Source organism: Camelina sativa, chromosome 11 (genome assembly GCF_030686135.1).
Source record: "Camelina sativa cultivar CO46 ecotype springtype chromosome 11, ASM3068613v1".
NCBI lineage: Eukaryota > Viridiplantae > Streptophyta > Magnoliopsida > Brassicales > Brassicaceae > Camelina > Camelina sativa.
Window position 1 is genome coordinate 18,478,932 of NC_141890.1, and position 63,146 is coordinate 18,542,077.

At 33.3% G+C, this 63,146-nt stretch overlaps 9 protein-coding genes, 2 long non-coding RNA genes and 1 pseudogene across 36 annotated transcripts; 5 read left to right on the top strand and 7 right to left on the bottom strand.

Annotated features, from left to right (window-relative positions):
• Positions 1–2,724: 2,724 nt before the first annotated feature.
• LOC104723838 (protein PAM71-homolog, chloroplastic) lies at positions 2,725–5,507 on the top strand. Its single transcript, XM_010442259.3, has 9 exons — positions 2,725–3,136; positions 3,313–3,469; positions 3,952–4,135; positions 4,238–4,285; positions 4,388–4,484; positions 4,591–4,820; positions 4,914–4,964; positions 5,056–5,160; positions 5,246–5,507. Exons 1-9 carry the CDS (start codon positions 2,998–3,000, stop codon positions 5,309–5,311), a joined length of 1,077 nt encoding a protein of 358 aa, XP_010440561.1. The 5' UTR covers positions 2,725–2,997; the 3' UTR covers positions 5,312–5,507.
• On the bottom strand, positions 5,394–6,372 carry LOC104723837 (dirigent protein 18 pseudogene; annotated as a pseudogene). Its single transcript, XR_015571686.1, has one exon. The product of XR_015571686.1 is annotated as a dirigent protein 18 pseudogene (transcript).
• Positions 6,373–8,153: 1,781 nt separating this feature from the next.
• LOC104723839 (berberine bridge enzyme-like 8) lies at positions 8,154–11,100 on the bottom strand. Of its 3 annotated transcripts, XR_015571049.1 has the most exons (4): positions 10,350–11,100; positions 9,212–10,042; positions 8,548–8,698; positions 8,154–8,354 (listed from the first exon to the last, which is right to left on the bottom strand). XR_015571049.1 is itself a non-coding variant. In XM_019232164.2 (3 exons), the coding sequence occupies exons 1-3, from the start codon at positions 10,972–10,974 to the stop codon at positions 8,637–8,639; spliced, it is 1,518 nt and encodes a 505-aa protein (XP_019087709.2). In that variant the 5' UTR covers positions 10,975–11,100; the 3' UTR covers positions 8,441–8,636. The 3 variants fall into 3 exon arrangements, 2 of the variants coding, with proteins under 2 accessions (XP_019087709.2, XP_010440562.2); XM_019232164.2 differs by lacking the exon at positions 8,154–8,354 and having other exon boundaries at positions 8,441–8,698; XM_010442260.3 differs by lacking the exons at positions 8,154–8,354; positions 8,548–8,698 and having other exon boundaries at positions 9,018–10,042.
• Positions 11,101–13,509: 2,409 nt separating this feature from the next.
• LOC104723840 (uncharacterized) lies at positions 13,510–18,397 on the top strand. 5 transcript variants are annotated; one of them, XR_015571051.1, is made up of 5 exons: positions 13,579–13,731; positions 13,806–13,909; positions 14,018–14,116; positions 15,340–15,456; positions 17,974–18,397. It is a non-coding gene; the product is annotated as an uncharacterized LOC104723840 (long non-coding RNA). The 5 variants fall into 5 exon arrangements; XR_015571054.1 differs by having other exon boundaries at positions 18,022–18,397; XR_015571050.1 differs by lacking the exon at positions 15,340–15,456 and having other exon boundaries at positions 13,510–13,731; positions 18,022–18,397.
• Positions 18,398–18,511: 114 nt separating this feature from the next.
• LOC104723841 (putative transcription factor At1g44810) lies at positions 18,512–19,853 on the bottom strand. Its single transcript, XM_010442261.3, has one exon. It carries the CDS (start codon positions 19,756–19,758, stop codon positions 18,787–18,789), a length of 972 nt encoding a protein of 323 aa, XP_010440563.2. The 5' UTR covers positions 19,759–19,853; the 3' UTR covers positions 18,512–18,786.
• A 1,216-nt stretch (positions 19,854–21,069) lies between these two features.
• Positions 21,070–21,954, top strand: LOC104723843 (uncharacterized). Its single transcript, XM_010442262.3, has 3 exons — positions 21,070–21,248; positions 21,375–21,575; positions 21,650–21,954. The coding sequence occupies exons 1-3, from the start codon at positions 21,201–21,203 to the stop codon at positions 21,728–21,730; spliced, it is 330 nt and encodes a 109-aa protein (XP_010440564.1). The 5' UTR covers positions 21,070–21,200; the 3' UTR covers positions 21,731–21,954.
• Positions 21,955–27,175: 5,221 nt separating this feature from the next.
• Positions 27,176–29,694, bottom strand: LOC104723844 (uncharacterized). 7 transcript variants are annotated; one of them, XR_015570966.1, is made up of 6 exons: positions 29,506–29,694; positions 29,257–29,368; positions 28,425–28,553; positions 28,162–28,240; positions 27,659–27,762; positions 27,176–27,439 (listed from the first exon to the last, which is right to left on the bottom strand). It is a non-coding gene; the product is annotated as an uncharacterized LOC104723844 (long non-coding RNA). The 7 variants fall into 7 exon arrangements; XR_015570970.1 differs by lacking the exon at positions 27,659–27,762 and adding an exon at positions 27,543–27,604 and having other exon boundaries at positions 29,506–29,648; XR_015570967.1 differs by having other exon boundaries at positions 27,605–27,762; positions 29,506–29,648.
• Positions 29,695–33,337: 3,643 nt separating this feature from the next.
• LOC104728134 (uncharacterized) lies at positions 33,338–41,243 on the top strand. 12 transcript variants are annotated; one of them, XR_015571604.1, is made up of 20 exons: positions 33,551–33,999; positions 34,073–34,131; positions 34,222–34,303; positions 34,388–34,455; positions 34,723–34,792; positions 34,901–34,988; positions 35,396–35,460; positions 35,727–36,815; positions 36,944–37,006; positions 37,083–37,129; positions 37,261–37,306; positions 37,382–37,461; positions 37,733–37,846; positions 37,942–38,023; positions 38,105–38,218; positions 38,575–38,655; positions 39,073–39,198; positions 39,718–39,896; positions 40,225–40,302; positions 41,010–41,243. XR_015571604.1 is itself a non-coding variant. In XM_087473510.1 (18 exons), the coding sequence occupies exons 1-18, from the start codon at positions 33,616–33,618 to the stop codon at positions 39,435–39,437; spliced, it is 2,739 nt and encodes a 912-aa protein (XP_087329636.1). In that variant the 5' UTR covers positions 33,338–33,615; the 3' UTR covers positions 39,438–39,708. The 12 variants fall into 12 exon arrangements, 7 of the variants coding, with proteins under 7 accessions (XP_087329636.1, XP_087329637.1, XP_087329638.1 ...); XR_015571605.1 differs by having other exon boundaries at positions 34,907–34,988; XR_015571606.1 differs by lacking the exon at positions 38,105–38,218.
• On the bottom strand, positions 40,036–41,059 carry LOC104723846 (uncharacterized). Its single transcript, XM_010442264.3, has 2 exons — positions 40,547–41,059; positions 40,036–40,461 (listed from the first exon to the last, which is right to left on the bottom strand). Exons 1-2 carry the CDS (start codon positions 40,908–40,910, stop codon positions 40,190–40,192), a joined length of 636 nt encoding a protein of 211 aa, XP_010440566.1. The 5' UTR covers positions 40,911–41,059; the 3' UTR covers positions 40,036–40,189.
• A 1,607-nt stretch (positions 41,244–42,850) lies between the features above and the next one.
• On the bottom strand, positions 42,851–44,930 carry LOC104723847 (uncharacterized). Of its 2 annotated transcripts, none has more exons than XM_010442265.3 (2): positions 44,031–44,930; positions 42,851–43,157 (listed from the first exon to the last, which is right to left on the bottom strand). In XM_010442265.3, the coding sequence occupies exons 1-2, from the start codon at positions 44,742–44,744 to the stop codon at positions 43,032–43,034; spliced, it is 840 nt and encodes a 279-aa protein (XP_010440567.2). In that variant the 5' UTR covers positions 44,745–44,930; the 3' UTR covers positions 42,851–43,031. The 2 variants fall into 2 exon arrangements, with proteins under 2 accessions (XP_010440567.2, XP_087327907.1); XM_087471781.1 differs by having other exon boundaries at positions 42,851–43,154; positions 44,031–44,896.
• Positions 44,931–47,855: 2,925 nt separating this feature from the next.
• On the top strand, positions 47,856–50,988 carry LOC104728135 (uncharacterized). The gene is made up of 3 exons (XM_010447163.1): positions 47,856–48,053; positions 48,110–49,089; positions 49,179–50,988. Exons 1-3 carry the CDS (start codon positions 47,856–47,858, stop codon positions 50,986–50,988), a joined length of 2,988 nt encoding a protein of 995 aa, XP_010445465.1.
• A 5,307-nt stretch (positions 50,989–56,295) lies between these two features.
• On the bottom strand, positions 56,296–56,753 carry LOC109127459 (small acidic protein 1). Its single transcript, XM_019232179.2, has one exon. The coding sequence runs from the start codon at positions 56,667–56,669 to the stop codon at positions 56,481–56,483; it is 189 nt and encodes a 62-aa protein (XP_019087724.1). The 5' UTR covers positions 56,670–56,753; the 3' UTR covers positions 56,296–56,480.
• Positions 56,754–63,146: the final 6,393 nt, after the last annotated feature.

Here is a 63,146-nt window from a genome sequence, read left to right on the forward strand (position 1 = left end):
TCTTGTTGATGTCAGCTTTCAGCTCCGCTTTCATTGATTCCATCGCTTCAGACAGTTTTGCTTCCATCGCTTCAAGCAGTTTTGTGAGTTGAGCTTGAATGGATCCAATCTCTCCCATTGAGTCGTTTTGCTCTTATACCAAGTTGTTATGAGCCAAAACCTTGGCCTTAGATTTAAGAGTTAAATTCCCTTTAACCCAATTCTCTCCTTGAGAATTAGGTTAATTGTTGGAAGCTTGGAATTCTCATTAGTATAAGAGGGTTCTTATATAGAACCTTACAAACCGACCTATCTCTCCTATTAAATGAAAACTATATAAAACCTTAAATCTAATTAAAAAGGAATGACACCATAATTCTAATAACATATCAAAACCTAATAATCATATCAGAGGATTTGCTAAAATATATTTAGTATGAATTATAGTTATTAGCCAATATAATTCACCAAGATATATATATATATATATTAAAGCTTGTCAAAGTTGTTCTTTTATATAGGAAACCTAATTGATACGCTATATTATAGGGGGACTGCTGGTTCAAAAGTATTCAAAGTTTTAGGTTATGAGATTTGTTCTTCATTAAAGTTTAGTTACATTACCAATAAACAAATATTTAATTTTTCATTGAAATTCATACTTTCACCTACAGCATATGATGTAAGTTTCTCATAAGTAGATAATAATTTTCACTTTTCATATAAAATTAATTTTCATCAATCTACACAATGTTGTAAATATCGACAAATCTTAGTTTATGAACGGAAATATCATTGTCCAACTTGGAAAAATAAAATAGTAGCCTTATATATTATATTCATGAGTAGAAGTAATTAAAAAGTGTACATTGATCTAAAAAAAATTGATTTCTAAGCATAATTAACATAATTAATATTTAATTTAATCAAACCACAATGGTTTTTATAAAATTATATAGTTTTTTTAATCAACAAATATGTTTTTCGGATCTCATCTTTTTGCATTCTAATATCAAATCTGAATTCAAAGTTTCACCACTAAACCATGGCAACTAAATTAGAGAGAAAATGCATAATAAACACTTAAATATCTTTACAATATAAACTTACTATCTTTTAATTATTGTGGCTGCATCTAAAATGTATGTCTTAAGAGTCAAATGTCACACAAAGCTAAAAAAAAAATATATTATGACTATTTAGGTAGGTAATATAATAATATATGCTCTGAAAGTTTTTCTCCTCATCCTTAATTTAACGCCTATCACAAATCTACTTAATATTATAAATAAAATTTAAAGAGTAACTGTCATTACTAAACATACAAAATATGTACACAAATTTTATCATGATCATCCATATAAGAAAAAATAATTACTTAAGACAGAATAATGTTTTTACAAAGTCTTGTAAAAATAATATAAAGTTGATGCTTAATTTTTTTTATATGAGTGTGTAATATGGGACGTAAAAATCCTCATGAACATCATTAGTCTAATAAGACGTATAATAAACAAAATAATATATGTAATATTGTAACGAATATAAACTCTTTGAGAAATTATGTTCTATTGTTCACAAAAAGAAAAACTTCTTGATTATTCTTTCATTGAAATTCTTGCAAAAATGCAAATAAAATCTAATATTTTTTCAATCTAAAGCTTTGGTCCTTGGGTAATAAAAATAGTACATTGGTTCATATATAAATTTCAACTTATTTAACGAATATCTTTATTTTAATTTTATCATTATTGTTAAATTTTATCAAAGGTTGGTTAACTCAGATTAGCTAATTCTTTGTTGACCTGAGTAATATTTTTCTCAAGTGATTCGCCATTTTATGATTTTTATCTATTTTATGTTCTTCTAATTGGGAGGTTAATTCTCTATCCGTCCTAATTCTGGTGCAGACTCGAATCTTCTCATACCTTGTTTTAAAGTATTACTAAAACTAAACATATCAGCTTTTTAAGTTATCTTCCTAAGAAAACATCGTTACTATTAGCGACAAACTATTAAGAATAGTCCTTTAAAAGGTTTTAAAAAAGGGATTTGCTCAAAGTGGCCAATTTTTACAGATTTATCTTTTATCTTTGAAAATTTAAATTAATCATATGAAATAAAAAATAATATGCAATAGAATCTGTCTTTTTTATCATCAAGTTTGTAAAATATTAACAGATAATTTATTAAACTGAATCGCTTATGACGAGTAGTCCAAATCTATATTTAGAATTTTAAAAATCTAATGTATGTGATCATCAAAACATTTAGAAAATACATTTAAGAGTTATATTACATATTATTTATTTTTTATATACAAACCTTATACAGTTTGCAAAATTTACACACATCTAAATATTATATTACTCGTAACTTTTAAGATTGCGGAATTAACTTGTATTGATTTGATATAGAAAAATAAGTTGAAAAAAAATATATTTAAAAGGTATTTTTGCACAAAATCCTTATATTTAAGTTCTTTGGAATCTATAGACGATAAACGTATCGTAATTAGGACTTTTCGGACTTTTGGGCTCTGTTTTCTACTTGTATTTATCTTTCATGTTACCCATCTTGGGCTTAATTAGTGAAAGTTTGCCGACAAAAAAAAAAACGTATCGCAATTCAATTTCTATAAATAAAACGGTAAAGAATAAGTAAGCAATTCAACTATACTACTGTATTATCGAGAAAACAAAAACGGTGTACATACTTCTCAGTTCTCACTTTCTCAACTTCTATAAACAAAAACGGTGTCGTTTAACTATCCGCTAACAACACACGTGGCACATCTACTAGAGTCAAACCCCAACCGCACAGACAAAGAACTCAAATTCCAATCCTATCTGACTATCTCCATCACCAATAAACCATTCTTCTCTGCTTCGATTTCCGAGTAAAAATTCGGACAACAGTCTCAATCTTTCTTTCTGGGTTTCTTGTTTTTCAACAAATTTAGCTTAAGAAATGATTCACTAAACTCCTCTGCTTCCGTGGATTCAGAGTAAAAAGATCATGAAGGTCACAAGCTTGAGCAAGAATGCTAACTCCGCAGCAGCTATAGCGGTATCTTCAATAAGAAAACTCCCATTCCTCTCTGTGTCTGAATCGTTGCCTTGTCCGAAGCTTTCAATTAAACCCACGTTTCTTCCTTGTAAGTTACTCCTCCTCCTATGAATGAATTTGAAAGTCCACGACTTTGCTAGCCAAGTTTCGATTTTTTTTTTTTATTCCATGGATTCACCAGAGAAACTTATGCTTCTTTGTATTCATATGTAGAGATTAGCTTAGTTAAAGATTCCTTATTACTTGTACTAACTAGTTTTGTAGTGAGATGTAGACGGAGACCAAAGTTTGATTTACTTTGGGGAAAATTTAGAGTTGGTGCATCAAATGCTGGAGTTGGATCCGGCAGCTATAGTGGTGGTGAGGAGGATGGATCTCAAAGTAGTTCTCTTGATCAATCTCCTGCCAGTTCATCAGAAAGGTAACTAGCTCATATATTTTTTCAGTTAATGAGTATAGATGAAATTGTGTTCCAAGTGTGAAAAGTATCGAGATGGATCCGTATTGGTGTGGTATTGGATGTATAAGTTTGTCAACTTTTGTTGGTATTGTGTGTTTAGAACTTAATTTTATCATCTCTTTTACTTGTTTGCTGCATCAGCAAGAAACGTTTTAGGGACATAAGAGACTAGGAACTTAATATAGATCAGGTGATTATATGTATGAATGTATCTTTTAGGATTTCTTGGAGTGACAGCAAACTAAGTTGGGAATATTGTGCTATTGGTGTTTATATGTGTTTGTAAAAAAGCAATCTCTGTCTTAATAGAAGATTTGCCTCTAGTCTCTGTGAATTGTGGAATACTAAGTTTGTTTGTGTAATAGGCTTAATTGAAGCTTATGTGGTTCTACTTCTCTATTGAAATGCATATGTGATTTTTGTATCTTCATTGTATCGTGCAGCTTAAAACCTCAGGGGCCATTCCCTTACTCTTTGTCAATAGCACTTGTACTACTAAGTTGCGGTTTGGTATTTTCTCTAATCACTTTTGTGAAAGGAGGACCATCCTCAGTTCTAGCAGCAGTAGCAAAGTCAGGCTTTACAGCAGCCTTCTCACTGATATTTGTTTCCGAGATTGGAGACAAGGTATATATCTCTCTGTGTCTGCTATTTTGAGTCACTTCGCCTTTATATTACTTTCCTTATTGCTTCTATGGATGCTCATCAATGTCGTTTTTGGTTGGCCAGACATTTTTTATTGCGGCTTTGTTGGCCATGCAGTATGAGAAAACACTGGTACGTTTTCTACTGATATATCTCTCTCACTCTCTTTGATCCTTTTGTTCTAATTTATTCGGTGTGAATGCTGATGTTATTGACCTTGAATTTCTTGACAAGGTCCTTTTAGGTTCAATGGGAGCTTTATCTTTGATGACTATCTTATCGGTTGTTATTGGCAAGATCTTTAAATCTGTGCCTGCTCAGTTTCAGACAAGTAAGTTACACAAGGCTTCTGTATCTTGAAGCTGTCACTTTGCTGATACAAACAAACCATTTTTGTGATAAAATATATGATGAGATGTTTCTCTATCCTTGAACAGCACTACCAATAGGAGAATATGCTGCTATTGCGCTTCTCATGTTCTTTGGATTGAAATCTATTAAGGATGCATGGGATCTTCCACCAGCGGAATTCAAGAATGGTGAGGAAACCGGTATCGAACTTGGTGAATATTCTGAAGCTGAGGAACTCGTTAAAGAGAAGGCGTCCAAGAAGCTCACAAACCCACTTGAGATCCTGTGGAAATCATTCAGCCTCGTGTTCTTTGCAGTAAGAAAGAAGAACTCGTTTGCATTTGTCAAGAACCTTTAATTGAACCATCTACATTATGATAAATGTTGATTGATTGTTTGATCTAATCAGGAATGGGGAGATCGGTCAATGCTTGCAACTGTTGCGCTTGGTGCTGCACAGGTTTGATTTGTACCATCCCACAAACACCACAAGGTTTAGTTCACTAAACCCTAAACCTAACTTCTCTCTTTTTTAATTATATGTTACACAGTCTCCATGGGGAGTTGCGAGCGGAGCTATTGCTGGACACTTAGTGGCAACATTGCTTGCAATCATAGGCGGCGCGTTCCTTGCCAACTATATCTCTGAGAAACTGGTACGAGCAAATTCTTACACATGTCTACTCACAGAAACAGAATTGCTCATAAACTGATGAAATATTGGTGGCTCTTCTGATGCAGGTGGGCTATGTGGGTGGGGCTCTCTTCTTAGTCTTTGCTGCAGCCACATTCTTTGGAGTGTTCTGAGCTGCGTTTGTTCCGACAATATTCATATTCGCACTTCTTTTGTCGGAATCAAAACTGGAGAGCAATAAACGAAACCAGACCCTTGTAACAATAGTTGTTTGGAATAAGCACAAGAAGGAAACATTCTTAATTTACGAATGTCATCAAACATTTCACATACATTCATTCATTCATTCATACACAAGTTTTAAAACAATTCTCAGTATTTTAGATGGACAATGATCCTCAACAGCATCTCTGCTCCATCAACAAAGTGTTGCCCTGCAGGAATCAACGGCCTAACCTCTGCGAACCCGCAAGCGTTCTTAAACCTACCGGTTCCTCCAGTCACAGACAGATGTGACATGGTGCTTCCAATCCTATAAATCCCATAGAAGTTGAGATTATCATTGTACTCTCCACCTTCAAGCATAACTGTGAAAGCCATCATCTGTGTACTTCCATCGGCCGAGCTGGCAACGTAAACCCCTTGAGCCTTACCAAGTGGCTGTGACCCCAAGTCAGGACCGGATGTGATTATGTCGTCAATCACCGTGATCGTTCCGAACCCAAGACTCAAACCATCAGGACCCAACTGTGTCTGAATCCCGTTCAGATTCTGACCAGAAAACGCTGTTCCAGACAAACCGGTACCTAACGGAATACCGTTAATACCGTTAACCGTTGGCAAAGCGCCGTTTGCATTAGGTATGGCTACACTGTTTTCGGGTGGAACGAAACCGATAGGCTTAGCAAATGGTACTTGACCGTTGTAGATGTTTCCAAGCAAACCAGTAATGGGTCTTGCTGTAGGACTGCTTCCGCCAAGTATATCGTGCATGTACAATTCGAAAATTGGGTCTTCTGGCGCAGGATTGAGTGCAGTTGTTGCAGTAAAGAGAGAAACTATGAGAAAGATTGATGCTGAAAGTGAGACTGGTGATTGTTTGGTCATTTTGGAGGATGTTTGTTTTGAATGATTCTTGGTTTTGTTTTTCAGGAAATATTTGAATGATTTTGAGATTTGATCAATTGGTCTATAAATACGGAGGAAACTGATTAGTGAAGTTGTTGCTTTTTCTAGGATTGTGAAGTTGTTCAAATGGGGAGGTTATTATGGCCGTGTGTTCACTTTTTTTTGGGAACTTAATCCGATTTGCGTGGTTTAGGTTGTGAGTTGTGACATAAATGGTTGACTTCCTATGGCCAAGAAAAGTCAACTCTCTTGTTTCTTTAGAGTACATTACTAATTTAAAACCAAGAGTGCAAGCTTTTATATTTCTGCAACATTTTCAGCTATCTTTCCATTATTGTGATTGTTAGAGAGTAAGATCAAAAAGATTTCATAGAATGTGATTTGCAGCAATTTTGTCATTGTAGAAATATTCATTGTATGTGCATGTGTATCGATTGCCTGAAATCATCATAGTAGGAGGATGGTAAATAATTTTGAAATAGAAGAAGATGCCAATTGATGAAAGGATAAAATGATACATTTAAACTTTAAATCAACGTAAATGTACCCGAGATTTTCAAAAATACTCATTTTTCTGTCACTTTTTAAAAATATCTTTTTATATTATCCATTTTCAAAAATACCCATTTTTTATGTATAAAAGAATTAAATTCTAAGCCCTAAACTCCAAATATTAAATCTTACTCCTCAAAACTATATTCTAAATGTAAAATAGAGAACCCAAACCTAAAAAATATTCTAAAAATTAATTTAACATATTGTAATTGTGTAAAAAAGGGTAAAAATAAAAATGTTCAAAACAAACGGATATTTTTGAAAAAGTTATCCAGAAAAAGTATTTATAACAAATTCTCTATTTTAATTTATGTTTGTATCTATATATACATTTTTGGAGACATTTATAAAATAAATCCTGAAATTGACACTTATTTACAGGCATGTCATTGGCATTAAATAATTAATTTAATAAACAAATTAACTCTACTTATATTCTATTCTTTTATAAAAACTAAGTGTTTTAAAAGGTAACAAACATAATTGTAAATGTATATAATTGTAAATGTATACAGATTTTATTTCCTTATTTTATAAAGAGGTGAGTGAAGAGCTATTGTTCTTTAAAAATTTGAAAAACTGATTTGATAAAAATTGACTTTTAGCCTCACATACTATATTTTACTTTCATGGGTTTCATATGATAAGTTTTTGAGGATTAAAAATCTTTGAATATGTTGCGTGATCCACCTAGCATGGGGGGTTTGGATTATAGAACCAACACTAAAACTATTAGTTTATTTTATATACTATAGATTTGTAGTCATAGTTTAAAAAATTAACTTATAAATTATTTAATATATGAACTACAAAATATTACACATACTACAATACATTCTTAATATTCCAAAAAAAAAATATATATACACATAAAAATATACACTAACATACCATATATGCATATACCTCTGTTTAATTATAGAAAACAAAACTAAGTGTTTGAAAATTTTATATTCTATTTAATAATAAATTTAATGTAATTAGGTTATAAACTGTATACGTACGAAGAAGAAAAAATATTCTAAACAAAATTATAAATTAATTTGATAAAAATTAATTAATTGGGAATTTGAATACTAAATAAACTAAAAATTATTATTTAAAATACAATAATTTATAATTTAGTCCCGCGGTGTACCGCGGGTGAAAACCTAGTATTTTAATAATTTAAAATGGTGTTCTTAAATTATATTTATATACTCAATGTATTTGAAATTTTAATATTTAAACCATTACTATATCAAACTAAAATTATTTTTTAACTTTCTTCACTTTTTTTTTGGTGCAAAACTTTCTTCACTTATCACCACCTATACCAGCCTAATAATCTCATTTTTTATTAATGTAAAAATATATATTCAACAAAAAAACTGTTTTACAAAGAACGCATCATTTAAGCCAAAAGTTTAGAATATTCTCAATTTTGAAAAACTGTCATAGGTAGTAATCATGAGAAGAAATGTGGTTTTGCTCATGTTCCATGTGTCATTGTTACGGTGACAAGCGTACGCAGCAGCAAAGATATTTTTAGTCCTACATATTGAAAGACAATAACTTTATCAATGACGAATGAGCACAAATTAAAACAAGATCGATCAAGAAGCATTTTCAGCAGTAAATGCAATTAAAAGAACATGTTGATAAGATGAGTTACAAATTACAAAAATTTAATACATTCAAATGCATATCACATTATAATCTTCAATTACAATTATTTCTTTCATACCGGCTTCATTGGTCCGATTCCTGGACCGGTCCAATTACTAAGTTCTTCTTCGTCTACTTCACGGTCTTCCGTTGGCTGATTCACTAGTATCAATTGGGACTAGCACCAGCTCCACGTAGAGCAGCTACTAAATCTAGTAGATATGTATATCCTACAAAATGTTAAACATAATTTAATATAATATTATATTGAAAAACAAGACATCTTTTAATCTAAAATCTAAAATCTATATTCAATGTATATATTTTAAACGTTCAATACAAATACTCAATCTTATTGCTGTAAAAATAAGTGTATAACATTGCATACTATACTAAAAATAATAACCACACTTTATATTTAACAACAAAATAGTACATAAATGTGAATATCCGTTTCTACATTATAACATATTTTTTCATATAAAACTTAACAATACGTGAGAAAAAATCCTCGTTATGTAACAGGACTATCATCTAGTACGAGTTCTAAATAGTAATATCAAACTTTATTTAATAGACTTACAACATATAATCATTATACAACAACAAATTTTCACTAACCAATGATCAAAAAAATTATGGTAACACAGGAATACTCTGTTCATTCCTAAAGAAATTACCACTATCAACTCGAGTCTTACTCTTCACCAACCTCTCAAAATTACCTGCGAAACAATTCTTACCGTAACGTTTACCTTCAACATAGCTCATTATTTTCCCATTGTGTGAATTAATCCCCAAATCAAGATCACGATAATTAGGAAACGTCTGTCTCGGATTCTTGGATACAAACGGTGTCATGAATTGGTACAACTCCCTCGTCAAATCCATGTACCGGTTGGTTAGTCTACCTTCACTCCAATCCGAACCGTACTGAATTTTCCAGAGGTTCCCGGCTCTATGTGGAAACGGTGTCGCCGTCGAAGGAATCTTGTCCATCACGCCACCGTATGGAGTGAAAGTCATAGTTGGGATTTTTCTCCAAATTGATTCTAAACCGGTTCTTGAAATCGGTTCACGTACGTAATCTGATTTCCTCTTTAGGTAGGTCACGGTTTGGTTCCTCTGGAGTAGAAGTTTCTCAGAAGAACCCATTTGCATATCTGCCCAGAATAGCACAGATTGGATCCAGCTTGTTTCGGTGCCGTCAGACCGGATTAGACCTAATTCTGGGGATCTCCGGTTTAATATCGACAGAAGCGTTGTTGTGTTTCCAAGAAACATAGCTTTGAATGTTGCCCTGACTGTCTTTTGTGTTGAAACGGTTCCATTTACGACGTCGATGATTAGTCTTAGAAAAAGCTCGTCGGTAAGCTCTGGTGCGACTTGCTGCCACCGGTGAACGATTTTGGTCGCGTTTTGCTCTAACGTCCGGGAGATACTAAAAACGGTGACATTTTCAGGGACTTCGATGATGTTTATTTTGTACGCTAAAACGACGCCGAAGCTACCTCCTCCTTCGTTTATTGCCCAAAAGTGATCTTCTCCCATTAATTTTCTATCCAAAAATTTTCCTGAAATTTTCAAATGTACAGCGGAATGAGAAATAAATTATTATCTTAATATTCAGGTATATAAAAGTAATAACAATATAGCTATATCTAGAGTAAGCTGATATATCAAAAACTCATTACATGAAGCATATAATTTGTTTAATTTCAAATGTTCTGTATGAATGTATTTGTATAGTACTGACTTTAAATTTTCGATCTGATATCAATTAATGAAATTATTTGCCGGAAAAAAACTAAACTAAAATTATACTAATAAATTTAATGAGCATATAAAATAATGAAATTAGATTATTATAATTGATTATACCATTGACATCGACCATTCTTGCATCGATGGTATTATCTACTGTGAGACCGTGTTTTCTCATCATATTACTATAACCTCCACCGCTAATATGGCCACCGACACCAACCGTGAGACAAATCCCAGCGGGATAAGCTAGAGTGTTGCTCTTCTCCCATATATGGTAATAAACCTCTCCGAGGACGGCACCGGTTTGGACCCACGCTGTTTTACTCGCCACGTCGACGTCAACTGACCGGAGATTGAACATGTCGAGGACGAAGAATGGTTCGCCAGAGTACGTAACATATGACAAGCCGTCGTAGTCGTGACCGCCGCTTCTGATTTTCATCTGAAGGTTGTGGCGTTGATCGCAAGTAACCCCGGCTTGGACGTGGGATTCATGTTTTGCGGCGATTATGAGGAAGGGTTTTGGAGTGTCGGAGGTGTTGAAGCGGAGGTTGCGTATGTTGGCTTCTAATACGGAGGAGTAGGAGGGGTTTTCGGCGAAAAACACGGCGGGAGAGATGGGATGTTTGGGATCGGAATTTGAGGTTATACATTGAGTGAAAGTCTCCGATGAGTTTGATTCCCTTGTGAAGACGACGAAAAATGAAAAAAGAACCAATAAAATACTTGGATATTTCATTTTTAGGGATTGAACGTTGAAGTAAAGAAATTAAATGATTGCGTTTATGAATGTCGTCGAGGATTTTAGGTTATATATATACTTACAGGATTTTTTTTCTTCTAATATAGTTAAAATGTTATTATTGTTAATGAAACACCTAAAAAACATATTTAATACGTTACGTACTCTTGCAAAAGATATGGTAGAAGTGAAAGTGGATCCAAGCACGTAAACTTAAAATCATGATTTGTTAAATTGAGAGTGATCGTAGGACTCTTTCATAAAAATCATGAGAGCTGTGTTAGAACAATGAGAGATTTATAGCATCAAGACTATTTGTTTAATATATTTTGAAAACTATGTATACGGCAAATAGAAAAACTTTTTTTTTTTTCTTCTTTGCATGAAGTCAATCATACGAAAGGATGGCGTAATTTTGAAATCGAAGACGGCCAGTTAATGAGAGATTTTTTTTTTCCACAAGATAAGGACTTTATTCCTTTTAAGAATTGTCAATACATACAGAGTCTCGAAGCCGCCGGCTGAGTTACAGAATCAGAGTAGAAAATGTTATTAAGATAAATAAATTTTGCTAAGCTATGCGTAGTAATATTACATTCTCTCTTGTAAAAAGAAAAGAAATTGAATTAAATTTTGAAGTTCAGTATTATATGGTTTGAATCAGGTTTGTTAAAGCTCTATTTTTCTAAATACCGTTGACAATTTTGATGAGATTCACGCAGTCTAGTCTCCTTCGAAAATGGTAATTGTGTAACCTCTAATGTATGATTGTTGCAAACCGATAAGCGAAGCTTTTGTCTCTGCTTCAACTGGAGTTTTAGGAAATCCTAAATTCAGCCCCGGCTCAATACTATTTATAGCCCTAGGGCAAAAAATTTGTTTGAACTCGTTAAGGTATATACACAATTTTTAGTATATTTTGAACCTATCTATGCTTTTAAAAAATTTGTTTGAACCCTCTTAAAAATTATTTCTTCAAAATAGACCCTAATATACATTTAAATGTTAAGAATTTGGACTATTTTAATTTTTTTTTTTAAATTAGCCCCTTAAACATAAATATCTTTTGAAATTGTGGATGGTCGCTTGAGCCACTGCCCCTCTGCCCTCTCCACTTGAGCCGGGCCGCCTAAATTTGTTGAACCCAAGCAAGGGGTGAACCGCTATGGTTTCAAATTATCCAACCACGCCTGTTGCAAAATTAATCATATCAAAAGTTGCATCAAAGTTGCATTCCACCGAAGATTGGGGAGGAGTTGTCCATCGCTGTGTTTGTAGAGTTGGTTATCAAGGAGTCATTCTATTTAGCTTAATGTTGATCTATTCATGTGTTTCAGTTTGAGTCTGTAAAACAGTTTTAGAAGCACTTTCTCTGTAATTGTTAAAGATTGTGTTGTTTATGTCCTTCCAAATTCGCCAAAAAAGCCAAAATGGCTGTAGAGCATCATGATAGGAAATTTCCTATCGGGTTGAATAATTTATGAGTGTAGATATATTTTCCTCCGCATCATCATATAGTTGGCTCCAATTTAGAGAGGAAATATTGGATAGACGCCAAATTGACAAGGCAAAGGACAGTTAATGAGAGAATAAGAAGATATGTTTGAACCCTAAACCAAGTTTGATGATTTAATAAAAGGATAACATATATAATATTTTTTTAATCTAAAACAAAGTTCTAACTCTACCAAGACATTATATTATGTAATTTTTAATATATGTCCTAAAAAATATACAAATATCCATATCAAAATATATATTAATTTTGTATAAAAGATAGAATAAAGCTTTTAAATATTTCTGTAACATATATAGCTGTTAAGCCGCCTCCATGACTAGCTCATCAATTGTGCAATCACACTATTTCAAGTTAATATAATCTCTTTTTCAACGAATAAACAAAAATCTTTAACATTTTCCATCACTGCAGTCTGCAGCAATTTTATCATTGTAAATAAGATTTAATTATTGTATGTGTATCGTTGCATGAAATCAATCATACGACACTAAGAAAATGGCAAAGAAATTAGAAAAATGCGCCAATTAATAAGAGGATAAAACGATATGAACCCTAAAGCAAAGTAATATTAATAATATTTTAAATTAATGTAATTTTTTTATTTATTTTAATATTATAAAATTGTGTGCTTACATATTTTTACATACACTTATATATTGTATGTAAATAATTTAATATTTTAAAAATATTATATCAAATACTAATAATATTTTAAAACTTTCATCACATACATTATCACCACCTATATCACGCCTAACAATTTAGTAAAAGAGTAATAAAAAATAAAAGAATTTAAGAAAATTATTAAAATTCAATTTAATATATTTGTTCTAAAAGACAAAAAGAAAAAAAAAACCCCCCAATGAAATAAAAACTTAAAATTTTGAAAATAAAAATAAAATAATAGTTTGATTAAGTAATAAATCTAGCACTAGTTACTAGTTAGCTTGTTGCAATCTAGAGAGTGTAATTAAGATAAGATAAGAGTAAAAATATGGTTGTCCACAGACGTTGTGACATCTGTAACTAGGGTTTAGACAACATTTCTTCTCTATACACACATATAAACGAAACATATCTATGAAGACATATCATAACGCCGTTGGAGGAGCGTCAAGCAGCCACCCAAAGAGAGCAACGACTTCTCTCCATTGATGAAGGTGAAGCAGAATCTGGAGGCGAGAATGGTGAAGGAGATGTGGTGGCACGACACGCTCACGAATCCGATCTTTCAGGTACATTATTCTTCATACTTTACTACTTCTCTTTACGATGGTTTGGTTGATTCGAAATTATTGTGGTATGAAAGACATCAAAGGGGTTGGAGGAGCACGCAGCCGCCCAAACAACAGACAACAGCTTCTCTCCGAAGGCATGGAGGAGATGGTGGTGGGACGAAACCTTATCTTTTAGGTATATTATTCTCTCTTCTTTACCCCTTTTCTTTACGATGGGATGATTGATTCAAAATTCTCAAAACTGTTGTAATATGTGGTTTATTTTGTGGGGTAAACGATGAAGATATATCATTTATTAGCATGTGCAAGGCAGCTTTTTTTCGTTCGCTTGTAGCCACATAAAACGTAGCGCCGGCTCTGGAAATGATGCGTTGTGTCAACGGTACGTCTTTCTTTTTTGTTTTGTTTTTTTTCTTGTTGATATTAAATTTTTAAGATAACTTTGATGAGATACAATTTCATGTCTTTCAAATGTTAGTTTTATTACTAACATGATTCATAAAATATCAATTTTATAACGATTTCTCTACCCATCTCTAATGGAAGACAAGTGAGAGGACCAGAAAAAAAATCAATTTCTAAAATTTTATGAGCTTTCATGACGGTTTAGATAGTGTTATATATATACTTCCTTTTAATTACTTTTAGAACCCCTGAGTTATTAAGAAGACACTATGACCATCTTCATTAGTAATTGTTGACAGATGTTTTAAGATTTTTTTACTACTAATGTGCAAAAGTGTTTATAAAGTGTTTATAAGAAGACACTATGACCATCTTCATTTAGTGTTTCTAAATGGGTGTAACTGTGTAAGTGTGCAAAAGTGTTTCTAAATGTCTACTTAGACCATCTCAAATGTATTCTCCTATTTTTATCTCTATTTTTAGAAGAACCCTATAATAGAAATAATTTTATTCCTTGTATTTCTCTATAATAGAGAACTTAATTTCTTATTCTATATATAGAGAAATTCTATTTTTTTCTCTATATAAAGGAATTCAATTTTTTCCCTCTATGTATAGAATAAAAAATTGCAATTTATATTTTAGAGGAATACATTAGAGTAAAATCACTTCTATTATAGAGTTACTCTAAAAATAGAGATAAAAAATAGGTGAATACATTGAAAATACTCTTAGAGACATTTTTGTACACTTAAATAGTATTAATTTATTATGAAAAAACCTTAAGGCATCTTCAACCGTAATCAATAGAAATGGTCTAGCAAAGTATGATTAGGCTTCATTTTTCCTTTGCGATAATCAATTGCTTTATCCAACATTTGAGAAGAAAAAAAGAACTAACATTCCATTGCATTAAAATTAAGTATAGAACTTAAACAGAAGAAAATTGAATGTTTGATTTATTCAAGTAAGCTGTTTGTTTTGCCATAAGAGACGCAATGGATACACCCATCAACATCAACTTAACTGATCCTACAAGTCATGTTATGATGTCGATGGTTGTTTCATTGCGTGCCGTGTGGGAAAACGAACAACTTGCTTTTATAAAATAATCATATAATTTTCTTTCAAATTCTACATTTTAATACAATCTTAGAGATGGGTATTTACTATTTAGTTTTCCTTTCTTTTTTCTTCAAGATATTGGAGGAATCAATTGATAATCATAATGGAAGACAAAATAGTACACATATTGCATTGTTCGTAAGTTCCTGGTGAAGGTGCCAAAACATAGGCTTCTGAAATAATCAGCTTAAGGTATTAGCAGTTGATTTTGTAAAAACAAATTAGATCTATGTTTCCTTTACATGCATATCCAGTGATTTTTTCTGTTTTGTTGTATATAACTTTTTCCTGAAACATATATTAGGTAAATTACTAACTTATGTGAAGGTTATGTAGCTTAATTATGTTACTATATAAACTGGAGATTGTAAATGTGCATTAATGGAGGCTTAGTTTTTCAATACAATGGTAATAAATTAATACAAGAGTAACATTGTTGTTGTCCATAGACGTTGTGAAAATTAGGGCTTAGACCATTTCTTCACTATACACATATATAACGCCATTGGAGGAGCGTCAAACAGCCGGCCAACGGCGAGAATCAGGGCCCGTCCGTAGATAAATGATGCCTAAAGCATAGACAAAAACTGTTGCCCACTGAATTTATTTTTTCTATATACATAAGATTATCTAGGTATAATATGAAATATATTAAACATATTATAAGAACTTTAAGTGTTTTAAGTTTTTGAAACAAAAAAAGAGTACTAAAAAAATCCAAAACCTCTAACGACGTGAGGCCCATTAAAGAAGATGAGCCTATGGGCTGGGATTGGACATGAAGTCCACTAAAAGCTGACGGTTGGGGCATTATAAGTGGTATCAGAGCCGAACCCAGACGAGTGTGGAGTCGAGTGGGCTCACACCATCGGAGGTGATGGTCTTGGTGCACAACGAGGACGTTACGATCTGTTAGTGGGGGTGAATTGTGACACTCCGGTTTTAGATACTTGCGGAGATGTTTAAAAGAATTGATTTGGCCACCTATGTCACCAAAGTGCAATTATCTTTTCAGTCAAGGATCCTGAGAGAACTCCAGAATTAAGGTGCGAGTGAGAGACAGCGGATGGGCGTTTCATAGTTAAGTTTGCTTATTCATTTTTAGTGGGGACGGAAGCTCCTCAGCTGATCATGGGGAGTTTCTTTGACTGAGTTTGACGAGTGATTGCTCCTGAAAGGGTTAGGTTTTTCTATGGTTAGTAGCAAATCAAGTTACTATGACAAATGTGGAACGTCATCGTCGTCAACTAGAAGACACGAGTGTATGTTAGTTATGTAAAAGTGGGGAAGAGATGATCCCTTATGTATCGCGTGATTGTCCATCTTTTACAGGTATTTGGAATCGCATTGTGCCGGCTAGGAGGAGACAAGCTTTCTTCACCAACTTGATTCTTGAGTGGCTTTACGGTAACTTGGCTGGGAAGGATCAAGTGGCAGGGATTGAGTGGCCAACTATGTTTACTATGGGAGTTTGGTGGGCATGGAAGTAATGATGTGGGTATGTGTTGGAGTGGTTGGAAAGTGTAGGGACCAATTAAATTTTGTGAAGGATTCAGCTGCGGAAGTGAGTCACGCTCACAAGCTGGCCAAAAATATGAGGGTATCTGTTGGTAGGGTTGACATAATGATATTTTGGAAGCCGTCGGGGGTGTGTTGGATGAGGCTGAATACGTATGGTGCATCAAGGGGGAACCCGGGGCTAGCTACAGCTGAAGGTGTCTTACAGGAGACAACTAACAGTTGGTGCGGTGGTTTTGTGGTAAACATCAGGGTTTGTTCCACACCGTTGATGGAGTTATGGGGGTGTATTAAGGGTTGTACATTGCATGGGGGAAGAAGATTGCCCGGCTGGAGTTGGAGGTAGATTCGGAGTTGGTAGTGGGGTTTTTAACGACAGGGATTGATGATGCTCACCTCTTGTTGTTTCTGGTACGTTTGTGCCATGACTTTTTATCTAGGAACTGGATAGTCCGTATCTCGTATGTGTATAGAGAGGTTAACCGTCTTGCGGATGGTTTAGCTAGTTATGCTTTTATGTTACCTTTAAGTTTTTCCTTTTTAGAATCGTGTCCATTGTAGAGGATGATGACCTAGAAACTGCATTTCGAAGGCATATTTGTTGTTAAGTACGTTTTTCTTTTTCTTTTAATAAATCGTCGGGAGACCCCTTTACCAAATGAAAAAAGAAAAGAAGTTAAAGATAATTACTCTTCTGCTTTAAACATGTTTTATGATTTGTCTTCTAAGATGTAAGGTAAGCTTAAACTGCTACTATTTTTTGTTCTTTAATTTGTTGTCACATGATTTCTTTGTCTAACAGTAGATATGGTGTAACAATATATGGAATAATAAAGATTTTTTTTTTTGTAAATTGTATAAATCATTGGAATATTCTTTTTAAGAGAATTCTTTGGAATAGCCAACAGAATAACCAATTAATTTATAAATTTTTTTTCGGGAGGGTTCTTTTTATCTTCTGCTAAATTAATTAGCATATTAGATGTCTATATATGGACTGTACAAGCCCAGATTTTGCTTATCTTTATTAGCATATAGTTTTCATCATTATAACTTGTAAAACCTAATTTTTTTTTTTTTTTTTTGTAAAAGTAAAACCTAAATTGGATATCTAAATATTTTTGTCAGCAATAAATTATATAAAACTAATAAGTATGCCCTTTAATAGTTTTTCCAAATTGGATGTCATAGGCCAATGCTTCTTCTTCTTTTTTTTTCTCACTGTGGCACGTGCAACAGAGCACTACGGAACTTTAGCTCCGTATCATACAATCACTAGAACGAGGGAACTTGAGTCAACCAAGATTATACACAACACAGCTAGACTGCAACGTCCCTGATGAGCGTGCCAAAACGTAGGCTTCTGAAGTAATGAGTTACAAAAGAAGGCATTGGTAAGTTGATTTTGTAATTTTTTAAAATCTCTGTTTCTTTTTACATCTCAAGTGCTTTTGTTTCTGTTTGGGTGTCCTTGTATGTAACATTTTTTTTCCTTCAAAACAGTAGGTAAATAACGTCTGTGAACGTTATGTGACTTATATGATTATATATAAACTGGAAGATTGTAAATGAGAATTAGTGGATGCTAAGTTTTTGGATCCGGTGGTCATAAAAAGTGCCTGCTAATGTAATATAAATTGTTTAATTTAGGTTAGAGAGATTGAGAATTGGTTGTTATGAGTCTTTAGATTGAGTTTTTGTAGAAGCATATAGCAGTGAAAACTAGAAAAAAGCAAAGCAAAGCATATATAGTCTTCGCTCATTACAAACGAGTTAAAAATGCAAAGCTTACATATATAGTCTTTGCTCGTCGACCAAAAGACTAATTAGATAACTAATTTGTCTTCTTCTTCTTCTTCTTAATTTAATCATCACATACGAATCCAAACGACTTACAAAACAGAAACGTAGATAGATAGATAAACAAAAAGAGGCATTGCATCATCTCCATTAAACCTGCGATTAAAACCGCTAAAACCTATACACATCCAACTTGCTTCTTCTTTATATGCCTTGAGTCATCACATAGGCCACCTCCTTCAAAGTGTCACTCTTCAACCTCAACAACTCATATTCCTTGGCCTCCACCAACTTCAACTTCTCTTCAATCCTTTTCTTAGTCTCCACCGACACCTTACTCCACTTCTCTTTCACAGAAAACGCATCCACACCAAGACCCGCAATGGTCCGAACCAGAAAAGACTTCTCAAACAAACTCACCACTTCCTTGTCTTCTCCAACATTATCACCACCAGATTTCAATTTCCCATTAGCCAACTTAACAGCAGATTCAAGAGCCATACCATCAGAACCCCAAATATACTTAGCTAATCCCAAACACTTCTTATCATGAGACGATTCTAAACCACCTTTCTTCTGTATAGCAAAATACTTCTTTTTCAAAGATCTAATCTTGTCACCGAATTGGATTTTGCTAACATCAAAGCTAATGTTGTTCTTGGCCATATCAAAAAACCCATTCATATCATCATAAGGACTTGTACCTTTCTCAGCTTTGAAATCAATCATCCCTTGTAAAAGGGAGGTCTCATCATCTTCACTCCATAGTCTCTGGAAAGGCTTTTTCTCATCGTCTCCTGAAACCTTCTTGGCCTTTTTGACATGCATGTCCTTCGAGGTCGTCTCTGCTTCACTTCCTCGTTTCTTCCCTGGTTTCGCCGCAGTAGATTCGTTACCTTCCTTCTTCTTGGGCTTGGAGGTGACGACGGCGACAGTCTTCTCTGGTGATGGTTCAGATTCGGACTCAGAACCCTCAGACTCGGTACTTGAAGCAGTGTCTGGGGGAGTTTTGAGGGTTTTAGAGGTGGCGAGATCTTTGGGATCGTTTTCTTCGGAGGAGGAGGAATTAGAGATCTGTTCTACATCTTCTTCGCCAGATGAGGTCTCGACTTCTTCCTCGCCGCTTGAAGAAGCGGTTGGTGGATCTTCCAAAGGGTTGAGAACCTTCTTCGCCATCGGAGAGTGTGTTGAAGCGTTCGTTACTGAGAGGCTAAGAGAGAGCTTTAGGGTTTTCTTTATTGTTTTGTGGGCGGACAAGTCGATAAAAGAAATGGTTAAATATAGAAAATATAAAACTTAAGTTTATATTTTTTTTTTTGGACCTACAAGGGCCGGCTCTAGCCCATAAACCCACTAAACATAACAGAACTAGAAGTTGAACTCTTCCATGTGATGTGAGAACACTGACAAGTGGACAACGTATGGGGACTTTGCCGAAACATTTGTCGAAAAGGTTCGTGTATTTCGAACAAAGCGAGTTTAGTAAAATAAAGACCAAAGTGGAATTGTTAGAAAAAATGAGATTTAAAACTTAGCAAGCTAAAGCAAACACTAGCCTTTTAATGTCCTCGAACCAAAGCTTGAGAATATCTTGGAACCGGCCGGAGTCGATTCTGGAATGAACCAGGCCAAAAACCATGCTTGCAACCCCTGTATATAATAAAGTATTTGGGGAGCCATATACTTAAGAAAAAAAAAAACCCTCAACGCCGGGTTCGCTCATAAATGTGGAATCAAATTATCAAAAGATTGGTTTGGTCACTACCTCTTACAAAGTATCTATTTTAAATTTATTTTTTAGTAGGTTCATAAAAAAGTTCTTAGCTTGTTGCACATTATCATGTAATTAGGACGGGTCCTGTTTGCAGTTTAAGGTTTAACAAAAAGCATATAAAGCTAATCAGATTTTGGATTGTCTTGATGATAAACTCATAAACCTAGTAATTTGATGGACCGCGCAATGAGCATTGTGGTACATGCGGTCATCCCGCTCTTTCTTATGGTGATTTGGAAAGGTATGTAAATGAAAATGTATCACATCCATCAGTTTAGGACTGGTATAATCGAATCGATTCGGTCATCATCTATTAAATAATTAAGTTTTGGCCACTATGTAATGCCAGAAACAAATTCTATTATTAAACTATATAAATAAAGTAATTAAACTTTTAATTTATATGCAATAAAAATGAGCTTCTTACTTTCTTAGTATACGTGTAGTGATGAACCATCAAGTTCAATGGGATAACCAGAAATCCTTGGGTTTGCTTTTTTCATTTTTCATTTTATCCAATTTTGATTTCTATTTTGGGGATAGAAGAAGTTTCATTTTGTAGTATTTTTCTTTGTCTAAAAGAAAAAGTAAAAGAAGAGAAAGAGTCAAAAGGGATGTTACAAAACACAAATGGCCACCCACAATTTTCTCAACATCGACACAATTCAATCCACAAATATTAAAATGTCTTATTCATTAATCACTCCAAATTCAAGAAATCCAACACCAAATAAACACTATAAATACACTTCCGTATCAAACCAGTTCAATCAATCAAAGCTAAAAGAACTTAATCACTCTCACAAACTTCAAATCCTCCTCATCCCTTTTTGAATCAGCAATCATGTCTCAACAACAATTCAACGCTGGACAGACAAGAGGCCAAGCTCAAGTCCGTTTCCTGAACTCAATCTTTCCATGCATTATAGTTATCATATTCAAACCGTATTATCCAACAATATGTTACCAAACGTTAAGTATGGCAGATGTTTATATATGGTTTTGATGGATATTTTAGGAGAAAGCTGAGCAATGGACCGAGTCTGCGAAGCAAACCGCGCAGTCCGCACGTGACAAGACTGCTGATTTGACACATCAAGCAGGTGACAAGGCTACAGATTTGACACAATCAGCTCGTGACAAGTCAGCTGATGGATCTCATTCCGCTAAACAGTCCGCCCAGCATAACCAGGAACAAGCTGCTGGTTTATTTGGACAGGTATATTTCTATACAATTGTTGAATCTAAAATATAAAATTTGCTAAAACTGAACCCTTGAATGTATATATGTAGACCGGTGAATCAGTGAAGAACATGGCTCAAGGTGCTCTTGACGGTGTGAAGAACAGCCTTGGCATGAACGAGAAGAAATGAGACTATGAATACTCATGCTTCTCAACGATTTAATAAAAAATATTTATGATTAATTTCTTGTTTTTGGAAATTTTGGGTTTCTCCAAATTATGTTTGTAATAAGATCATTTATTTTGAAAGATTTTGTGATCATGTGTGATCTGAAATCTGAGATGTAATAAGATGTTGTAACATCATAGCCTTCAATTTTCTATTTTATAAAGGAATGAACCAAATTAGCAACACTCTTATTATATTAACCACATAAATATAACCCAAAGTGCGAGTCTGAGCCATGAACAATTACTTACTTTTTTTTTTTTTTTTTGACAATACTATAGAATTTAAAAATACTCAAGATTCACAATTGCTTACTAATTCATTGATTTGTAAATAAGTAAGTAATTGTTCTTTTTTTTTTAATACTAATGAATTAGTAAATAATTGGTGAACCTAGAGAATGCTTCAAATTCAACGAACCTATATGATAGTGATCTAATGATCTTACTGAAAATTAATTATATGAATGGTCAACAAAAGTAAAAACAAAAAGAGAGTTTAACAGCTAGCAAACTTGTATGCCAACGTTGAAGTAGTGATGATATCATGTAGTACATAAAGTTTGTGTTTCAATGCAGTACACAAATGCACCAATCTTTTAGTACATACCTAAACTTGGATTATTTTATTAAAAGCATACTAACAATTTTTTTTTTTTTACTTTTGTATTACAAAGACATTAGGTGATACCCGGTGCTACAACATGAGATTATATATTTTGTTAGTTTATTTTTTTGTAATTTGTATTTTTGTAATATAGTTTTTTATTTTGATTTATTTTCTTTGTTTATATAGTGTTTATTTGTATATTTGGGGTTATACAGTAAACTGGAAATCCTTATAGAGTACGTAGTTTGTAGAATATAGCTTTTCACGGAAATCGACACACCGTAATATTGGATAGTAGTTTTGTAAGAGAATAGACACTCCGCAATATCGGATAGTAGTTTTGTAAGAGGATAGACACACCACAATATTGAATAATAGTTTTGTAAGAGGATGAGTTTTTCTTTATTTTGGTTTGTCGTTAAAAGAGGAGAAGTTGCTTGTTAAATTTTAGTCTGAGATATTTCAATGGTTAGGAAACCATTGTATTTATATTGAGATTATGTATATTTAGGTTATTATTTAGAAGTTAATATTTGATATATCAAATCTCAGCAATTTTGTAGAAACACCAATTTAATTTATAGTTTGATAAAAATACCAGTTTTAACGGGTTTAACTCAAAAATTTTATATATTTTAAAATTTGTAAGAGTAAAAATATTAATATTACTTAAATATTTTATAGACTTTAAATATATTATAATATTTTAAACTTTCGACGGAGTTCAAATATTTATAATAATTTAAACATTCTATAAAAATTTAAATATTTATAATATCTTAAACTTTTTTAAAAAACGTAAATATATTATAATGTCTTTACTTTTTAAAAGTTTAAATATGCTCAAATATAGAACTAAATTAAACTGTTAAATTTGGATACCTGATAAATCAAGCTTCCTGCTCATTTGTACTCAAAACATATTAGTCATATATTTATAGTGATTATGAACCATATTCCAAAATATTTAGTCGATGTGGGATATATAATACACCTTTTATGTAAATTAGTTTACAACTTTACATATATATAATTTCTGCGTTTTTTATTTTTTCCATCTATACTAATCATAATTAATTACTATAATCTCGTTAAGAAAATATTAAAAAATCTAAACTAAATGATGATTTGTTTTTATTTAATTGTATTAAGTTGATTTGTTGTTTCCGTAAATATCTCACAATATAAAAGCAAATCAAATAAGTTTACATATATATACAATTTCGTAATTAATCTATTGATTATTTTGGAAGCAACAAAATCACAATCGATAAGTATTAAAGATTTCTCATTATTATTAATATTCGTAATAATTATAGGGATTAAGTATGGTAGTAGTTAATATTTGATATTACTGAAGCCATTAAATACTCAGATACCAGTTTTCTTATTTATAGAGATTACACCTCTGTTTGGCAACAGGAATAACTTTTCTTGAATCAAATAATATACTGGATCCGAAAATTATTAATCTGGAGTACAAACAGATCCGCAAATTTTTTTTCTTCTATTGTCAGGTCAGAGAGGATACGCGTCTCGACCCGGTTGGTTTAAGTGATCGACTCAAGGGTATAATGGTCATTTAGACAATTCAAAACTATAGGTTAATTTAATTAAATTAAGTGATTCTGTAATTATTTTTAATGAAAAACGTACCAAAACAAAGTTACGATCCAATTTGAATCTAGTGAATACTTCAGCTTTAATAGAATAGATGAAAACTGAAGACAAATTTTTAATCAACTACAGTTTTTTTTTTTTTTTTTTGACAATACTATAGAATTTAAAAATACTCAAAAAGAATCTGGAACCTCAGAATATACGATGTAGTACGATTCATTAATCGTACACAGTAGTACAAAGGAAGGCATTGTACTGCTTTCAATCCAAATACACGACAGTGTCTTATAAATGATGTTTTGTGTTTTTCCTCGGTAGTGATAGAAAAGAGCAAGATTGATAGTTTTCTTTTCCCTTGGTTTGAATGAACATCATTGAGTGCAGCATTGATATAATTTACTTCTATTATTCCATTTCTTAAATGGATTATGGAAACCTATATCAACGTTGCGTTCAATTATGTTTTTTCTAATTTCAGGAGCACTTACAAAAAGAAGAAAAGAAAAAGAAAAAAAATCACATAAAATTTTCTGAAAGTTGTTTCGACTCCAAACTTAAATTTCTAACCAATATTTTTCGACTCTTACAACAAACTTTCACCATACAAAATAATAAAGAAAAACACCCAAAAAGAAGTTTGAAGGTTAGTCTCATTGACGGCATTGTGATCATTTTTGTTAAAAACTATGTAGTAACCTGTACTACAGCACGAGACAAAATATTTTCATATAAATTTTGAATTCATAAAATGATTAAAATTATATTAACATGGGTGCTATAGCACATGTGCGTTAATTTTCATTTAAATTAAAAACAAATTCACGTCTCATCCTCTCATTTAAGGTTTCGTCCCATCCTTTCATTTTCCAGTCTCGTTCCATCCTCTCATTTCCCAACTCATCCCTTCTCGTCCCGTCTCATCCTATCTCATCTCGTCTTGTCTCTTTCTGTCTCGTCCCGTATCCATCATAATTTTTTGTCTTATGTTCGTTCTCTTTTAAATAATTATTCGTTACACAATATTTATTAAAATAGACTGGATAAGAAATTTAGACGGGATACCAGAGTGCTCCGTTGATTTTTTTTATTTAGTTAGTTGAGATTATCCAAAAATTTTAAAGTGTTGTATAGTCAATCTTTATCCAAATTAGTGAAAGCTTGATACTGGAATTTATCTACCTATAGGTTTTGATTTTGTACTTTAATCTAAAAATTATGTTCTCTTTTAAAAAAAAAGTATTCAATATATTGTTTTTCATTATTCGAATTTACCCATTTCAGTTTAAATATACTGGAATTTTCACAAAATTTTATTATTATCTTTAAAGTATATGTGCTTAATTAGCAAATTAAATTACTTCATAAAAACACTGGTAAAACATATATTTAGTCAAATAATAAACCTTTTTCAGTTGGAAAATTTTAATTGTATAATAGTAGTATTTTTCCATAAAAATTAGTTGGCAAGTCTTTTATGGTGTTTTGTAAATATTGTGGTGTATATGTAAAATACCGCAACCCGTACCATATACTATTTTTTGCAATCAATCCATAATAATCAAAGACAGCCCATGTTTATTGAAAATATTAAAGTAATTTTGTTACAGGGCGTTAAATCTCGTCCAGTCCCATCCTATCTCATCTCGTCCCAATCCATCCCATTAAAAATTTTATGTCCCATAACCATTTTATTTTAAATAATTATCAATATAATAATGCTGTTAATAAATTTTGGCTAAGAAATTTAGATGAAATACATGTACTCTCCAATTGTATGTTTAATTTATATCGTTAGTAGAAATTATAATTCTCAAAAACTCTCAAAATATTTTCAAAAATATCCAAAATTCTCAAAATACCCGTCTCAAAGTAGTAACCCGTGCTACAACACGGAACAAAATATTTCATACAAAGTTTAAATTCATAAAATGACTTAAGAATTATATTAACCTGGGTGCTATAACACAAATGCATTATTTTCATGTTAATTTTTTTAAAAATTAAACCTAGACGTATTTACCTCGGAAAAAGAAACACGTCTAGTCCTGTTCCATCCCCTCACGTCCTAACCCATTCCCTCTCGACCCGTCTCGTCCCGTATCCATCATAATTTTTTATTTTTATGTTCGTTCTCTTTTAAATAATTACTCGCTAAACAATATTTACTAAAAGAGATTGGGTAAGGAATTTAGACGGGATACCTGATTTCTCCATTGAATAATTTTTTTTTAGTTCGTTGAAATTATCCAAAAATTATAACTTTCAAAAACTTATAATGATTTTTCAAAAATACGAAAATTTTCAAAGTGCCTATTCCAAAGTCATTAATTACATGTCGTATAGTTAATCCTTATCTAAATCAGTGAAAGCTTGATACTTGAATTCATCTACCTATATTTTTTTTGATTTCGTACTTTTATCTAAAATTTATGTCTTTTTTAAAAAAAATTCAATATATTGTTTTTCATCATTCGAATTTACCTGTTTCACTTTACATATACTATTTCTCGTCTTAATACCATAAATATACTGGACTTTTCTTTAAAAAAAAATTATTGTATCTTAAAGTATATGTACTTAATTAGCAAAACTTTCATTAAATGTGATTTTTTTGTTATTATAAATATCAGAATTAAAAAGTAGAACTATCATTAAATAGCTAAAATATATATTAAAATATTTTTGATATTAGTGGTATTATCTCGTAACATTTGCTTATTTTTACTGAAAGTTTCCTTTTCTATAAACAGAATCAAAAATATTATATGCATACAAATCTTTAATTAATGAGATCATTATTAATTACAATTCGTATTAATAGTAGTTGCTTATGAACAAAGCTAACAGATCACTAAAATTAACCCGTGTTGCAAAATATTATTATAAAAATGTGGTTTGGTTTTCAAATAATTTTTTTTTTCATGTGTAAAAAACGTAAACTTTCTGGTTATGAATTGTCCTCCCCAGTAGTAAGAATAGTGCAAGGTTGCTTTGTTGTATATCAGATTAGTACTAACTAATTAATATGGTTTGTTTTTCTGCCATGTTTATTTGTTTAAGCTTCTGTTGTGAAAGAGAAATGCATAGCAAAGATCTTATCTACCATACTGACAATTCTCTAAAATTCGATCAGTTTGCTGCAATTAAACAAACCTCAGATTAGAAAACACATTTAAGTTGTTATCAAACCTTGATTCTTAATACTGTTAGGTAGAAAAAAGAATACAAAGAAATAAAATCTGATGAAAGAGAGTATACAAAAAAATTATTATTCAAATGAAGCATACCACTGATCACATATCTTTCAGTGTAGCCCATGGCTCTTATGACGCTAGTCCTCTATATATGCGTATTGCACAAACTCGTAAAGTTTTTCCGTGATTTATTTAGACGTTGTTGTGTTAAATCCCTTCAAAAGTTCTTGATGTACAATGCCTTCACCTGCATTCATTCAGGACAGCACAAACTGAAGTGAGTGAGAATCGAGAGTAAAAAGAGAAAAAAAAAAACAAATCAAATAGATCATAGTACAATCTCAGCTCACTTTTACTTTCATGTATACGATGGTGGACAAAGAAAGATATATGAATCATTGAGAAATTAAACCTGAGAAAAACCACGATGAGAAGGTGAGAAAGACAGAGTGATTTGGTTGCAAACCTAGTGACTTATCTATAGAATGATTCAGATAGAGTCTGAAGGTCCCTCCATCGAACGTTAACATGCAATGACATATCTTGTAACCTTTAAAAGCATGAACTGACCTGCAACTTAGACAACCATAACGCAAGAAACAGAATATAAGAAAACAGTGGTTGAAGAACAGAAGTAAAAAAAGAAATCAAACTCATAAGAAATAAGTACGAAAAAGATCCGTCTTAGAGTTGCTTATCTATCCCATAGAAGAGTTTCCAATAAAATAATTATTCAAGTCTGTAACAAACCTTTTCAATGTTAGATTTAAAAATTAAAAGGAAACATGAGGAATACTCTTGAGAATATATATAGCCACGCACCAACATCTTTTGAATATAGCGACATAGAGGATCAGAAAAACATAAGATTATATTCATAAGATCAAAGTGAAGATTATTATAAAAAACGAATCATTGAAAGGGTCACAGAGAAACACATATTTTAATAACAATAAGCTGAAAACTCACTCTAGTATATTGTCATTGTCATTGTGAGTCTTCCATTCTGAAGACTTGAGCAACTGTAACACTTTCATTTGTTTAACCCCTTCAAAAAAAAGGTTCATTGAACCGTTTATAAATTACTTTAGTTTATAAGCGTAAGAGAGAAAGTTATGTATTTTTCTATCTCTTGTTTGAGTTTAGAGCTTATATGTACATGAAAGTGACTAAAATATTACACTCATTTTAAAGATATTTCAAATGGGTGGATAAAAAACTGACAAACTTACCAAGCGGAGATCAAAGAGATGGGCAGCTGAAGAGAGTGGTTTGGCTTGACGGTAAACAACGAAGACGGTGGAATTGAGTACTTCCATGTAAACAGCTTTCGTGAAGAGCAAAACTCCAGCGGACGTAAACTGCAAAAACATTTCCTTACTTTAGTGTGTTAAGAGTGGATCTGTTATGTTTAAACAAAGCAGAATGAGGTTGTATTTATACAGTTTAGGGTTCTAACCGAATATTCTTATGCAAAATTTTAGAGTTTTTGTTTATTTTCGGTAAATCGCAATAACTACCGTATATATATTTTAATGTATGAAGATCTTTTCCGGATTAAGTGTTTTTTAACAGCTAACCGAGATATTTTTGCAATAAGCTTGATTATGACAATTAAATTAAAGATTCAAGAACAAAGGAAACAACAACATTCATATATATTGAAAACTTTGTTACCAAGTTTTAGAAAATTGATCTGAGATATATTCGGAAACTTGAGATAATTCTGGGATCCATTTTTTAAAAATTTGGTTCCCAAGATCGACATCCCTAAGATTATGACAATTAAATTTAAAATTCAAAATTTATGGAAACTGCAATATTCATATTTTTTAAAAACTTTGTTACTAAATATTAGTAGTAAATTTATCTGATAATCGCAATTTCCGTTAATATTCGAGATTAATGTGTACTGCCATTTTCGTTTTTAAAAATGAAACAAATAAATGGATATAATTAAAACATGCAATCTATAACTTAAAAAAAAACAAAACCTGCAATTTAGACAATCATAATCTGCAAATTTAATCTATAACATGCGATGAGTGTATGAGATTAATCTACCTGTGAATCAGTGATTTAGTCGCCTGCTTAGTCCTAGGAATCACAATAAGACCTTCGCCTTTATCATCAGAATCTCTCCTTCTGTATCACACTTCATGAACCCTAAAAATTCCTGAGGTGCAATCCAAAAAACAAAATCACATTTTTAAGCAAAACCGAGACGAAATATAGGAATTAAGAAAACTCCAAACTCAGATCTTGCACTGCAGATAGAAAGAGACAAAAAAAATCAAAAAACTAAATACTTACCCTTGCATGAGCTCCAATCATTGAACAGATACAATGAATCATTCATGATCAAAGAAGACATCAGAAAGATAATCAATATCAATTGATTCAACAGAGAGATCTAAAATTCTAAAAAAAAAAAAAAAAAAAAAAAAAAAAAATACCGGGTAAAGAGGATCCGCGTGCATATCCGTTTTAGATAATTTAAAATATCGTTTTTGTCCTTTTCGATTTCTTTTATTTTTCTCCTAACTCCAATAACATACCTTTCTAATTTTTTACAAAACAAAAATTCATTAGATAAACGACTTTACAAATAATAGTAGGATAGTGACGTCGTTTTATTTTAAAAAAAGAAGGAAATGTCACTATTTTAAACGGAAATCGAACATTTCTATTGACGAAATTAACGTTGAGCATTTGAACTTTTAATTGAGTATGTTATATTCTAAGTTATTTTGTATGTTGAGTATTGTAGAAATCGAAAACATCACAAGCTTAGATTGATGAGATTTATAACTAACTACTTTTAAGATTTTTTTTTCTTTTTTAATTTTCTTTCTAAAGATTTGTATTAGAGAAACAGAAAATGCAAATCGTGTATGCTCCTTTGCTCGAAATAAAGTTACTCAAGGTCCATAGTTTACACATACATGGGAATGCATTTGTACATTAAACTTAAAATTGATTCTTTTAGATTTCGTGTATCTGGATGTTCTATGCATGGATAGTATCTGTGTATGGGGACTAGTAGGACAAACAAACAAAGTAGATGCTTATAGATAACCGTTTTGATTTCTTTAATGTGTGCTATATATACCAAACAGAGTAGGCCAACCCCGGGATCTTATATATGAAACTTTTGTAGTAGACTAGTAGTCAATGTTACATTTTGTAAAATTTTCTTTAGTAATGTCTTTATTTGGAGATGGTGATCAATTATCGTCGGAGAGAAGTTGTATGATCTCTTTTTGTTTCCGAGGTTTGAGGGTTGGCATCATATAGGGTTTGCTCTTGGCAACGACCATGAGGATTCAAGCTCTTTAGAATTGAAATAATCACCCAAATGATCTAACTTTACCGTTTGAAATCTACTATATTATTTAAGCAACCTTCTAAACAAATAACCTTACTTCCTGTAGTATATTACACAAAATGCCACTGTATTTTAATATAAAATATAATAACAAATTCTTAATATTAATTTGTTGTACCCAGAAAACAGATTTTTTATTAATATAGTTATTAAAAGAAAACAAATTCACATAAATATTAATATAGTTAGTTTTAGTGTTTATTAATTGTTATCTTTTTATTTTTCAACTCAAAAATTTTTATAAAATCAGAAAAAAATCTTGGTTTTTCAATTAGTATGGATCCGGGAATTGATTCAGGTAAATATATTATATATATTTTCCAACAATATTTTAGAACAATAAAAATTCTTATAAAACGATTTTATTTTTTTATAGCCCAATATTTTTAAAATTATTTTAAAATTTTAATTTATTGTTTCAGAAATCTTAGTAAACAACAATAAACTATTTAGAAAAATTATAAAAATTAATTTTATTTATAAAACTAAGATTAAATATATGCATCCCTAAATCGTTTAATAGTGACATACATATTATAAAACTAAGATAAAACATTGCTTCTATTTTAAAAATAGAAAAATACTATATCTAATTTATTAAATATTTGTTTGCACTGCACATCGACGCAGAGACATTTTATTAAAATCTAAGAAATCACAAATATTATATTTTATTTAATATAATATATATAACTAAAAATAAATCAAAAAGTTAAATCGAGATTTCTAAACATGACCGCTTCAATACAGGTTTGGTTTTATTTTTAGGATTTTACCAAATTTATATGTTTCATGGATTTGAACATTGTATCATGTAACCAAAATGAGTTGAAATCAGAGTATGAAACTAAGAAAATGAAATGTAAAAGATTATAAAATGTATAGCACGAGAAATATCTATACATTTTCATGTGCTAACTATCTAGAATGAAATATTCTTCAGTCAAGATATACTCATTATAGTTGCTTTTGTAATTGTTTTTCTTTTATTTTTCAACACATTGCTTATACAATATATTAAGAATTATTTAACATTTAAATAATGAAGAGGCTTAAATCATGATATCAACTGAATTTTTCCTTTTTTTGATTCAAAAATAATAATTCTGAATACATTTATTCATAAATCAACTCAGAAATTCTCAAATATATAATAAAGATATTTTAATCAATTTAAAAACCTACTTTCGTCAATAGTATCAATAAAACAATTATTCATAACACTACTATTAGATTATAACATATGATATTTGAATAACTAGAAGTCCAAATATCATCTATATAATAAAGATATTTTAATCAATTAAAAACCTACTTTCGTCAATAGTATCAATAAAACAATTATTCATAACATTACTATCAGATTATAACATATGATATTTGAACAACTAGAAGTCCAAAAATTTGCTAAAAGAAAATTGTAACCCACGGTGTTTAGATAGTGGAAGTTTAATAGTTTTCTGTGGATAATTATTTTTATTTTTATTTCGAATGATCAAAATAATTATTTAAGGAAAAGAAATATTATTTGAATAACTAGATATTTTCTTATTCGGTTATAAGATGATAACCCGCACTGTGCAGTATTTAATAGAAAATACTTAATAAATGTTTAATAGAAAATACTTAATAGAAAAATGTGCAGTATTTTAAAAATACACTTATCCGGTTTAACCTTAATTTTTCAAAAACATCTACACAATTGTTTTTAATAGAAAATTGTAAATAATAATTATGATCAATCATAATATTACTTTTCCTTAAATAATTATTTTGATCATTCGAAATAAAAATAAAAATAATTATCCACATAAAACTATTAAACTTCCACTACCTAAACAGTGTGGGTTACAATTTTCTTTTAGCAAATTTTTTACAATTGATGATCTTATTTTTTAAAAGATTTCGCTCATTCACAAATTAATCCAAAATTTGAGAGGATTTGCTATATATATTTTAATATAATGAGATAATTAACATATCGACTAAATTTTCTATCGTAGGAGAGATAATATATTGATCTGTCACACTATTCAAAATATATATATATATATATATTTACGGATAACTTATTTGATACTTATAAATCTTCAAATTTTATGATTTTGCACTGAGATCGATGAGAGTAACAAAAATATTTTGTTATACTCCATTATACCTCACACTCATATAATTTTCTTGCACTTTAATTTAATTTTTACGTTGACTTAATACCGTTACAAATTGTAAATTGGATCACGAGTAAATAAGGGTTTTCATTCTAAAAAATTTAAGCAATTATACCCAACACCTAATAATGGTAAGTCGTTAAGTTTATTGTACCGACTATAGTCGCAACCGGAGTATGAAACTAAGTAAGTGGGGGTTATTGGTTTAAGATTTGAATAGAGTTTTAATAATTTTAAATGTTATGTAGAATATGTTGTTATTAAATCAAGATTTTGTTAAACTTTGTTAAAGTTTAGTGTTATTAGTCTGTGATTTGTAAAAAGTCATTTAAAATCTTAACAAATCTGGGTTATTTGAATTCAGACTTTTATAAAGTCATTAAAAATTTTGTGTTATTCAATTAAAACAAATGAATCTAGTATTGTTAATGCGTTCAATTATTATGTTATTGGTTCATGATTTTAGACATTTTCTTTACAAAATAAAGTCATGGAAAATATCATAAAAATACAAGGATTGTTTGGAAGACTTTACAAGATTTTAGAAAACTAATTAACAAAACTCTCTAGCAATCTTAAACAATCTTTCACTTATTTAATTTTAATGATTTTGTTGAACTCTTCAAAAATCTTCATAAATCTAAATTTATAAATAATAAAATACGTAAAATAAATCAAATAAATATAATACTATTATTTTGTAACTAATAAATTAAATTTTCGTAAATATTTTCGCCACTGTGCACAGTGCGGATTATCATCTTATAAGTGTTTATTTTTCGAACCACTATTGGTTATTTTTTAAAAAATTAAATTCTTAATTATTAAATGTCACTAATTTAATCTAAGTGTAAAAAGAAACCGTTAATGGGATCAATATTGTACAACAAGACAAATCCGCTCCAAAGAAATCTCCAGAAGAAAGCAAATCCTCAAGCAAATTTCTCGAATCCCTCTTTCGTAGCGATGACTTCTCTCCAATTACACTGCTCCGTTCACTTCCTCCGTCCTAAACACCGTCGTCGCTACTCTCCTCCTATCTTCACTCCCCGCACCTGCCACTTACCCGGAAAATTCAGTTTCCGTGAAAGTTTCAGAGTTAGAGCTAATGCTAATTCGTTCCGTTGCTTCGCTCAATCGGAGACGAAGAAGGAAGTGAGTTTAGCTGAGAAAGAGGAACGGCCTTCGTTCGATATCAATCTCGCCGTTATCCTCGCCGGTTTTGCTTTCGAAGCCTACGCTTCACCTCCGGTAAAACTTCAATTCTCCTACTCTGAGGATGGTTTAACCTGATTATGATTTTTGTTTTGTTTGATTCTCTCAGGAAAAAATCGGGAAACGAGAGGTTAATGCGGCTGGTTGTAATACTCTTTACCTTTCTGAGTATGTGAAGCTCTCGTTTGGTTTTTGAGATTTTGTTTCTTTTAAGAGTTTTTTTAGATATTGTAAGAGCTGGAATTATACTTGTTTCAGGTCATTTGTAAGGGAGGTATATGATGGACAATTGTTTATTAAACTTAAAAGAGGATTTGATTTTCCTGCTTTGGATCCATGGGTGTGTGTTTTTACTTTTTTGAAGCGGTGATTTAACTACCATGTTACCTTTACCAAAGTTGTTCTTATTGGTTTTTGCTTTCAGGGAACGAGTGATCCTTATGTGGTTATGGACTTGGATGGTCAGGTTGCTAAAAGCAAAACCAAATGGGGGCAAGTCTCTTTTCGCTTTACTGAATTTTTGTTGGGAGGATCGCACTTTTTTTAGCTAGATAGGTTAAATTCATCATTTCATGATTCCGGCAAAAACTTAAATTTTACTTTAAACTTGTACCAGTGTCATAGCCCTCAGCTTTGCTTAGATTTTTGTCTAAAATTTGGGACCCTTTGAAATTTATATGTTTTATTGACTTTTAAATATCAGATCCTCAGTCACTGGTATAAATTGACTTGGTGATTAACAGTGTACTTTATTGACAGGACTAAAGAGCCAAAATGGAACCAAGACTTTGTTTTCAATATTAAGCTTCCTCCTGCAAAAAAGATACAGGTAGAATAGTGTTTAACGTATTTTGTTCTGGTCAACTCTGAAAGTAACTGTACAAATACCTTATATTATATAGAACATTGCTTGACTTCCTAACTATTTTTTAATAAGCTTCAGATTGCAGCTTGGGATGCAAACCTTGTTACCCCGCATAAGCGGATGGGGAATTCTGAAATCAACCTGGAAGACATTTGTGATGGTGAGAATTAGTTCACCCATTAAATTTTGACATTTACTCAATTTATCAGTTTGAGTTAGACATAGGAAAAAAGTCTGTGTTGTTGTTGGAGATTTCTAAATCAGCAAGTTCTTCGTGACCCTGTTGGAGAACCCAGAAACAGAAACTAGGACTATGACACGATGTAGTACTTTAGACTTGATCAAACTGAAAACTTTTACACTAAAAAAAAGAGAAGGTTTTCCTATAAAATGCTTCTTGTTTCCTAGGCAATGAGAATCTGGAGATATGTTCTGACTAAAGCAATCAACTGTGGAAATGTGGATTAGTTAACGCAAGTTGTGATACATCAGATGAGTCTACTGAATGCCTAACTTACGGATTTTGTCTTTAATTTCTTGTTTCTTATTTGGTTTTTTCCTTCCAAGGGAACTTGCACGAGGTCCTAGTAGAACTAGATGGAATTGGTGGTGGTGGGAAAGTTCAACTGGAGGTCAGTTTATGCTGTCAAAGCTTTTTTTTCTCCGAGAATGTTTGCTTATTTGTGTAGCTGATAAATTTATCCTCTATTATTATCTTGCTTACAGAAGAATCAACTTAAGTTCCAAAAATACAATATACTCCTTTTACATCATCCAAATAAGCACAAGTTATCATGCAGCCTGATGCTCCATTAATTCACATGCTTGTATATGCTAAACCCAAAAAATTAGTCTCTCTAATAGTTTGGTCTTTTTCTTAACCGATTTTAAATTTCAGATTAAGTACAAGGGATTTGAGGAAGTTGAAGAAGAAAAGAAGTGGTGGCGGTTCCCGTTTGTTTCAGAGATCCTTCAAAGAAACGAAATTAAGTCAGTTCTCAAAAACTTTGTTGACTCTGAAGCAGTCGAATCAGTTTTGAAGAATCTTGTTGACTCTGAAGCTGTGCCAGCACGTCAGTTTGTAGAGTATGCTTTTGGACAATTAAAGTCACTCAGCGATACCCCACCTAAGAATATTGAACTTCCAAACAGTACTACGGAGGACTCTAAAGGTGAAGAAAACTCTAATGATCATTCTCCCTCGGTAGATATGCTTTCTGATGGGGCTAGTTCAGAGGTTTCATCTAATCAACACCGTAGTACTGATCTGAGTAATTCAGGAAAGCTTAGCAAAGACAAAGATGGTAATGGTGATGGGCATAACAATGAACTGGACGGTGAGAATGAAAATGACAGCTTTCAGTCAGAAGGTAATTTCTGGGACAACATCCCTGACATAGTTGGTCAAAATTTCGGCCAGAAACTTGGTCTTCCTTCACCTGAGAAATTGAAGTGGAACGGAATGGAAATACTGGATAAATTTGGTCTTCAATCACGGAAAACTGCAGAAGCAGGTTACATCGAATCAGGGCTTGCCACTGCTAATATTCGAGAAGGTGATGATGAAAAGGAAGATGGTCAGCTTGCTAGTAACGCGTCCAAGTCTTCTCTTGCAGACATGAAGAATGCGACACAAGAATTGCTTAAGCAGGCCGATAATGTCTTTGGTGCATTAATGGTTTTAAAAGCAGTAGTGCCTCAATTAAGTAAGGACAATCTTGGTAAAGAGAAGGTCATTGAAAAAGATGGTGCTACTAGTGTAACAGACGATGTCTCTGGTTCCTCCAAGACTGAAAAACTCTCTGGTCTAGTGAATGTTGTCGGAGCTGATGAAAAGAACGCTGAGGAAATGAAAACACTTTTTTCTAGCGCAGAAAGTGCCATGGAGGCATGGGCAATGCTTGCAACTGCCATGGGGCATCCAAGCTTTATCAAATCTGAGTTTGAAAAGCTATGTTTTCTAGAAAACGACATCACTGACACGCAGGTGAAAACTCTTTTGTCTTCGACGTACTGATTCTAGTTGTTTGGAAACAAGTGATTTCAGGGATGAAGTGTATCCTTTCCTGATAATAAAAGTTCCTGCTAATAGACATACTAATTTGCAAGCTGCAGGTGGCAATTTGGCGTGATGCAAGGAGGAAAAGAGTAGTTATCTCTTTTAGAGGAACTGAACAGGTAGGCTTTTATCTATATCTTCTTAATATTTGAGTTTTCTCTTTCAGTTCTGACAGTCAATATTTCATGTTGTCAGACAAAGTGGAAAGATTTGCAGACTGATCTGATGCTAGCTCCTGCTGGGTTAGTATTGCCTATTTATTCAGCTTCTCTACATTGATTCAGAAACAACTTAATGTTTACATTTTTTGAAGTTTTACTTAGTTATAAACTTATAATTCATCTCTCCTGGACATCTTTTGAATATGTTGCAGTCTGAACCCTGAAAGAATTGGTGGGGACTTCAAGCAAGAAGTACAAGTATGTTTTAAACTCGTGGCATTGATACAAGTATAGTTTATTGAGTTATTGTCTAATGCTGCCTTGGATTTTTAGGTTCATAGTGGATTTCTGAGTGCATACGATTCAGTACAGATAAGGATAATATCGTTGCTCAAAATGGCAATTGGCTACATGTAGGTGCTTCTTATGTTTCACTTTACTTTCCTGTTTTTGGAGAGTTTTTCTTACTTACCTGTTATTTCAATGGTTGCATCCCTTTTTTGCTGTGAAAACAAATATTTGTCATTGTTGAAAATGCCAGTCTGTCTTCTTGTAATATTGGTTCTAGATAAAGTATAATTAATTTTCTCACGAAAATAAATACTGTGTTTGGCTTTTACGTTTACAAGGTCTGTTACAATTTGGACATAATTTCTAATGCATATGCTCTTTCCCCTTTGTCAGAGACGATGTTGCTGGGCATGAAGATAAATGGCATGTTTATGTGACTGGACATAGCTTGGGTGGTGCATTAGCTACACTCTTGGCTCTTGAACTTGCGTCAAGCCAGTTAGCTAAGTAAGTGGTTCGGGAACTCCTGTACTCCTACGTATCACCATGAAAGACATCAGGTTGATGGGCATTTATCAACTTTATTTGTGTATGCTTGCTAGACGTGGAGCAATCACTATTACCATGTACAATTTTGGATCTCCAAGAGTAGGCAACAAAAAATTTGCTGAAATTTATAACCAGGTTATGCTTCTTCTAACTTGAGATGGCACAGCTTCATAATATCTTCTTGATAAATATGTTTTCCATTCTGCACTTTCACAGAAAGTAAAAGACAGCTGGAGAGTTGTAAACCATAGAGACATAATTCCCACAGTCCCTCGCTTAATGGGCTATTGTCATGTTGCTCATCCTATTTATCTAACTGCTGGAGACGTGGTATTCTTACCCTTTGATCGAACATTTTTAATCTATGCCGAGCATTATTTTCAATTTGTCGTGGAGGTGCTGGTATACGTGATTGAAATGATCTATGCTCCTCGTCGTGTTTCCTTGCCTGTTGTCGCTGGAAACATTTTTCAGCTTATGGTCTTCGATTTAGCAACTGTCATTTATTTGATTCTGTCTGGCTTATTATCTTGTGTAACCTGAAAAAACAATATTATTATGTAATAGTGTTTCTAGGGAATGGATGTGACAGCTTTTTACGTGTTACTCTGCATTACGAGCTCTTTCAGTTATGCGTTATGCTTTTTCGGTGTAAGTTGAGTAGACTGGGTGATATAATGTTGCAGGAGAATACTGAGTTCCAAAAAGATGGGTATCATGCTGAGGTTATTGGAGAAGCGACACCTGATATTCTTGTTAGTAGATTTGTAAGTCCTCAAGCACCTAACTTTCTCTGGTTTCTTCACCTATTTCTTTTGATCATCATTTAAGTTTTAATTTTCCTGCTTGTATTTCACATATATTCTGCATATGTTTGTTATTAGGTTATTTTCCATAGCTATCTACTTCCTAGGACCTTAGTTATAGGTTCATATAATAGCTATTCTATTTGATGCCTTCATATACATGTGCGGCACAGACATTTATTCATAGTCGAACTCAATTTTTTTACCAGTTGTATGGTCTGTTTCATTCTATAAATCTCTTTTAGAAGTTAGAATTTTCTACCTATGGGTATTATTCAGAAAACGTAGAGAGGCTTGCTACAATTCTAGTGAGAAATATTACTTAACAAGAAAATGAGTGACATCCTTACGTGAGATTATATGGATGTTATCTTTCAGATGAAAGGTGAGAAGGAACTTGTTGAGAAGATACTTCAAACTGAAATCAAAATATTCAACGCACTTCGTGATGGGAGTGCCCTTATGCAGCACATGGAAGATTTCTATTACATCACACTGTTAGAGGTATGTTATTAGTGCCCATTTAAGCAATTGGTGATAAGTGATAAGTCAAGTACTCAGAAAATACATACCGACTTAAAATTATGGAATATTAATCTCTCACAGGGTAGTAACATTGAAATTAGCTTATTGGAATCAATTTTTGTTGGCAATCTTTTCAGAGTGTGAAATTATATTACAAGAAAGTTGAAGATCAGAACGTTGTTGAAAATGCTACTACTCAATCAGTGAGAGAGGGCTAAGACCATGAGAGCATGTAATGGCTCGCTCCAGCTATATAGGATTCACACTGTATACCATTTACACCAGAAAAGAATCAACTGGGTCGCATTATTATATTGTCACTGGACCACGAAGGAAAGGAATATTGTGTACCAAAATGTAATTATATTTTAGTGACCTGTGGTTCAGTCCTGTAAAGTTAAACATAGACGAAAGGGGACAAGAAAGCTTGGTAGTTATCAAAATATTTGAAAGTGTATAGATGTCAAAAATCTCTTTTGATTTTTACTCTTTCCTCAGGGTCCAGAACTGCTCCTTGAACTAAATTATAGTAGCATCTGGAGTTTGAATATGATACTTTCAGTGCATGCTCAGGGAAACAATGCAGGGAATGTTATTTGTGTCTTACGGCTCTCGACTGTCTTAGTTTCAGCATGACCTGCATCTGTGAACTTTACTAAAGAGCAGTTGCGGGAAAAGTAAGTTATCTCAATCCTTAAGCTTTCTCGATTGTTTTGGAACTTTTACAAGTTTTATGCAGTTCTTAGTTGCACGTAGTTTATACATCATATAGAGTAACCTAGAACTGAGATTGGAAAAAAAACAATTTACCAATAGTTTTGTGTCCATTTTAAATTTTATTGATACCGAAATATATACAACTTCCTTTCGTGTCATGAGACACAAAGTAATGGCTTACTATATCTTGAAGCTTCTTGAGTCTACTTAGAGAGCAATCCCTATGGGAAAGTAATTTGATATGACAAAGCTGTTATTTACACCCATTGAATTTTGCTTTGAATACAGGCAGGTTTCTGGTAGCAGATGACGGTGCCTTCTTGTTCTTCCCGCTGCTACCACCGAGGATACGCAGACTCTGTCTCAGTAAGTCAACCTCTCTTTCCTTCCCAATTCGTTGTTTCTCCATCAAAGCTATTCTCCCCTTGAGTGTCTCAATGGTTTCTCCCCTGACTTTAACTTCCTTCCTGAGTTCTTGAACTGTCTTTGCAACTTCTTCTTGAGGTTTCTGTCTCAGCGCCTCTCCTACGAAAAGAAACAAAAACTCATTTACTTTTCTCAAAAACCAAAACCAAAGTCAAAAGATGAGATTAGTTGTAAAAAGTTTTACCATATGTTGTCTGGATGAGATCATCAAGCTCATTCTTGATAGCGAAATAGAGCTGTTTCCACCTATCCACAGCCTCTTCCCTCACGGCTCTCTCTACACACATCTGTTCCACGACCCATTCCCACTCGCGTTGTTTCGCTTTTGCTTCTTCTTTCTCTTCCATCTTCAGCCTCAGCCTCTTCACTTCCTCTCTCAGTCTCTTCCTCTCTTTCCTCCACTCTTTCTCTGCCGTCTTCAGAGCCACAATCACTCTCTCTTTCTCATCAAGCTCTTTTCTTGTTGGTCTCCATATCTGTTCATTCGATTTCACCTTGATGCGTCTCCTAGAACTGTGTCTCTCCTGCTTGCTTGTAGCACCACCCATGTATTCTAAAATCTAAATATTTCAAAGCTCTTCCTCTCTCTATCTCTGTGGAATTTTTGTTGTTTTCTAATGTCTTTTGTATGTCTATTTTATCTGCAGAGAGGACTCATTTTTTCATTCAATGAAGCGAAATGATTATTTTAGTTGGTGAAGAAAGCTCCACATTGCGGCATTGCAGACGTTATTTATATAATAGTGGCCAAAAGCGTCTTCACTTATCGTCTTATCCTAACACACTACAGTAAAAATTTCGAATGTCTTATAACAAAAACTAATAACACTTAGACTTCATGGTAATTATTCTTCTTTGTCCTGAGTTGATTCTTTTTTTCATGTGGAAACTGAGATAAAAAGACAAAACAAGTTATGGGCAGTCCTCAGGACACAATACTGAATAGGAAACAAGAGAAAAAAGGAATTGAAGTGGTGTTACAGAATATGAAAAGCATTGTTTCTTCAATCTCCAATTAATGGTGTGGGCTTTGATTGTTTGTCACATGCCATCATAAACATGGACCCATACCTATTTACTTCATTTTTTGTTCTTTCCAATATTTATTACCCTCTACACTTAGTTTCTAGGGATAGGTTGCTCTTAATTAGGCATGTCAACTAGGACTAGAGCCCGCGGGTTGGCCCGGCCCGGCCCTGAAAAACACTAGGCTCGGGCTTAAATATATATGTCAAAAAAAAATCGGGTTTTTCGGGTTCAGCCCGTTTGGGCAATAGGGTTTTTCGGGCTTAGCTTGACCGGGCTCGGGCCAGCCCGAAAAGTCCTTAAACAAAAAATTTTGTATCTTTTTGTTAACATTTTTGTTTGATTGCAATATTTGATTAATAATTTATTGTAAATAAAGTTGTAAACTCTAATCCTAGTTTTCATATTTACTTAATTACCATACTTAATACTTTTAAAATTTTTATCTATGATGTTTTATATGAATTATATATTGGTTTATTTGGTTAAAATATCGAAATTTTATTTAGCTTTAAACTATTTCTATTAAATTAAGTTGGTTGTAGTGAATATAGATGAATTATTAAATTTTTGATTGATTTGTTTTATATTACACCTTCAAACACTACTTTTTAAGGCTTATAAGTTTAATTTTTTGATCGGTAAGATAAGCCCGAAGAAGCCCGAAAAACCCTGTAGCCCTGTTAGGGCCGGACTCGGGCTTTGAAATATAGACTCGGAAATATTTCGGACCGGACCGGGCCGGGCTCAAACATATGCGAGCTTTACGGGTTTCGGGCCGAACCGGGCCGGGCCAGCCCGATTGACACCCTACTCTTAATTTCTGGTTTAATTACTTTATTTTTGGTTTAGTTTCTCTCAATATTTGATCTACTTATACAAGTTTTTTTAGTGGATGAGTAGGTGAATATGTTCTGTAAGACAATGGCTATGTATATCTTGAAGCTCGAATTTGGTTTGCTTTCTTTCCTCTTGGAATCCGTTAGAATTAGAATTCATGAATCATGAGTACGGGTTAGCTTTGGATCCTTACAGTATACTTACAGTATACATTTGTGATTAAGTATGATATAAATGAGTATATATCATCTCTGGAGGTAAAATGGTCAACGAATAATAGAGTGATAGAAGACAAAGAAACAAGAAGAAGAGACATACGTCTAATCAGTAATCAGAATTGACAGCGTAGAGTTTGGATAGCTATAATAAAGTGAAGAAGGATAGACTCTATATCTATGAGTTCATTGCCCTCTTCACGTGAACTTCCCTGTTAATTTGGGTTTATTGTCTCAATCCTTTTCATAACTTAAGTGTCGTACTGTCTCAATGAATCATCAAATTTCCGTTATTGGCTTTTGTCTTTGTACAATCTCTTTACAACACTGCCAACTAAGATCAACCCACAAGGCTAATCAAGGTCGGATTCTGCCCGCAACCTTCCAAACCTGCATTATGATATGTATTTCACCAAGCAAGCAACAATATATACACACACACATAGTGCAAACTTACACGCATACTTTGTATGTTTTGGTAACATTTTGAGACTGTCGACTCGTATTTTAATACAATCATATGATACATGCACCCAACCACATTAATCATGCATCTCACATATATTATGCCCTCGATTCACTTATCTTTCACCTTAAACTCATCATGGACCACTGGTTCATACCCACCGAAGATGGGAGTGCTGGCCGGATTATTGGCACACGTTTCACTACTGAGATTGCTTCGTTCCACCGAGCAGCATGATTCGCCACCTTCTGAAGAAGTAATTCATTCAAAAGACAGACAAAACAAGAATGAGATGGTGTAAATGTGTTCTGAAATACTCACAAACTTTTGAAAGATGAGTAGAAGTCAAGCAAAAAAATGAATTTTTGTAGGAAATTACATAAATGATCCGCCAAGTTATTTGCAACCGTAAGTAGGACTCAGACCGGTTAAACTAAAGTGTCAGGTTCCAATACTACTTTTGTCCTTCTTATAGAAAGATAATATTTAATACCAAACAAGAAAATGTTACAAAGAAGAATCAGAAAGCAGATAACCAAAGGCAAAGTCAGAACTAGTCTAAAGACCTATCAACTATCATTTGCCCATAACAAAAGAACATGTCAAACTAAAATGCAAATATATATGATGTTCAATCATAAAAGCAGATAAAACCACATAGAAGAAGCACAACGAGATGGAGATCACTCAGGTGTCTTTCTAACGCCTATCTCTCACCAACTACAGTTTTGCTTCTCCATACCTAGAGCATACATGAAGAACTGAACTGGTGCTATTTCAAAGAACCAATAAGACAGCTTACAAAAACACTTTCTTCATCACCATGGGTCGCTAGCTGCATCTAAACAACTTAGCAAAGAGAAAACTCGCAATAACCAACAACACAAAACTAGTCCCAGGACAAACAGTTTAACTTAACCAACAACCACACAAAAAAGAGATTCTGATCTTCTAAATTTCTACATCAAATCAACAATGACACTACCAAACATGGAACTTCACAGTTAAAGTTGAACTATGAAATCTCATCTCACTCCAAAAGATCGAACAATGACCACAGGGGATCAAGAATTGACATACTCAAAAGAACACTGAACAATCAAGTGGACTGAACTAATTACCTTATCATCCAACAGAACCTTAAGCTGCAGGGTACGGCTTTTCTTCTTCATATTGTACAACCTACGCCCTAACATAACAAAACCCACAAATGCTGCGGCCATGGAGAAAGTCCAGATAGGATTAACTTTAAAAACACAATACTTCAACACTTCTATTGGAATTTTCCACCACACAAACCCATTCTCTTCTCCTCCTCCACCACCACCACCACCAGATTTAACAGATGGATCACTAATAGAAACAGAGTTCCCTTCTCCTTCCACCGGATCATTTCCACTAACTAGATCACCTGACAGTAAAGATTCATCCTTTCCCTCACCAGAGCTCATCAAATCCATGTCTTGAACTATAATTTGGCTATATTCAACAATACCCACTTCGCTTCTCTCTAAACCCAACTCATCATCAACTAACCTCTGATCCTCAAGCCGATCACTACTCGAGTCAGACCATAACTCACTAAAATGCTTTGGACCATAAGCAGCATCGTAGGATGGTTCAATCCAGCCAGGACTACCCGACTTAACAGAACCTTCTTCATCTTCCCCTTCTACACGAGGAGACACACCACTCTTGTTCTCAATAGAGAAGTGATCAAACCTGATCATACCATGAGTGGCAACTTCAATCTCCTCCAAGCTCTTCGAATTATCATCCTCAGTGGTAGATCTCAAGCTCTGTAGTACCTCCCAGTCTTGAATCTCTCCTTCCATGTCAAAGTTAGGGTTTTTTTTTTGGGGATCCAATTGAAGAAACCAAAAAGGCGAACGCTTTGTGTGGGGAGCAAAAACAGAACCGATACGTTTCTGTACAGAAACATTTTGGTTCTGGTGATGACGTGGCGTGGTGTAATTGGATAGAGGATGAAATCAAAAGAGTGGTTTCGTTGACGTGTGGGGTTTTGATATCTATTTGGATTGAGAGTGTATGTTGTTACGGTGGGATGCGAGGTGGAGGATCTCTAACCGCTTTTTTTGGCTTATGAGATATGCTCAACTTGAAAATGGAGGGAGAGGAAGCAAACACGTCAAACTGTTGCATATTGTGTAACTGTGAAGAGACATCATTGTTTGATTTTTTACGTAGTATACCAAATCCAAAAAGATGATTAGATGAATATGTTTTTACCAATTCACTTTTTTAAATTTTCTCTTTTAAACCAATTAACCAAGTGATGGATTCATTTTTGAAAAATAACCTAAAAATACACTTCACAAATTTTCAATAAGTTTAAATTTTCTATTTTACATTTTGGATATAGTTTTGAAAGGTAAAATTTAGTATTTTCAAAGTTTGGATCTAATTTTGAAGTATGATGAAGTGAATGAAAAATATTTATAACGTTTTTTTTACAAAAAGTTAGAGAATTTTGTAAGTGTTAGTAGAAAAAAATCTAGGGGAGAAAGTTTAGTAATCTAAATCTCAGAATTTGTGAATAAGAAGAATTACGAGGTGCTTCAAATGGCTCCTTTTCACTTTGATCGGTGGATGGTGTCAATGGTACGTTGGAGCCCAATGGTGGATCCAACCTATCCTTCAGATCTGACTTTCTGGGTTCGAGTGTTGGATGTCCCATTCCAGTTCTGGGCTGAACCAACTTTCCGTAGCATTGGAACTGCTCTGGGGAAGGTTGAAGCGGTCGACATTGATGGCGGAAAGGTTAAAGTTACGGTGAATGGGTTCAAACCTTTGTGTTTTACTACGATGATTGAGTTTTACAATGGGGAGGAAACCATTGTTAACCTGTTTTATGAGCGTCTTCATGGTTTTTGTAAGCATTGCTTCAGTTTATGTCATGATATTGATCATTGTCCACTGCTGAAGCCGGTGGTGGCGGAGGTGTTGCCTCCTTTGCCTAAGGAGGAATATGGTGGTCGCTCTTTATAGAGCTACAAGGGTGCGGTGGTTAAGGACATAAACAAAGGAAAAGGTAAGGTCGTGGAAGGCAAGGGAGGAGCTCAAGTGATGGAACATCTGCGGCATTCTCAAGGGAAACATGGTTCTGGGGTTCAGATTCCGCCTTCTGTTGTTGCTCAGGGTCCATCACGTAAGGTACGAAGGTACCAAAACTATGTTGAGTTTAATGAGCACCGTCACATGATACGGAGTGCAGCTGCGGTTGTTGCTCAGGTTGTGGAGTCGATAGATGAGGTGGAACAAGGTTAGCTTCTTGATTCTAGTGGGCAAACTTCTACTAGGGTTTCTGGTACTGGTGTTCAACCTCCAAAGCGGGTTCAGCGTCCTCTCTTTCAAGAGGGAGAGCAAGAGGTGGGGGAGGTAAGCCTGACTCTGAGCCACTTTTGGCGATGGGGAAGGAAGGCTTGACAGGAGATGCTACTGTTGGTACTACTAGTTTGGCAGTTGACAAAGCTAGTGCTTCGGAGGTGGTGATGTTGGATACTTCGGATACTGTTCAGGAAACAGACGTGGGGGGTCCTGCGGATCCTAATCAAGGTATGGCTAAGGTGCTAGATGCGGAAGAGAGAGAAATTAGGCCTTCAGAGGCTCTCGAGGCAGATAATGTGCAGGGTGTCGCTGTTGCTGGTGCACCTGATGGATTGGCATTAGTTTTTGACATGGTTTCGGCGAATGCAGCGGAGGGTCTCACTGGTATTGGAGAGAACTCTGGAGAGGATTCCATGGATGCGTCGGATCTGGATGATTCCCGAGTTACTGCTGAGCCGGTCTTGGACAAGATCCGTAAGGCCAAAGCAACTTTGGCTTTTAAGGGTGCCGCATCTAAGAAGTTAAATGTGTACTTGAGAACCACCCCAAGGAAGAGGCCTGCACCAAAGACTAATGAGTTGGGTGGTGAGGGTCCAAACCCGAAGAACCAGGAAACGGAGAAGGGAGCTGCTAGTGGGACGAAACCACCCAAACCTAAGGATACCAAATGAAGATTTTAAGCTGGAATTGTCAAGGGCTGGGGAATAAAGCAACTGTTGGTTATCTCAGGGACTTATGGGGGAAACATCGGCCTGATTTTCTATTTCTTTGTGAAACTAGACAATATTTTTCTGTTTTGGAACCTTTTGTTGGTCATTTTGCTTATTCACATTTAAAAACGGTTGAACCTGTTGGTTATAGTGGTGGACTTGCACTTTTTTATAATAATAATAATATTAATGTTTCCATTTTATTTGAGTCCAATAGAATTATTGATGTGGAAGTTACTTACAAAGGCAAATTAATTTATCTCTCTTTTATTTATGGTGATCCGGTACCAAAAAATCGGGACATAGTTTGGGAACGGTTAATAAGAATCGGGTTGAATAGAGATGCTCCATGGTTTCTAATTGGAGATTTTAATGAGTTAATAGGAAATCATGAGAAAAGGGGTGGTACTTTGCGCCATGCCTCTTCTTTTGTATCTTTCAATACAATGATCCGCCATTGTGGCTTACTTGAGTTTCCTGCTCTTGGAGATAGTCTTTCCTGGAGAGGGTGGCGGGATAAGAAGCCGATACGTTGTCGCTTATATCGGGCCTTGGCGAATGAGGTGGCATGATTTGTTTAAAGATTCTTTTACGGACTATTTACTGATGATTGCATCGGATCATAAACCCTTGCTAGCTGTTATTGAGGATAAGAGTCGACGGGGTTGGGGTGGTTTTTAATTTGATAGACGGTGGTTGGATAAGGAGGGTTTCTTTGATGCGGTTTTTGCGGGATGGGAGGATCCGACGGGAGCCAGAACCTCCTCCAATCTGGTAGACAAAATTACCAAATGTCGTCGTGCTATCTCTCGGTGGAGGAAAGAGCAATTACCCTTTGGGCGGGAGACAATTGAGGATATAAAAGCCAAATTAGCGATAGCCCAGGCGATGATACTACCTCGGTTGATGAGCTGGCGGAACTTACTTGGCGGTTACGGGAGGCATATCGGGATGAAGAGGTGTATTGGTATCAAAAAAGCAGAAGTCGATGGATGCGTTTTGGTGACCAAAATACCAGTTATTTTCATGCTCAAACAAAACAAAGACGTGTTCGGAACCGGATTGTTGGTCTCCATGATCAGCACGGTAATTGGATGACGGAAGAGAGGGATATCCAACACATTGCGGTCTCTTATTTTCAGGATCTTTTTACATCCTCGGAACCTTCGGATTTTGCAGAAATGTTAGACGAGGTTCAGCCATCTATTTCGCTCGAGACAAATGAACTCTTAACTCGAGAGGTTACAGAACATGAGGTTAAACATGCACTTTTTATGATGCATCCGGACAAGGCTCCAGGACCAGATGGGATGACTGCCCTTTTTTACCAGAAGGCGTGGGCTACGGTTAAAGCAGATCTAGTGCTTTTAGTCAATTCTTTCCTGCGGAATGGGAATTTTGATAAGAGGCTTAATGTGACAAACATATGTCTTATCGCAAAGGTGGATAAGCCGACAAGGATGACGGAGCTACGACCTATTAGCCTATGCAATGTTGGTTATAAAATTATATCAAAGGTTCTGTGCCAGCGACTTCGCACTGTTTTACCATCTCTAGTCTCGGAAACGCAATCGGCATTTGTAGAGGGTCGCCTAATTTCAGATAATATATTGATTGCTCAGGAAATGTTTCACGGGCTCCGAACAAATCCCTCTTGCAAGGGAAAGTTCATGGCTATAAAAATGGATATAAGTAAGGCCTATGACCGGGTCGAGTGGTCCTTCGTCGAAAATGTACTCAGGCAGTTTGGGTTCTATGAGATGTGGATAACATGTATGTGCTGTGTCAAGTCGGTTCAATACAAGGTTTTACTTAATGGACAAGCCTATGGGTCTATTAATCCTTGTAGGGGTCTACGCCAAGGGGACCCTTTGTCCCCTTATCTCTTTATTCTTTGTACGGAGGTGATTATTGCACATCTTCGGAAAGCGGAAAGATTGAAACTTCTTACGGGTATCAAGGTTTCGACTGCTAGTCCCGCTATCTCTCACCTCTTATTTGTGGATGATAGTCTATTTTTCTGTCGGGCCACGAAGGAGCAATGTGAAGTGGTATTGGGGATTCTCAACAAGTATGAACGGGTCTCTGGCCAACAAATCAATTTCCAGAAGTCCTCGGTCCAGTTTGGACATACGGTGGATTTTGGGCTTAGGGAAGAATTAAAAGGGGTTCTGGGGATCACAAATTTGGGTGGTATGGGTTCTTATTTAGGTATTCCGGAAAGCCTGGGCGGGGCAAAAACAAAAGTTTTTCGTTTGTCCAGGATAAATTGCAAGCTCGGGCAAGTGGGTGGCCGGCTAGGCTTTCATCAAAAGGGGGCAAGGAGGTAATGATTAAGTCTGTTGCTACGGCTGTCCCTACTTTTGTGATGTCCTGTTTCCGCTTATCCAAGACGGTTACGCGGAAATTGACTAGTGCGATTTCTAATTTTTGGTGGAGTTCATCGGGACAATCACGAGGGCTTCACTGGGTGTCATGGGATAAACTATGTAGTGGTAAGGAAGCTGGGGGTTTAGGTTTCCGATGCTTGGATGATTATAACACTGCTCTGTTGGCAAAGCAGCTCTGGCGTTTGATCATGGTACTAGAATCACTTTTTGCACGGGTTTTTAAAGGACGATACTATCGGCATTCTGATCCTTTGGATCCAATTAAATCTTACTCCCCGTCCTATGGGTGGCGGAGTATAGTTTCTGCTCGCTCTCTGGTTAATAAAGGACTTATTACACGAGTAGGATCTGGGGCTACCATCTCTGTATGGACTGACCCTTGGATTCCTGCTCAATCCCCGAGACCAGCATTGAGCACAGGTTCGCCTTTTGATCCTCTGCTCCGAGTTGCAAATTTCATTGATAGGAAATCTAATTCCTGGGATATGGCTCAGCTTACGGCTACGTTTGTACCACAAGATGTTGCTATAATTTCTGCCTTACCGTTGCGACAACCGGATATGCCGGGATGGCACTTTACTAAGTCTGGTAAATATTCGGTTAAATCAGGATATCATTGTCTATGTTCTCATCGGATGGCTCCCTCTGGGCTGAACGTTTTTGGGCTGGATATTACACCTCTTCAGGCCTTTGTGTGGAAGATTAGGTGCCCACCAAAACTTTGTCATTTCATGTGGCAAGTTTTTACAGGTTATGTGGCGGTTACAACTAATCTACGGAAACGTGGTATGAGTTATGATGCCACGTGTGGTAATTGTGGTTTTCAGGAGGAGACAATTAATCATACCCTCTTTGAATGTCTGCCTGCTAGACAGGTTTGGGCTCTGTCGCAGTTCCCGACAGCCCTGGGTGTTTTTCCATCGGCTTCAATTTTCACAAACATGGATTTTCTTTTTTGGCGTTTTACAAATGTTTCGACACAAGAATTTTTCCCCTGGATCTTGTGGTATATATGGAAAACGCGTAATGATAAACTCTTTAGTAATCTGGATTCCAATCCCCTAGCGATCTTGCGGCTAGCGGAAGATGAGGCAAAAGCATCGACTTTGGCTCAAACAGAGGATTTAACGGTCGCATCGGCTATTCCTATTGAGGTTGTTCCCCGGGGAAGCAGGGGCTTCAGTGCTCCTAGTTCTTTGGCGAGCTATATTTGTTTTGTCGATGGTTCCTGGAAAGCAACAGACCGTTATGCAGGAAGAGGGTGGTTCTGCACGTCGCCCTATGGTGACGTCCCCACTATGGGAGCTGCCAACTTTCGCCGTAGTCTGACCCCTCTCCATGCTGAGATTGAGGCCCTTGTCTGGGCCATGCGATGTATGATTGGAGCAGATAACCAATCTGTTGTTTTCCTCACCGACTGTTCCGACTTAGTGAAGATGATGTTTTCGCCTTCCGAGTGGCCAGCTTTTACACCTTACTTGGACGACAGCCAGGCGGATAAAGAGGAGTTTACTTCCTTTTCATTAGTCTACGTCCCGCGTTCTCAGAATGGTAAAGCGGATAATCTTGCGCGACGCGCTCGCACAGTTCCGCATTTAGTTACCTATGTTAATAATGTACTTTCGTATTAGCTTGTTTGAGCCAATCTAGTATTTTTTGTTGTAAAAAAAAAAAAGAATTATGAATTTATTTATGGAATATGTTAGTGATTTAAAGAAATATGATATTGTTAGCATTTAATTTAAAATATATAATTATGTGTGTAACGTTTTTTGACAACCATATATACAGATATCGAATATTTGTTTATGATATTGTTATTAATATTAGCACTAAATCTTTATCTTTATTTGGTAACAAATCACGACGAGAATTGATTATTTCTGTTTGTTTGCAGAGAAATCATACCAAACAAAGATAGAGGTAACCATAATCGAATTTCTTTTGGAGGAGATATGGGAAGATCCGAATGAAGAATTATGGGTTATTTTACACATAGATCTTTACCCGATCCAAAAATAGCTTAGATGATAATTTGACATGTAATTAACTTTAATGAGAGCTTTTATTTTTGTTTATAAAAGAACAATTCATGGGTTCACCCCTAGGATGAACCCTTTTGTTCATTTCTTTTTAATTAAACCAATCAGAATGTAACATGTCATAATACATTTAAGAACTTATTTATTCACTTCTTTATAAAATAAAGAAACAAAATTTGTATCTATTTTAACATTTTTGGAGTACATTTTTGTGTCATCCTTTCTTATCTCTGTATCCAAATAAGTCCCAACTAAATTCTCTACAATCCTTATAACCAAACACATTGATTTCCTTATTTTATAATATTAATTTCCTAAAATTTATCTATCTAATTTAAAGCAATATGTTAGATTAAAATAGAATTCTTCTTTCACTTTTATTTAATCTTATATTTAATTATTTCAATTACTATTTAATACATTAAGTTAATAAAATTTAAGATTTTTTTTAGCATATGATGTGATTTGAATTTTTATAAACGGATATATATTTTAAAAATTGTTTTAGAATTTTTGTAACCAAACAAATATATTTGGATATAGATTATTTCACATTTGAGTTATTTTAATATATAAATAATCTATCTTAACCTTTTTATTAATTACTGTGAGAACACACACATATATAACAATGTAACATCTATATTAAAACTCAAAGAAACTTGATCTATTTATAATATATTCAAAAGTTTTTTTAAAAAAATTGCCCAGTGGTACACCACGGGGTCAAACCTAGTACATTATTATAAAATTAAAAACTCAAACCGCTCTTTTATAAACCCAAACCGGTATATAATTTCATTTTAATTATAAAATTTAAACCTTAACCATCTTATTTGTAAACCCAAACTGACATATAATTCCGTTATAATTGTAAAATCTAAACCCTAACAATCTCATTTGTAAATCCAAACCGACATAAAATTTCGTTTTAATTGTAAAATCTAAACCTTAACCACTTCATTGGTAAATCCAAACCGACATATAATTTCGTTTAAATTATAAAATCTAAACCCTATACACTTCATTTGTAAACCCAAACCGACAAATAATTTCGTTTTAATTATAAAATCTAAACCCTAACCACTTTATTTGTAAACCCAAACCGACATATAATTTTGTTTTAATTATAAAATTTAAACTCTAATCATCTTATTTGTAAACCCAAACCGACATATAATTTTGTTCTAATTATAAAATCTAAACCAAACCAATATTTAGCTTTCCTTAATTAAAAGTACACAGAATTTGTTTCCTTAATTTGTTTTGTTGTTTTAATTAATTTTGATTTAATTTTTAAATGAAATAATGTATAGAAGATTCTGATTGGTCGAAAAGGAAGAAGTGAACAACAAGGTTCACCCTAGGAGTGAACCCAAATTTGTTTCCTTAATTTGTTTTAGTTTTACATGTTCTTTTGTGATGGGCAAATGATAGTTGAAAGGTCTTTAGACTAGTTCTGACTTTGTCTTTCAGGCTTTCAACGGTTATCTGCTTTATGATTCGTCTTTGTAACATTTTCTTGTCTGGTATTAAATATTATGCTTCTATGAGAACATTGAGAAGAAGGCAAGAACTATACAGATTTGCTTGGCTTTCCAGATTTGCCAGTTTTGGCCACTTAAATAACTATACATTTCTGTTGGATATGGGCTACGCCCAATATGCCACTTGGCCCAACAAGACTCACTAATTACAATTTTGGCCCGACAAGATTGGGAGCAAGTCCACTAATTCTCGCAAAGGGCAATCTCGGGAATTCACGACGAAAACCCTAGACACCCTTAGGTCGACAGTCCCCTATAAAAGGAGAAAGCATTTATTGGGATCATCATCTTGACCCGCGGACAATACCTACAGAGCAATACTTTGCATCGAAAACTGTTATTGTCTTTCGTATAATTCGTTCCTATTTTCAGTTCGTCACTTTAAGCTTGCTAGTTCGCTTGTGAACTAACAAGCTCTATCTCGACTTGTTTTAAGTGACGATCTCACGTTTTCCCCGATTAATAAAAGAACTTGCTTGCTCTTTCCCACAAAATCTTTATTTGTTTAAGTTGTGCAATCCCCGGTATAAACAATTTCTGATTGTTTTATAAAAAATAAATACTTAATTACACAGACTAAACCCTTAAAAGTTAAAACCAAGAAAACCCAACATAATATTTCCTTTTAAGATATTTAAAAATGGCAAAATATTTAAACCAAAATGACAAAATTAACAAGTAGAAGAAAAAAGATAAAAGAATATTGTCTAGCACATTTACGAAGCTTGGTGTGTTTTTATTGTCGTAGAAAGTTTGGTCAGAGAGTTTGAAGTATTTATTGTCTAGCAAATGTAATAAGACAGAGGGTTTTAGTTAGTTATATTGGAGGTTTAGTTTATTTGTAGGCTTTAGCTATAAAATATCGGTTAACCGTCTGGTTACGTATAGTGAATCAAATCGAACTGAATCACTAACCAAATGTAATTATAACTTTGTTGATTGGTTATTTCTTAATAACCGAGAACGATTGTTGGTTACTTGCTGATTTGGCAAATTTTTGGTTCAGAAAATCGGTTTGGTATTTTCTCACAAGACTACTATATACTATTCTTTCGTGTACAACAAATGTTTCTAAGTAGAGATTTTTTTTAAAAAAGAAGACAATTATATGTTTTTAAAAAATATATATAACACATATAATTCAAGTGATATGTATATTATACAAGATTGAACAAATACATGTACACAGAAATTTAACTAAACAAATGTAGATATCAAATAGAAAAATTCTTGGGTTTTTAATTAACCAATCAAAATACAAACGATATGCCATAAATTTTGTTTGTTTGCATAAAAATAAAGTAAAATCCAAATATACGAAAAAACAAAAATAAGACTCATGGAATGGAGAAATATATGTGACCATATTTGTGCTAGATTTGGAAAAATTCCCCACGGAATTGAAAAGGAAAACCCCTCTAAATAATACTCCCTCTGTTTCAAAATATAAGATGTTTTGAGTAAAACATGCAGATTAAGAAATGAACACTTTAAAAAAGTTTAGCCAATCACAAACAAGACTGCATAATATAAAGTATTAAACTAATCTAAAAGTTACATAGAAACTTGAAAACATCCTATATTATGAAACAAAAAAACTTCTCTAAACATCCTATGTTTCACATCCTATATTATGAAACGGAGGGAGTAATAACCTCTTACGTGTGTTCTGGCTTTGAAGATATTGGACCATGGAATGAAGAAACAAGCAAGCTACTTTATATTATTCACCGCAATGAAATTTGTATTATGTGGTTAAAATTGTGGTCAAAAGCACATGCTTGGTGTCCTTTATTTATAGCATGATTGGGTCCATGAATTTTGCATGAACGACATTATAATATTAACTTAAGATCCAATTTGAAAACAAAGTCTCATATAAAAACCCAACACAAATTATTTAAATATAATAACATTGGATTTTATCCAATATTTAGTTTACGAACAGCAAACGAGAAAATAAATTATTCAATAACATGTAAAGTTTAAGGAACATTTAAAGTGGATTGAACTTATAAAAGCAAATCTACTCACAAGAATGTTGCTGAACTTATAAAAGCAAATCTACTCACAAGAATGTTGCTGATCTGAATCTTAAGCTTAAGATATTAACAAGAATTGGATTCTTGGAGTTGTAGTGATGATATCAAGCTGACAGAGGCTTTCTGACAAATGTTAACTCTTTCCAAAATTGAGGCTACAATTTTTAGTCAATCATCCTATAATTGGAAAGACTACTCATGAAAGTAGTCCCTGACAAAGGGAAACAAAGTTGGTAAGCCTACTCATGAAAGTACGTCTAGGAATGCATTTGTTGATCACCAAAGTAAATTATGGGGGTGCATTATCGAGTGGGGCATTTGTTTGTCTCTACTCTCTAGATTAGTCCTTAGGTGAGTTTATAAGTTAAACGCAATACATTTGGATTCCCACGAAGTAATTGAGGAGAGTCACTGTAAATAATTTTTGTTTAGCAAGCTATATAACTATTTTTGTAGTAATTTTTGTTGGATCCTTGTAAGAAAATCTTGTTTATAATATGATGCACTAGCTAAGATACAAAATTGAGTTGTTCCGATATCTATCTACATCTTACTAACACATGTACTGCCAAAAAAAAGCATATATGCCAACACATGTTGAAATCTCATGAAGCTTGGCTACACTGACATACATAAGACCACAAGGTTAGCAACAAAGACTGCTAAAGAATGAAACTTGTGTCATCTACACTGCTCAAGAATGCTAACGACTGCTAGAATCTCTTGAAGTTTGGCTACGTAACAGACATATATGACTACAAAAGTTAGTAAGAGAGACTTGGCACTTGCATCTTCATGATTGGCTACCATAGCTCAAAAATCAATCACACGATGCCCAACCCAACAGAGCCAAAAGACAAGATCTTTACTTGGCCAGAGGAATTATATACTCCCATCTTGCAATTGCCACATCAACAAAATGCAACACATGATTCAGTGACAGCAGGATGGTGAAACTACAAAATCAAGATGTAACTAGGATACTTGAATGGTCCTCTAGTCTAGTACCACTAGTTGTTGTAGTAACAGCTTACTTGAGGATATTCATCAATCAATCATCTAAGAACTACTCGGGAAGCTTAATGAGATCTGGACTCAGAAGAATCTCTAGACCCGGCTAACTAGTAAAAATCACATGATCAAACACAAGGCAACACATCAACACATGTCTCAGAAACCCGAAGATAGGTGAAGTCACAGGCAATGACCATGTGAATCGATTAGTTTCTATCTTAATGCCAATATCAACAAAATCACATCCCAACTCCAGGAAAGGGCCACACAAAAAAAAAAAAAAAGCTTCTAAATTTGTGCAAAATAAAAATAACAATCAGAAAAGGCGCAATAACATCCAAATCATGAGCTTAGGTTATTCAAATTGCTACATTATCACAAACTTAAAATCCCAGCTCTTCTTACTACATCGGTTCAACCAGAAATTACATAAAATAAACGAAACTGAAATCGTAGAGAAGAAATAAACCGGATGATTTCAGTTGATATCGGTGTCATCGAAATCATCGTCGAATCTGTTGAAGAAATCGGCGTCGGCGAGCTTGCTCTCTGAGATAAGTCCTCCTTCGTTGAGGATCTCCATAGCTTCGAGGTCATCAACGTCCATGGCCATCGAGGAGCCTGCATCATCCATCTCCGACAACATATCCAGCTGCATCGGCCTCATTTCTCTTCGTCTTCTTCTTCTTCTTCTTCTTCGGGAAAGATCTAAAAAGCTTACAGTGTGACTCTGTTGAAGTTGTTTTTTTACTTATCGAGGTTTTATTCTTTAGGCCTAATTTATTTGGCCCATTTACTTCAAGGCCTGTGTTTGTCTGGGCTCTGGAGGTCGGCGATGGAACATGTTAACAATTTTAATCGTTTATTTAGTGGCACTGAATTTGGTAACTTAGCTGACTTGTTTGTTGAGTAGGAAGAAAGTGACTGAATATGTGTATAAGTTTTTTGGCTAATTTTCAAAAATATCTTTTTTTTTCTATGTTACTTTTAAAAAAAAACTTTTTTTAGGTATAAAACAACTAAATTCTAAGCCCTAAACTCTAAATACTAAACTCTAACCTCTCAAAACTATACCCTAAATGTAAAATAGAGAATCCAAATCTAAAAAAAAATTCTAAAAATTAATTAAACATATTGTAATTGTGTAAAAGAGCGTAAAAATAAAAATATTCAAAAAGGGTATTTTTGAAAAGAGATATCCCAAAAGGGGTATTTCTAACAAATTCTCAAATTTTTTCGTAAAAGTTAAAAATCTATATTAATAGTTTTTGAAGTATATTTGACAATCTACCCTTTTAGTTGTACTTAATTGCAGAAGATTCTTGTAAAAAAACATTTTCAAATTTTACTCTATTTCCACTCTATTTCCGTGAATTTCGCTACCAAATTCAAACGTAAATATATGATTCTTCTTTTAATTTTATTTGATTTTATATTTAAATTATTATATAATACATTTACTTAATAAAACTTTTGATTTTTTTCTGCATATGATGTGATCCAATTTTTTTAAAATAGACATATATTACTCAATAAATAAATAAAAAATGTATATACAATATCCCATATCGCTTAGAAAAATATGACAATGGTTCAGAGTCATACTATATAATAAACCAAAATGATTTCAAATAAGAGTGAGCCGGGAGCTTCATTTATCAGATATTCAAATTTATAAAATTTTCTTTGGTTTATTCCAGTTATTTTTTTTAATTAATTTAAACTTTAAAAAATTAAAATATCATTAACTCGGTGTTGCACGGGTAAAACATCATTTTATCATTTTTTCAATACTCTCCAATTTAGAGTAATAGATATATCAAATTAAATTAATTAAATTAATATTATATAAAAAATCAAATTGTCTGCGACATACCTCGGGTTAATTCATAAATTACCAATCAAAGTAAAATTATATAATCTTAAACATTAAAAAAAACAAACAAAATTATCAATAAAACCAACTTAAAATTTAAAATTTTTAGTTCTAAATAACATGTCCTGCAGTACACGGCGGTTAAACTCTAGTTTAAAGTCATATTTTTAACTACCAAATTCTCACTAAGTTAGGTTAAAGTTAAAATTCAGGAATGAATGATTGTGTCTCGTACAACTAATTCTTGCTAGTATAAAACATCTAATTTCAGATATTTTTATCTTGTATCCAACATGTTTCAGCACACATTGAAATAATTAAATTGATTAAACTATCTAAATAAAGACTGATGGATGTGTGATTGTATCTTTATTTCTCGTTAATCACGAGATAAATCTATATGTTTAAGTTTTAAGACAAGGGAATGAGTTAATTTGTATATGGTATAGTGTTAGCAGTGGTGGATCTAGAAATAGTTTTTACCACGGTCATTAGACAATTAAAATATTAAATATTAAGTTTTTAAAACCTATAAATCTATAATCTTGACATTATGAAAAAAAATAACAAATGGGTGCAGTTTGGATCTTTAGCTTTTGTTAACGGGTCAAACGAGTGAGTTTAACCACAAAAATCTAACAAATGTATACTTAAATAGACTAAATTAACTTTTATTTTCTATGTTCATTTATTTAACCTTTAGTTGAAACTTACCGAGACTTACCTGTCACTTATGGCGTTGACACAAACGCTAACTATAGTTAAACTTTTAACCCTACATGGTTAATTAGAGTAATCGAATGATACTATTGTGTTTCTCACATTTCCCCCAAATCGATTTGAGATAAGGTTTTTGCATTCTAGAACCCTAAATCTAATTTTACTCTCTTGTTCTTTTCTTCTAAATCGAGAGGATGCTTAACCAAAGTTCGGAGTCTGATGCAAATTCAAGACGGAGCTGGGGTTCTCTTTACAATTGTGGTAGAGCGAGAACTATTCTGAAGTCATGGACAAATGAGAATCCGGGTAAAAAATTCTTTGATTTGTTGTTCATGGTTTTTTCAATTGCCCAAATGAAGATAAGCCAAATGGTTGGCAGAAGGTGAGCTTACTGGAGGTGAGAGATGAGATTAAGGCACTAAAAGAATCTTTAAGGATCATGAATGGACAAATTGTGAGTGGTTCCATCTCTACCTCCACTGACCTAGTAAAGAAACACGAGGAAGAGAAGAAGAACCAAGAGGAGGAAAATAAGAAGCTTGAAACTGAAGTTATAAGAGCTAATGAGAGTGAAAAATTGCTTCTTCAGTTTATCGTGATGTCTTGGGAAGGTTTCATTGTTGGCATTGCAATGATTCTTGTAAACGGGAAAAAGTAGATGTAATTGTTGTTATATTGTTTGAAGTTGGTTAGTTAGTTGTTGTTCATGTTTGTATGTTTGTGAAATGTACTCTTGTTTGTTCTAATTATCTAAACTTCATTCATCCGAAAGAGCTAACTAGTTTGAAATAACAAGGATCCCATCCAAAAAAAATCTGGAACCTACCAAAACAAAGCCATCATGCTACATAGAAATCATCCTACAAAGTCATTAAGCACAAAAAAGATACAAGTCCTACTTCTTTTCTGGTTGTCAAACATCAAAGATACTACTCCTACTTGTTTTTTGGTTGTCAGTCCTAAAAGACATAAAAAACACTGGCAATATAGGAGCTTCATCAGATCATCTACCACGACCCTTGCCACGGTCATGAACCACTTAAATTAGCTGTTGGAGCACTTGAATGTTGCGGATTGTGGGACTGACTTTGAGCAACATTTGGTGGTGTGGATTGGCTTTAAGCAGTCTTCCACCTCTTTGGTGCATTTTGGATACTCCATAGATCATCATTATCTTATAACATTTCTGGTTAGTTATTGTTATGATCAAACTGAGATCATATTAGAAACATAAAATTCAAATTCATGTTTTATTTGAAAAAACTATTTAAAAGAATTTGTTTTTGTTCTTTTTCCCAATAAAAATTTAGTAAATAAGATATATGATGAGATTTTATACTAGTATATGTATTACAACATATAAAATATGTGTAAACGTTTGCTTTTTGTTGAATGGAGAAAGTTGACATATTTGTGTTAATCTTAATCTTAGTTTTTGTTACAGAACATTATGTCACGGAAAAAGCAGTTCATCTACATAAGTTACTATTTCAATTTTTTTTTTTAATTGAAAAATAAAATTTAAGTAAACAAAACAGTGTTTACCAACAAGGATTTCTAGCTATAATCGACATAATTGCCATTTATTGTTGATTGAACCATAACTTTTTCTGTAAAAATGTTTAGTACTATTAAATACATAATTTAACGCCTATTTTTTAGATTTTATAATTTCTCATTTGTGATCAACTCAAAATTTTAGACTTGTTCATAAACTAAAATGTTACCCTTACATAACATTAATGAAACGTAATCATACAGATAGTTAGCGAATGTATAATAAATATTTATAAATATCAATAAAAATTGTCATTATTTTCGTTGCATCTAAATATTTGTAATAAGAATTATTATAACGTAATCTCTATTATGTCTTGTATGGCAAGCGATTTTAATTTGAATATTTTGGTAAGTACTATATACTTTAAATTTTCTTTATAACAATTATTCATGCAAAAAATAATTAGTTTTACATTTACTCCCCACATCCATGAATATAAATAATTTTTGAAGAACATAATACATTAGTAAATATAAAAATTTTGTACAATCTTCTTTCAAGATCAGTCAAGTAAGAATAAAATAGTTTTGGATTTGCCATTTGCCATTCTATAATTTTATCACATTGTCACCCAAATCATTTGGTTTTTTAATTTGCTTAATGGCTTTCCAGATTTGCCAGTTTTGGCCACTTAAAAAACTATACATTTGTGATTGTTTTATTAAAAATAAATACTTAATTACAAACACTAAACCCTTAAATAATTAGAACCAAGAAAACCCAAACATAGTGTGTAAAATTTTCTTTTAAGGTATTTAAAAATGGCAAGATATTTAAACCAAAATGGCAAAATTAACAGGTAGAAGAAAAAAGACAAGAAGAATATTGTCTAGCACATTTACGAAGCTTGGTGTGTTTTTATTGTCGTAGAGAGTTTGAAGTATTTATTGTTTAGCAAATGTAATAAGACAGAGGGTTTAGTTAGTTATATTGGAGGTTTCGTGTATTTGTTTAGGCTTTAGCTTTAGAATATCGGTTAACCGTTTCGTTAATTATAGTGAATCAAATCGAACCGAATCACTAACCAAATGTAGTTATAACTTTTGCTGATTGGTTATTTCTTATTAACCGAGACCGATTATTCGTCACTTGCTGATTTGGCAAATTTTTGGTTCGGAAAATCGGTTTGTTTTTTTCTCACAAGACTAATATCTATATACTATTCTTCCGTGGACAACAAATGTTTGTTTCTAAGTAGAGAATTAAAAAAAAAAAGATAAATGTTACAAAAGAGTGGATAGGGTTTAGAATTTAGATTTTACAGTAAAACAAAATTATATATCGATTTGGGTTTATAAAAGAGTGGTTAGGGTTTAGATTTTAGAATTCAAAAAAACTATATATCGGTTTAGGTTTATATAAAAGTGGTTAGGATTTAGGGTTTAGATTTTATAATTTTAAAAATAATAATTTTAAAATTAATTAATTTACTGAATTTGTTTTTTTAATTAAGAAGGGGTGAATAAGAGATGTTCGCCCCTGATCAAATATACATTACTTTTTCTCCACATAAAAAAATAAAAAAACCAAGTTGACGAAGAAGAGAAGGCTAATTTCTGTTTATATTGTTTACCAAATATGAAAAATGATTTTTTTTTTTTTTTTTTTTTGAATATCGTATATAGTTTGTTTGTTAGTTTTTGGTCCAAATATGGTTAGTAGGTAAATTAATCATTTATTTATAAAAGTTAACTATAGTTAGTGTTTCTGTCAATACCGTAAGCAACAATTTAAGTCTTGGATAAGATTCAACCAACATTTAAATAAACAAACACTTTTAGAACAAAATTAAATAATTGAAGTATTTTTAATCCAATTTAAAAGTTTAGGTATTAGACGGCCAAAAAACAAATGGCAAATTTTTAGTTTTTTCCCATCATTTTACTTTTTTTTTGTTAGTTTTACATTAGTGTATGCTTGCATCTCAAAAGAGAGAAAAACAGGTTGATCAACATGACGTTCAGAAGCTCTTAGTCAATTTACCCGTATACCATATCGAGAAAACCCAAAGTCAAGCAAGCAATGAACTATGATTAAGTTGAATTCTTCATATGCCGTTTTTGGAGAATCTTTGAATCCACCAAGCCATTTGCTCCTCTACTGCTCTTTAGCAAAACAAGTGTGGAAGAAGACTCCATTATGGCCACAAAAATTGATCCAAATCTCCTTGCATGTTTGTACTCCTCACGCCATCTGCTATGCTTACCACCAATTGGGACGTGGAGATCGTTCCCAGTTTCAGTAGATTATTTGAATACTATAGAGATATCTCAACACAATAAAATCTTCAACTAATATGGGAAACCCGATACTCATGCAAAACAAGGCCTTGTTTATGGTGGGGGGGGGGGTATTGCCAATTTAGGCTTTTCTTTGTTAAAATCTTTGAAATAAAGAAATTTTGACCATGCTTATGGATTTATGCATTTTTATTATTGTGAATTGTCGACTTTAACCCTTTGAAATGAGTCTCTGTAGTTTCTTCTCTTTCCTCTCCCGAACAAAACACAAAACGTCTCCACCACCACCATTTCAGATGTCCGATGAAACCAATGAATTGAATTATTTGTGTTATGAACAAAGAAAACTAAACCTTAAGGAAATAATATCAAATGAATCCAAGGGTTCCAATTATAAACACTAATCTTATCAAAACTTACAACTTGTTTTCAAATCTAAACTAAATTTAAAATTATATGTTTACAATTAACAAATCTTAAAAAATCGCAGCAAGAATCCAAGCGAGGCAACTAAAGAGTTTAACGGCGATGAGGTGACCATCAGGCTGATTTCACCGTCGTCGTCACTGGGCAAACCGTCGTGATCAGTCATCATCAGATCTCATTTACAGTGTCGTTTTTTCCGTCTCGTCTCCTCATCGCCACCGGATCTCATCATCTTCACCACCATCGTTCACCGGATTTCATCATCATCGCTAGATATAATTATCTTCACCACCCTCATTCACCGGATTTAATCATCACTGA

Bases quoted from the DNA above. Each gene is read 5' to 3' on its own strand.
- LOC104723838 (XM_010442259.3), top strand. From the start codon at position 2,998: ATGAAGGTCACAAGCTTGAGCAAGAATGCTAACTCCGCAGCAGCTATA. The intron at 4,136-4,237 runs GTATATATCTCT...TTGGTTGGCCAG, and splicing joins TTTCCGAGATTGGAGACAAG to ACATTTTTTATTGCGGCTTT. The intron at 4,485-4,590 runs GTAAGTTACACA...ATCCTTGAACAG, and splicing joins GCCTGCTCAGTTTCAGACAA to CACTACCAATAGGAGAATAT.
- LOC104723839 (XM_010442260.3), bottom strand. From the start codon at position 10,974: ATGAAATATCCAAGTATTTTATTGGTTCTTTTTTCATTTTTCGTCGTC. The intron at 10,043-10,349 runs GTATAATCAATT...TGAAAATTTCAG, and splicing joins AAGAATGGTCGATGTCAATG to GAAAATTTTTGGATAGAAAA.
- LOC104723841 (XM_010442261.3), bottom strand. From the start codon at position 19,758: ATGGCGAAGAAGGTTCTCAACCCTTTGGAAGATCCACCAACCGCTTCT.
- LOC104723843 (XM_010442262.3), top strand. From the start codon at position 21,201: ATGTCTCAACAACAATTCAACGCTGGACAGACAAGAGGCCAAGCTCAA. The intron at 21,249-21,374 runs GTCCGTTTCCTG...TGGATATTTTAG, and splicing joins AGACAAGAGGCCAAGCTCAA to GAGAAAGCTGAGCAATGGAC. The intron at 21,576-21,649 runs GTATATTTCTAT...GTATATATGTAG, and splicing joins CTGCTGGTTTATTTGGACAG to ACCGGTGAATCAGTGAAGAA.
- LOC104728134 (XM_087473510.1), top strand. From the start codon at position 33,616: ATGGGATCAATATTGTACAACAAGACAAATCCGCTCCAAAGAAATCTC. The intron at 34,456-34,722 runs GCAAGTCTCTTT...CTTTATTGACAG, and splicing joins AAAAGCAAAACCAAATGGGG to GACTAAAGAGCCAAAATGGA. The intron at 35,461-35,726 runs GTCAGTTTATGC...TTTAAATTTCAG, and splicing joins GTGGGAAAGTTCAACTGGAG to ATTAAGTACAAGGGATTTGA.
- LOC104723846 (XM_010442264.3), bottom strand. From the start codon at position 40,910: ATGGGTGGTGCTACAAGCAAGCAGGAGAGACACAGTTCTAGGAGACGC. The intron at 40,462-40,546 runs GTAAAACTTTTT...TTCTTTTCGTAG, and splicing joins TCTCATCCAGACAACATATG to GAGAGGCGCTGAGACAGAAA.
- LOC104723847 (XM_010442265.3), bottom strand. From the start codon at position 44,744: ATGGAAGGAGAGATTCAAGACTGGGAGGTACTACAGAGCTTGAGATCT. The intron at 43,158-44,030 runs GTAATTAGTTCA...TTACTTCTTCAG, and splicing joins AGGTTCTGTTGGATGATAAG to AAGGTGGCGAATCATGCTGC.
- LOC104728135 (XM_010447163.1), top strand. From the start codon at position 47,856: ATGATACTACCTCGGTTGATGAGCTGGCGGAACTTACTTGGCGGTTAC. The intron at 48,054-48,109 runs GTAATTGGATGA...TCTTATTTTCAG, and splicing joins TGGTCTCCATGATCAGCACG to GATCTTTTTACATCCTCGGA. The intron at 49,090-49,178 runs GTTTGGACATAC...GTTCTTATTTAG, and splicing joins TTCCAGAAGTCCTCGGTCCA to GTATTCCGGAAAGCCTGGGC.
- LOC109127459 (XM_019232179.2), bottom strand. From the start codon at position 56,669: ATGAGGCCGATGCAGCTGGATATGTTGTCGGAGATGGATGATGCAGGC.